Here is a 72,089-nt window from a genome sequence, read left to right on the forward strand (position 1 = left end):
GATACCCTATCATACATATCTTGAATAGCTCGAATATATGCAACCCTAACCCCTTTCTTCTCTAGAGCTTTCCACAAAATCTCTCTAGACACTCTATCATACGCTTTCTCCAAGTCAATAAAAATCAAGTGCAAGTCTTGTTGGTCCATGCGATATTGCTCCATCACCCGCCGTAATAAATAAATCGCTTCCATGGTCGACCTTCCCGGCATGAAACCAAATTGATTCTCAGTAACTTGAGTCTCCTTTCTTAATCTCCGTTCGATCACTCTTTCCCATAATTTCATGGTATGACTCATGAGCTTGATTCCCCTATAATTTGCACAATTTTGTATATCCCCCTTGTTCTTATAGATTGACACTAACGTGCTTCTCCTCCATTCCTCCGGCATGCGTTTTGACCTCATAATTTCATTAAAGAGTTTGGTGAGCCACTCAAGACCTCTATCTCCAAGAGTTTTCCACACTTCAATAGGTATGTTGTCTGGCCCCACCGCCTTACCGTTACTCATTCTTTTCAACGCTTCCTTTACTTCCTGTTTCTGAATCCGACGATAATACTTATAGTTCCGGTCCTCTTCTCTTGTGTCTAGACTGCTAGAGTCGTATCCATATCCATCATTAAATAAGTTGTGGAAATACACCTTCCACCTTTCCTTGATATCTTTTTCATGCACTAAGACTTTGCCTTTTTCATCCTTAACACACTTTACGTGATCCAAATCTCTAGTCTTCCTCTCTCTACCCTTAGCAAGCCTATATATAGATCTTTCTCCGTCCCTGGTTCCTAGAGCTTGGTATAGTCCGTCAAAAGCTTGGGCTCTTGCCTCACTCACCGCCTTTTTGATTTCATTTCTAGCTATCTTATACTTATCCCAAGTTTCAGAATTTCTACACCTAGACCACTCCTTGAAACACTCCTTTTTTACTCTAACTTTGCTCTGAACACTTTCATTCCACCACCACGATTCTTTACCCCTAGGTCCAAAACCTCTAGATTCACCCAACGTCTCTTTAGCCACTTTAATAATCTCTTGGGACGTCTTGTTCCACATATCATTTGCACTTCCTTGTGATTGTCCACACCATCCCTCCCATATCTTTTGTTGGAAGATTCCTTGTTTCTCACCCTTCAAGTGCCACCATTTGATCCTTGGTGCTACCATAGGACTTCTTCTCTTTGCCCTATCTCTAATTCTTACATCCATAACCAAAATTCTATGTTGGGTAGTCAAGCTCTCTCCCGGGATAACTTTACAGTTCAAGCAATACTTCCTATCAGACTTCCTGATAAGGAAGAAATCTATCTGAGAACATGTCCCTCCACTTTTGTAAGTGATAAGATGTTCCTCTCTTTTCTTAAACCATGTATTGGCTATAGAAAGATCCAAAGCCTCCGAAAACTCCAAGATGGATTTACCCTCCCCATTCATCTCCCCTAGGCCAAAACCCCCATGCACCCCCTCAAAACCTCTATCCACGCTACCTACATGTCCATTGAGATCCCCTCCTAGGAAAACTTTCTCTCCTTGGGGTATATCCTGAAGTACCCCTTCTAGATCCTCCCAAAATTTTACCTTAAAGTGTTCTGCTAACCCAACCTGAGGTGCGTACCCACTAATAACATTAAAGGTGTCCTGTCCCACTACCAATTTTAAGGCTATGATACGATCTCCTACTCTTCTTACATCTACGGCATCCTTCTTCCACTCCTTGTCCACAATAATCCCTACCCCATTTCTTGATCTGATTTTTCCCGTATACCACAGCTTAAATCCCGAGTTGTCTAATTCTTTCGCTTTTTCACCTGTCCACTTAGTTTCTTGTAGGCACATAAAATTGATCTTCCTCCTCACCATAACATCCACTATTTCCATAGATTTTCCAGTAAGTGTGCCTATATTCCATGTACCAAAGCGAATCCTCCTGTCATGAACTAGCTTCTTTATAACTATAACCATATAAAAATAACTTTATACAAAAACTCTAAAATATAAACTACATTTTGCATATTCTCAAAATTCCTTTTTCATAATTTTCAAATAAAAGAGCCTTAGTAAGAAGGAAACACGGTAAATAAAAACTAAAATTTGACAATTTTAAAATGAGGAAATGAATTTTCAAGAAAAAATATATATAATTATAGTTTCTTGATTAAAGTTATGATGAAATGCATGTCTATAGATAATAAGTTATAAATTTTTTGAAATCTCAATATTAAGAACCCATGCTAAGAACTAGTGACATACTATCAAGAACAATTCTTGCACATAAGAACCTGTGCTAAGAACTAGCGACAAAGATTGTCTTAACCAGCAGCCTTTGCCATGTCAGAACAGAAGGGAGAACCACTACAGCAGTATCTCGGAATTCAGTTGAAGAGGACATAACCGAAGATTGGGTCAAAGATTTGTTTCTACCCGTCCTCAGAAGTCAGAAAATGATATAGCTCCTTGATTGTCTTTTGGTGTGTTAGGTTAGGCCTAGATGAATATTGTCCATAAATCAAAAACCAAGAATGCAAAGCAATAAAAGTGGTGAACACTTCAATTAATTCCAATGAAATGAGAATATAATATGGACTGTGATGAAAAGGTAACTTGTATTTACAAATGGATAAATTCCTGCAGAAACTGAGAATCATAAAAATAAAATAATTAATGTTATAAGTTTGAATGAGCTTCTACTAATTGGCAATCACTAGTGGTGATGATATATGGCATGGTGCATATAGGGTCTGGCTGTGAGAGGCAAACTTTCTATGTACATAAATAATCTTTTGAAATTCTCCTTGTTGATTGAAGCCAAGTCATTAATCTCACTGCTGCTAATGTAGATCCAAAGATCATCAGTGTTCACTCTTTTGAGACTGTCTCGACAGAAAGGACAAGACTGAGATCTTGCATGCCTAAACCAATAGAAAAAACAAGAATCCTTGTTAGAAGTGAAAAAAGGTATCATACAATAACGTATATAGTAGATTTACTTGCTGATACAGAGTTTGCCAGAAACCAATCACATTTCACATAAGAAAACAAAATTTAGTGTCATGATATTTCTGGTCCATTGAAAAAGTTTCATGAGGATGAATGCAATTATTTGACTACAGAATGCTATATGATCTGGAATAATATACCAGTGAGAAATACTGTAAGAAAATGAGCAACATTAGATTAGACAAGGCCTCCAGATTTCAAGTTTGCTTTAGACCGAACCACAAATACAACAATAATTTGCCAACTCATTGGATTGCAATATGAGTATGACCCACATCAACCATGCAGGCAAGCAGCAGATTCTTTTTCAATATTCAGTTCTATTCTAGGCCTTAGTAAATATAGGTTTGCTTCTATTCCTCAAGACCAAAACTCAAGATTTCTTTGGCATCTGTCATAATCATTACATTATGAATGTTGATAACTAGTATGCTTCATTCATTTGTTTTTAGCCTTATTACCATTTAGAGCCTTTTTGTATTGACATTAAAATATGTCAAACATGAATCTAATGTGAGACAAGGATTCATGTTCAACATGCCACGGAAAGTGTAATCTATGTAAAACAAGCACAACCCTTAATCTTTAAAATTATTCTGTACTAAAATGTTGTCTCAATTCACTCACCAGTCTTCATAGCATTTCATACACATTGAATGATTGCAGTTGGGCAATACAACCTTGCTATTTATCTCCAAGCAAATACCACACTCTAATTCCCTCTCCATGTCAATTTCAGAAAGGTTTCCTTTGCTTGTCAAATCTTTAAGCTTATACTTAGTAGCACATAGATGTTTTTGTTTCCTGTCATCAACATCGGTGATTCCTCTGTGAAGTTGCAATAAAGAGGGAAACACCACGCCTGTTATGATAGTCAGAGTGTAAAAGTAATCACATTTGGATTGTGAAGCACTTTTCCAAAAGAAGTCAGGTAAAGATAATAAAGCTTATCATATGAATGCATCATGGCATTATTTCAATATGGCTATTCACTTACCATAGAACTCCCTTAGACTGGCTTTTCTTTCATAAATGGACATGGTTGTCTTCCCATCTTCATATGCCTGTGACAAACCCAATATGTACTAGAGTTTGAGGAATATGCACTGTGAAGGTAAAAACTTTCACAATATTAACCAATTAGAAATTACTGTTGGTATGACTTTTAAGGTAATTTTGTAAAAGTCAACATGCCCAACATACATTATGGTTTCTAATTAGATGACAATATAAAACTACTTTACACAGTCATCATTGCATAGTCTATTTTGTCTATGTATTATTCACTAGCATAACAAAATAGTAACATTGGTTATGGTTACATTTTGCATTATCATATTTGATAATGGAAAGTATGCTTTAAAAGGGTATGCTTAAAGGGAAAAAATAGATATATTAATAGACCAACTGAAGAAGCTGGAAAACACCTTGTATATAAGAATTCTGATGAATCCTAAAGCTCCAGCAAGGTGACAATCAGTCCACTGAACCAGGAAAAGGAAGAATTGAGCAGCTGGGCTGTAGGACAATCTCAATTGGAAGCAGGCACCACCACTTGGATACTCAGAAGCTCTGATTCAAACCATATTTAGCACAAACAATAGGTTAAAACTTCGAAATGATTTTATTTTTCCTTTCAACTTTTTGGTTGAGAAAATTTCAATAATGAATGAAGCAGTGAAAGAAATGGGCAGTCATGTAGATAAGCATTTAAAGTGGGCACATAAAAGCTTCTTTATCTCATTTTGTTGTGCTAGTAGTAGAAGTCTACACTGCATTAAGTGTTCAAACAAAAAAAATTGAAGGTTGGATCATCTCAGAGCATTAAAATGCAAATAAAATTGGAAGCTAGGAGTGACACAGGCAAGTTCAAGCATGTCTCATTGTTTTGTAGCCCAGTAATCTGCTATGCTTTTAAAAGACCCCATTCAAAAATTGAAAATTTTATTTGCCAATATAAAGTGAAAATTTTGAATAGTATTTCAACTAGGCACAAAAAGCACCATCATTATACAAAAAAGAAATTAAAAAAGGAACAGATTTTAGTTGTGACATGATTGCGCTCCTCTTTACAAAAAGAGGAGGGGAACATTGCCACAAAATGATGTATCCCTGCCACGCTACAAGAAAACACCAAAAGAATTGAACTGCCAATTGCTCAATAACCTTCAAAATAAAAACTTTATTTTAAAAAGAGGTTCAATAAAAAAACTTAATTAATTTCCTATTTTTTCTTCTCCGCCTCAAGCGTACCATTCACTGGTCTTCAATTTACACCAGCTTAACAATAGGAGGAAATTATTATAAAAAGAAGAACAAAACCATGACATTGGAAGATGTAAGGATGAACAGAACCAAACTATAATGAAAAAGAAAATAGAGTTTACATCTAAATAGCTCCATACAAGATTGCAGCCATTATAAGTTACAACCCACAATTTAGCATCCAAAAAGACCTTAAATTTAGCATCTTTTATCCAAAAGGGCAGATACTTTGGAAAAGGGTAGCACTTAAAGTGACGTAACGATAATCCAACACAATCATAACCCAAAAGAAAAAAAGGAAAAAAAAAAAAAGAAGAAGAAAAACTTGTTTGGTTGAGAATGGAAAGAGAAAAAAAGAAGAAGGAAGAATTAGATTAATTTACAGTGTGTTGGCAAACTGGATATCAGCTTCAAGAGCTTTGAGTGAATCCTTGAAAGACTTGCGCATCTTTCCTTCTCCTTGTTCTTCTCTTCTCTTTGTCCTCCTATTCAGACCAAACCCCATTCACAAACTCTCACAAGTCACAACAACAAAAGTTACATGATAAACAAAAACCCACAAACAAATCCCGTGACACTTCTTCCCAATCCTAGTTCTATAGGAAATTAATACTATGTAAAACCCAACAACAAGTACCTCGTTTTACCCCTTCCTCGTACCAAATTAACCAGAAAAAAGTGAGCAGTTTCAGTGGAGAGAGAATGGGGAAAGTGAAAAAGGCGTTGGGCAGTTTAATTTGCTGGGTTTTCGCTTGAGCTACACGTAACTCGTTTGTTTTGTATTTGTAATTTTGTACACTATAGTATACTTTACATGACCATAAGTAGTAGATGTATCTCAGGTCATCGTCATGGTTCCGATTCTCCCTCGAGAAATATCCTCTTCCTATTATCTTTAATGTATTAATATTTGAATATATTTAAATTTGTTTATCTCTTGATTAATTATCTAACAAGTTAGACAATTATCCACCAGTTACAATTATTTATTAACTTTTATTTCTAGCGTTATCTATAAAAAAAATTATATCCATGACTCAAATCATTTGTAAAAACTACAACAACTTTTACAAACAATACACTGTAAATTAATGATAAAGATATTTGAATTTTTTATCTCTTATCTATTAATTATTTACAAAATTGCACAATTATCTATCAGATATATTTATCTATTAATTTTTATCTCTAAGTTATCATGTATGATCTATAAGTGAAATCATTTCTAAAGATTATATGAATCCCTAAAAAATAAAAGATCTAAGATTTTAAGGGTGAAGATTTTCTTAGACGAGAGGATCCAAGTAAAAATTACACCTAAGAGAATCCATTCCCCACGCCATGAATTTGTTTTTCCTCCTTTCCTCGAGATTCATTTTGCTCGCTTCCCCGTGATAAACGTTTCCACGAGAAATTCTTAATTGCTTTTTAAGCTCTCTTGCACACTTCGCTTTGTAGATGACAAATTCTCTTGATTTCTCAATACTCCATTCATAAAATTTGTAGGTACTAAGAATTTTATAACAATTTGTGTATTTTAAGAAATTCTATATTCAGTCATTTTTTATAACAATTTACATGTATTTTTATTTTTATTTAATTACCATAATTAAAGTCTTTTAAATTCCAAAATATTTTCAAAGTTTCAAATTCTTTGAATCTAATATGTATGGAACTAATTTATTTATAAGAAAATACAAAATTAATCTTCAAATCATAATTTAATAATATTTAAATTGTATCGTAAATGTTTTGTGACAATCAAATATTCTCTCCCACAAACTTGGTTTGCAATACAACTGAGTCATACTCATTATTTTTATTTTATGTTTTTCATCACAGTATTTATTTCATTACATTTTTTCTATTTCTCTTTCATAAAATTTAAATATGGAGCGTTATCACAATTATTGTATTTTACTTGTTATGATTAAAAAATAATTAAAGATTTTTTTCATCTTTATAAATGTACTTTATTTTTTAATTATAATTTTTATAAACGTTTACATATTAAAAGTAATATTTATTACTACCATTATTTAATAGAGACGTGTCATATTATTTTTGTCATAAAAATAATTATTCTCAAATAACACGTAAAGTAGCATTATTAAATATATGTAATCATTAAATTTTTGTAAGATCAATATTAGTAGTTAAAATTTAAAATATTAAAAAATAATGTTTAAAAAATTAAAATTGTGAAGATTGAAATTTAAAATATATATTTGCTCAAAATATATTGTATCAATGTAATAATAAAATTAATAAATAAATCTTATACACTTCCCAATGGATTGCATTATTATAAAATGTATTTTTAAAAATAAAAGGAAAATAATTTATGTACCAATAGTATAATTTTTTTTAGATTATCATTTAATTACTATAATTGATATATGTATAGTAAGAATATTGATTTTTACAATAATTATTATGTTGTTTTTAATTGATTAACAGTGTAATAAGTTTTATACTGAGAATACTTAAAATTATTTGCTAGTTATTAAGTAATTAAAATGATAAGATATTTACTAGTTATTTATTGTGTTCTTTAAAGTATTTTTTATAGTACAAGTGAAATGATAGGACATGTTAGCGATGCAATGCAAGAAAGATTTCTCTTGCTTCCAAAGCTTAACAATTGAATAAAAGGACTTAAAAATATCTCAAATAAGTTAACAATTTATCTGTCGCCAATCTTCGTGTTTATTTATTTATTTGTTTTTGTTTTTCAGCTCACGGTCGCTTAAGTTACATCATTCGCAAAGAAGAGTCCACTAAATAAATAATAGTAAATTTTATAACTTTTTGTCCTTTCAGTTTATTTTTAATTTCGAATTTGGTCCCCGATAATTTAATTCACAAATTTAGTCTCACAGTTTTATAAATCCTACAAAATTGGTCTTGGAAGTCCGATTTGGACGTTCACCGTTAACCTCGGATGTTGATTGCCACGTGTCAAAGTCTGAATGGTTCCCTGTAAAGGCTTCATTTTTTTAGGTAAAATTACACTTTTAATCCCCCCATTTTTACTTCAATTTCGATTTTGGTCCACCTATAATTTAATTCATACATTTGGTCCCCAAGTTTTATAAATCTCTTTACAAATTCAGCCAAATTTTCTTAATGAAAAAATTGTATTTCAAATTTCAAACAAAAATACCATTGTCAAACATAGGTCACTTAAGCAGTCGTATACACATAATACCGTATGAGGGAGCAAAAAAAAAAAAGGGTTATTATAGAACCGATTAAAACTCCATAAAACTCATTTTAATCTAAGAAAAACTGTGATATGGATAACAATAAGCTATTATCACCATTCACCAGAAAACTATAGTTTGAAATCAGAGCAACTAGCTTGCTTCATCAGAAGCGAAGGACTAAATCTCACCATGGAAGTATCAAAATCAATCTGCACCAACGCATCCTCCAATTCAAACCTTTTTGTCGTATTTACATAAAATGAAGCATTTACATATAACCACTCAGACGTTGACACGTGGCATTGACACGTGACCGTCAATGTCCGAGGTTAACAGTTAACGTCCAAATCGAACTTTCAGGACCAATTTTACAGAATTTATAAAACTGAGAGACCAAATTTGTGAATTAAATTATCGGAAGATCAAATCCAAAATTAGAAATAAATTAAGAAACAAAAAGCACAATTTTACCAGACTTAAATTAGTTTAATGTTATTTTTAATTTATTTATGGTTAGAAATTAAAAATAATAATGATTAGATCCTATTAAATAATTTGGGTTCACACTCAATTTAGTGAGAACCCCACATATAATTTACCTAATGCTAAAAAATGTCTTCAAGAAAGTATTAAAAAAAAAGGTGTTTCTAACAATACTCTTTATCCATATTCGTTGTTGTCAGTTTTCCCTTTATCCATAAGAAATTGGAGTGTTGGACAAGGTTTTGTTGGATAATTTTATTATTTACAGCGGTTGAAGAGGATGCAAAATGCCAAAATCTCTTATATATGTTCAATCATCTTTCTTAATTAAAATTTTAGTTAGTTAATTTTCACGCACGCCACGACGGAATCTAATCCTAATGTTTTCTTTTGTCAAGAACAATTATGGATTAACGAATTCCTTGGCAAAAGAAAAAGATGAATTTTGGACTATACTTGCAAGTAACGTGTGAATCAGTTGTTGAAGAAGCTACGTTTCTTAACCCTGTGGATTTTAAAATGATTGTTGATGAGCCATGGAACATTTCGAATTTTGTTTCTTGTGGTTAACAACTACTGGTAAGTGGTACCATAACATCTTTAATAAACCATTTGTGTTGGAATTTAGCATGAATGAACACATGGTAATTTCTTCTGGATAAGTTGTTCATAATTCTAGACGTCCTTGTTGCTAATCAAAAGCAGGGGTTACCAAAGGAAAATCTGGGAATGATTTATTTTTCTCTTACCAGACTCAATTTTGGTTGAGTCATTTATATGAATTCATTCTTAATTAAGTTTTGAAATATATGGAACGAAACTGGATTAATCCGATATTACGATATAGTAAATCATATATAAAAAAATGTAAACTTACATTAATATAATGATACATATTTTAATATTATTATAAAAATAATATCATGTTATATAAAAAATTATTATCAGTACAAGATTGTTAAAAAAGTTTGCACTTTTTAAAAGAATGGAGGATACTGAATTGAGTTGGAACGACTTAAAGCATCACCTGAACACATTCTAAAAATATATCAAATCTAATTTCAAATCTCGAACCCATTCAAATTAACTTTGGCCTAGTTGAGTTAGTGAACGGATAGGATCTTGCTCAGTCTTAGTCTAAACTAAAGTGACCATTGATTGAAAGAAGTCATCATTTAAACAATTTTTATTTGAGGACGAGGACATGCCAACCCCCCATTAATCAATCAGGGATGGGAAAAAGGGGAAATAAAATAAAATAAAAAAGGTACATAAGGTGGTATGTCAAGAATAGCAAAGGCTAATTCTTTCTTGCACTAAACTGCTAGAAGCCTAGAACATATTAATTTGGTGTGACTGGAAAAGATCGAAAAAAACTGACATTTCTTTGCCAAGATGTTTTCTTGCATATTAACACCTGTACATTTCTTTTACACGTGTATACATGACACGGCAAACATGAATTGAATGACCTGCTAGAAACATTATCTAAGTTCAATTTTTTAATTTGAACTAGTATTGTTTAATTATCTTTACATGTGTATCAAAATAGTTTATAGATATGGTAATAGATCAGTATATATATAGTTCATGACTAAGAAATATATGATACACGTGTTGTCATATCTGGTTAGGATGTGTGGCTATCATGCAATTGAAGATTTAGCAAAATCAACTAATACAGAAAGGTCTCTTATATATTGCCACCAATAATAATAATAATGTAAAGCACAACATCAACTAAAAAAGTGAGGGAAATCAACAAACGAAAATGTTAAAAAAAAGTGGAAAACAAAAAAAAAATAGATACTGACACATGTCCAACTAAACTTACTGTGTTAGTATAATAATCATCATTTAATATAATAAATAGAATATATTCCCTGCAACCAATGTACCACTTGTGCTAACAATAGCATCATTTTCCTTCTTTCTCTTCCACACTACTACTATCTATTAGTATATTTCTCTTCCATTCTTTCTGTTTTTGGTCGCTTTCATACCCTATTGGCTATTGCTCTACAACTTTTAGTGTGCTTACGCCACTCTTCTCTCACAGTGAATTGACGTTAAACATGTCTCAATCTTATGACAAACACACGCTTTGTTGCTTACTTCCATAGAATAAAAGGTGATAACTGAAAATTCAATATCTACGAGTTAGTTTTTGGCAAGCCTGGAATTAAGTAGCAGCAACCCAAGAAACTATTTCTTCATCTAAATGTATTGTCTAATCGGAGAAGCTACTTTGTCCATTTAATTATTCCAAAGCCAATGGTAATACTTGGACTGTTATTACTAAAATATCATCGATGCATGATATGATATCCTATTGCATGCAAAATTGAACACCACCTAATTAAATATTTAAATGAGTTTAACGGTGATAATCTGATAGTGTAAAATAAATTTATATTGATATTTAATTATAAATTATAGTTTGCATGATTTTTAAAATAATTTTGTAAAAATTACTTAACTTATAATAAATAATAATTTATGATTAAATAATAATATAAAATAGTTTTATGCTGTTAATACATAACTATTTTTCTCTATTTAAATTGCATTACACTACAATTAAGCTTTGTAAGTGGATGAGTGCATCTATCATCATATTCTGATGAAAGAGCTAAGCATTGAAGTGTAAGCTAGTTATTTGGGAATCTTTCCGCATAAGGGCACTGATCCAGGAATCTTTCCGCATAAGGGCACTGATCCATGGGAGAAGATGTATTTTATACTTCATCATATCAATTTTATGTAATGCTAGTAAAGGACCACAAGCCAGGAAAGTTGTCAACTACAAGGATTAGGGTTTAAAAGGAAGGAATCAATTAATATGAAGAGCAATAGTTATAATAATTTCAACTACTGAAAACATAGAAACTATAGTTCTTTACCTCTAAAGTACGACAGCTCCAACAAGCACCTACATAATTAAAGGCATCACATATATGGTTAAATGGTACCACATGAACAAGCCAACCATGAAGCTAGACTTTAAACACTATAGGGCAATTAATTTGATTAAAACAGCATTAATATCTCTCTAAAAAGGTAAAGAAATGAACATTTTTATGATCAAGACAGAATAATGAACTGCTTTAACATTACAGATAGCAGGATTAACAAATTGTACACCCCCAAAAGTCCTGAATACCAAGCATGAAAAAATTTGCCCCCACAAAATTGCAGATATTCTTCTAGGTTGAGTACAAATTATGTTACATACAGCTCCACGTGCAGCTTCAATCTCAGATTCTAATATGTATTGAGGAAGTTGTGTGGTCTTACCACAACCAGTTTCACCTGAGACAACGACGACCTGCAATTTCATTTATGATACCGCTTAATATAAATTTTCATTCATCACTAACATAACAAGAAATAACTTTGCAAACGAAAATATTACCATTTATGTTACCCTTTAAAAATTATTATTTGCTTTACAAACTATAAGTAGTATCAATTTGATTGTTAGCTTTTGAATTGAATGCTCCAAATATAAAAAGCATATTTAGTCAATAGGATTATATTCTTGTAAGTTATATAAAAATATGAGCATTGGCATACAAAGTGTCATATTCTCTCTCCATGTGTGTCCTTTAATTTTTGATTGGGACTATTTAGCTTGAAGTATTTGAAAACCTTTAATTTTTCATTTGCCCACTTGATTAAATAAGCATGTAATCTAGTTCATGCAAAAGTTCCACATATTTCAAAGTGCTGCCCACTAAAACTAAAAGGATGATTGAGTTGATCAGCCTGAGGGTTAGGTAAGAATACTGAACTGGACCGGCCGCTCTGAAAGGTTCAACAGGAACTGGTCCACTGACCAGTTCAGTCCATCCCCAACCCAGTGATTAAACAACAGTTGAACTGGAGGTCAGATGACATGAACCAGCCAATTTACATGTAGACTGGTTAATCTTCAATACTTCTTTTTGAAAAAATATTTGAGTGCTGCTAGAGTGCACCACTGCTGTCTTTGGAATTATTATATGCAAACTTAACATTCTAAATAATATTTTATGCAAATTTATCATATTAGATTAGAGTTATATTTAAGTTAATATGTATTTATTAATTTTAACAGTATTTACTTCACATTTATTTTTAAATTTGCTCTCGCTACTAATTTTTGTTTTGCAAGACATGTAGTACATGTATTCAGCCCAACCCACTCAAACAGAGAGACTGCTTCCAAGATTTGAACTTATGACCTCCAAGTTACAAAAGATAGCAACCTTACCGTTGCATAAAGGCTCACCCTCACACTATGAAAATAGTACATTAAAATAATAGCAGTTGAGGTATAACCAATGTTAGTAAACCATATAAACTTCGTTTAAGATGATAATATCCTGATTTATCTACAATCAACAGTGTCTTTCAAGAGTAAGGAAAATTGACTCTATTCACAAGAAACTATAAATTATACAGTTGTATCTTATATAAAGGATCATACACAAGCTTCAAGCCTTTTTTCTTTTTTTCTTTTGTAGAAGTATAAACAAATCATTGAAGGAAAGAAGTAATAAATTAGAAATCACAGAGGGCACCATTTTTCCCTTTCCACCTGACTCTGAAATAACTCAGAAATGCATCCTTCTCTTTGAAAGCAGGAAGACTTCTACGAAATTCAAGCATCTTTTACCCTTCAGGAGACTCCTATAGATAAACCAGCATCTGTTACAACTTCTTTAAAGGGTAAAATAACAAAAAAGGACATCTAAGTACAGAAAATTTCATTGCTAGAAAAGATCAATAAACAGCTTCCATCAATGTCAGAAGCCAAATAACCTGTAATATAACTATCAAAATGTGGACTATTCAATCATTGCCCATTTATCAGCAATCAAACAAAACCATATTACCATAATTAATTTAATTTGTCAATAGCTTTGTTATTTATCAAAAATGTATTACCAAATTAAAAGATACAAGTGTTGTGATAAAGATCAAGGTTGAGCCATATGTCCATTTTTAAAAATTTACAATGCTATATATATACACAAGAAACGTGGCTGCACTACAAATTTTTTACAATTTATAGCTTTCATAAATTTACACCCACACAATGAATGGGACTTAGGTCAATATACTCAAATACAAAATTGCTGAAATGCCAGCTGAGACTATAACAGCAAATGAAATGCACTTGAGACTAGGAAGGCAAACAAACCTGCCAATCCTGTTGCTGATGATGCAGTTGCAAACTTTTTCGTTGAAGGATTTTCTCCTTGACAACACTATTATGGGCTCTGGTTGTTCATGCATTCTTTCATTCGTTGGGATGCTTCTAGAATCACTTGATTTATGCAAGGAATCTTCCATAAAATCCCACTTGTTTCTAGCCTTTTGTGAAAGATGCGCAAGGAGATGAGCGTCAACTTCTGGGAGGATTCAATGAATTACAACTTGCCACATGCTGCCAATACCAAAGTCCAAGATTTGCAAGCATAAACCAAGAAGTTTAGTTCCCCTGTAAATCTTATGAAAGAAATCCATCACTTGGTAACTAAAAAGAACACTTTTAAACTACAGGGACTAAAAGAGAATTAAAATGTAAACCATAGAGACTAAAAAGACCACTTTCAAACTATAGGAACTAAAAAGATAAGAACCATGAAACTATAGGAATCAAATGAGTAATTTAACCTAACTTCAACTACTGAAAACATAGAAACTCTAGTTCTTTACCTCTAAAGTACGACAGCTCCACAAGAACCTACATAATTAAAGGCATCACATATATGGTTAAATGGTACCACATGCACAAGCCAACCACGAAGCTAGACTTTAACACTATAGGGCAATTAATTTGATTAAAACAGCATTAATGTCTCTCTTAAAAGGTAAAGAAATGAACATTTTTATGATCAAGACAGAATAATGAACCGCTTTAACATTACAGATAGCAGGATTAACAAATTGTACACCCACAAAAGTCCTGAATACCAAGCATGAAAAAATTTCCCCCCACAAAATTACATACAAGAAAGACTTTAAACAAAATTGAGAACAATTTTTTTACAATAGGATCCTCCCTAAGAAAGTAAGAAAGCAGTATCAAAGCACATATTTGGTAATTAATGAGTTAGGACTATAAGCCAATTGGCCACCATAAATTTTGTGTCTCCCTTTGTTGAATATCTACACGTGAAAATAGATATCTTGCTCTGAATGCTTGCAAAACTGCTTACAGAATTTACAATTTGGTAGATCACATTTTATGAGGTCATATCATTTTGCACTACCCAACATTCTCAGCTTCACCATTTTAGAATTTAGAGAGAATTGGTATTGTCATCAATGAAGATTTCTTTGGGAACCTTCAAATTGAATTGCTGGGTATCCCATTCTGCATCTTTCAACTTTTGAATGAAATCCTCAAACTTTTCTTCCAATTCCATTAGGCTAGTAGCAATTTGATCACGAACATTATCATCACTATCCCAGTTCTCACTTAGCCAGAAACTCTGCCACACACTTCGCAATACCGATACATTTGTAGCTCCAACCTGCAGTGTGATTATCAATGAGAAGGTACAGTAAACCTATCAACCTCAAAACACAGGCACTCCTAAATTCCATGATAATCCTAAAACTCCCATCTCCAAAACACCTTACCAATCATCAGTGAGAAACAACATTTCCTAAGACTGCTACTTTGGTTCAATTCCTCAACTTGCTGCTTCTTCAATTTCTTGTACTTTTTCTTCATGGCATTAATGTTTTTTTCCCTGTTTGTTTACAACCTCACTAGTGTTGCCAAGTCAGTCCTAGAGGTGGAAGCTGCTCATTTTTTTCTTGAAAATAATTCCGTCCTCTTTGGAAAATTTAAGCAGCATCAACTTGAGGAATCAAAGACAATGCAGCAGATACATGTCCACTCATACAATAGCTCTTTTGAACTAGAAGCATGGACAAAAAACAGGAGAGCTTACCTTGTGCAAAAATTCAACTTTTAGTTAAAAGAATGGTGGTGACCAGGATCAAACTCCTAACCACTTGGTGATAAAACTCCAAACCACTTGGTCAAAGAGTACATAATACACTATGAATGACCAACTACCTCAAAAGTGGCTTAAGTTGCTGGGTGAAAGATCGTGAATGGTTTTTACATCTAGCAGTCAAATCAGAATTGTCTTTCAGTTAATTCTCATACGGGAATTATAGCATACCTTGAAAGAAACATAAAATCTCAAATCTTCTGTCTGTTGATTCACCATAAGAATATATTTCTCACTTGCATATAATTTTATAAGTGCCTCCACCTGTTCCATTATAAAATAATTATACAATTTCCAGATAGCTTTATTTGAACAATAGAGAAAGTAACTATAAACCTCTTGCTTTAATTCATAAAATTGTGACAATGGCAGCAATAGAACCTATACCATAAAATAAGATCTCTCCACACCATCCATTTTCTCCAAGGGCAAGCCAAAAATTATTTTTGGCTTCATGAATTGAGACCAGGCTAATATATTTACTTCTCTGTTGCTATCGGTGCATCCTGAAATAAATCCATTTAGCAAATTGAACATCATTGAAGGGAAATAACTCATACAGCATAGCACTGAATTTGTCTAAATGTAACCTGGAACAGTGGAGTGTAACACATGTGATTTTACCAGTATGCGAGCACGCTTTATATTTATCTGTAAAAAGAGTTACACAAAAGAAAAATAAATAAACAAATCAAATCATTAGGACAAATATTGGTGGATTTCATCCCCTATACTTTGAAGGAAATAGAAGGGATGCATCTGTAAAATTGTTCTTTTTGTTCCCAAGTATGTGGGCCTTATACATGAGAAATATATGGAATGCAACTCTGTTTTGAAAGAAAAAAACACAAACAGTATCCCCTGCTGATCAGCATGGGTTCCAAATCCATGCATTATCTTTCCAATAATTTTCCCCTCTTGCTATCATTCTTACGTAAATGAACCACAAAGCAAGGAAAAAGGACAAAGAATAATCATTATTAATGACATTATAAGTCAATATCTTCACTTTGCCCAAAAAGAGAGAGACAAACTCAGATTTGAAATGCCTTTCTACCAGCATGCATACAAATTTATTTGCATTAGATTTCATATTTGATTGTGCACTACATGCTTACTGTGTTAAACTGGAGAACTGAAAGTGATTCATAACATAGCCAAAGATGCAGTAGTCGCATACTCAACCAAGTTAACGAAATTACACCATATGATTTTACAAGGCCAGGTGTATCCTGCAATAAAAAGTTAAAAGAATGTATAGTTCCAACTAACAGTGTTTTGGTAACAAGTAATAAAGCCATCCAGAAAATTTATGTATTTTACCAGAATCAATATGCCTAAAGAAAGGCCAACCAGTTGAGCAACCACTTCCCAAACTTCTTCCTGAGAAATTTAGATGAAACAATTATATGAGGAAAACCCTTTACATTTTCCAGTGGTATATCAGAGAATAACCGGCATATATAGCAAGCCTTTATAAAAGATTTCTAAAAGTCAAATGAAGTCAAGATGTTCAACCTAAAGGGAACTTGTTAATGACAATTGGTGAATCAAGACACAACTGTTGAGCGAATAACATTTGTATAGACCAGTTCACTCGGAAGAACATATTAAAAGCTTAGGCATAACCTGGCCAGGCATATGTAACTAAGAAATAAAAAGAGAGATCACAAGCATCTAGTATTAATATTTAGTAGTGATTTTATCATAAAGATTATGTATATTGAAGGCTTCTTAGCATTAGTATAATATCAGCTTAAGGTCAATGACTGGTGGAGGTCTTTGCTTTATTTGGTCAACTTTAGTATATTCTTTGTATCAGACTCTTATATGCTGGATAAGTGGATAGTGGAATTTCTTGTGCTACAGCTCAGATTTCCTTTAATGAAATTCCCTTTGCCTATAAAAAAAGGGTAAATGACTGCATCCCAGTGCCTACATCCTCAGCTAAGGCCCATAACTTATATATTACTCATCAGGTCAGTGGATCAATTCCTACCGAATAGCCTTATTCAAGTTTTTGGATGGAATTAAGAAGGTATTGTGAATTATGAAAAAAAACAAGTCTCCACCATTTCGTTAATACAGAGAGCAACACAGACAGAATCTTTCTTGATAAGAGAAACATACATTCATGGATAGGAGCGTTAAAAATTAAAACTAATGGTTTAAAGCATGAAAATAACAAATATCAATGCAGTTTTCATAAAACTCGAGGCTTCATAGATATATAATCACAAGAAAATACTATTACCATTTACCAGAAATCACACATTTCTACTCTAAAATAAGTTTCCGAAGTGAGTATACCTTTGCTGCTACCTCTCCTAGATTTCCTGAAATTGCAAAGTGGTTTTGAATCACACGAAAAGAAGGATCTTTTAGCCCTCTTGCTACAGCCTGTGCGAATGCCAAACACAGAAAATTATACAATCATATATAAATCGACTATTAAGCCATCCATGTGACATTCATCCGAAGTTAATAGAAGGAAAAAGGTCGCCAGAAAATGTCATTCATCCGAAGTTAATCATTATTCATTTGATGTTATTTTAAATCACATTCAAAAGGTTATTTCACTTCCTCCATTTAGTTTTACAATTCTGAACACCATCAGTCAACTCAACGAGCAATGCTTTGCCACGAAATCGCCGCTTTACGTTTGTTCCTATGCGCCCACGCGTCGCTATTCCTTCTCCAATGCCGAACCTCCAACGTCTCCTCCCCTATCGCACGCTGCGCGAAGAACGGAGCCCTCGCGGCCGCAACAGCGAACCTCGGAATTCCGAGCGATGAAACCGATTCCGATTCCGATCCCTTGGCCTTGGACGCCAACGCAGACAGAAAAAGCTCTCTGGAGGATGTTCCAGCGTGAGCGTGCGGCAGCATCGAATTGAGAGCGAAAACGCCGCGAATGCTGTTAGCATCGGTAGCGGCGGGATCGAGATGGAGGAGCTTGGGGGAAGCGGCGTTGGCGGAGGCGGCTTGGCGGCGACGGTGATGGACGCCTTCGATCCAGCGAACGAGGGCGATTTTGGAGGAGCGGTTAGGGTCGTACTCGATCCTTTCGACGACGCCGAGAGAAGAAGCAGTATTCCGTTTGTGATCGACGGTTCGTTGCAAGCGCTTGGCTCCGCCGCCGCGGTGGAAGGAAGTTATGCGCCCCGCCGAGTTGCGACCGGCGGTCTTGCCGGTTCCGAAGGTGAACTGCCTCAGTGCTCTCTTTACGCCGGACATTTTTTCTTCTTTCAGCGTAGGGTTTGTCGATTTCCTACTCTTACACTCTTTTCTTCAGGTTAGCGTTACAATAATTCTAATTACCACATATATATATATTTTCAATCTCTGTATTTTCATTTACGTGTTACTTTAATTTTTTAATAGTTTTAACAATTATAAAATATTTAAATTAAAAAAGATTAAATTATAATTTTTTTCTCTGTATAATTATAAAAAATTTAAATAAAATAAACAATAAATTGAACTTTTTGATTTTTTATTCATAAATATAACAATAAATTATTAATTCACTTATTTTGTTTAATTAAATATTTAACATTATGCTTTATGTATCATTAGCTATATGAATTATTATTTTTTTTAAAATCATAAAAATTAATAAATAAAAAATATTTAATATATAAATATTTTTAATTTTATTTTATATCATTTTATATATTTTTAGTTTGAATAGTGTAATATGTAAACTATTTACATGCTTTTTCTGTAAATTAATTTTAATATACAGATTATATAACAAAAAAACAATGGAACACACAAGATGCAGTAATAAAGTTGTTTTTTTAATTAGTTTTAATTAAATACATTAAGTACTTTTCATTGTTCGTTTTATACATTCTTATTAACTTTTTTTATTAGATTTTTCTTAATTTATAAATGAATTTTAAAGGAAAAAGAATCAGTTTTAATTGTTAAAAAAACTATAAAAACTAAATGAAAATAATTAAAATAAGGTAGACCAAAATCATTTTAAAATTAAGCTAAGTTATTTGTATTAATATTATTATTTATTAAACGATAAAGTATTAAACATTTACTTGTTTTAAAAATATTAAAATTAATTACTAATATAGATTATCAAAATATTACTAGTATTTATTTATTCAGTGACTTAAAATATGAGTATAAATATTATATCAAAGACTATAATATCTTGATATTTTTTATTTTTTTATGATAAGTTGTTTCATTTTAAGATCAAGACAATCCAAACATATATAAAGGAAATTTAATTCAGTTGGTTAAATATGAAATATAAATATTATAAAATTTTTTATATGTATTTAATTGTTACATATAAAAAGGACAATACAAATATTTTTTTATGAGAAATTCACTATTTAAAAATAAAGACTTTTGTAACAGTTTCTTATTAAGACAATACAAATATATTTTCAATGAATTTTGATTTAAGATATATAATAAAAATGGTTATTAAATCAAATATTTTGGTTTTAAGATGAAAATTTAAATATATTATTATGTTATTTTTATTTATTTTAAATCACTAAGTAATAGAAAATTCTAAACTATAAAAAAAGTTTGAATTTCTTTTTTTACTGGAAAATTCAGAATTTCTTATTTAATATCATCAAACTACACATATATTACATCCATCACTTTTCTTTATTGTTTTTTTTTTCTCTTCATGTGTAGATTAACATATGTGGTATTTAATAAATATTTTTCAAATTTAAAATAAATAAATTGAAATAACATTGGAATTAATATTTGTCTTTATTAGCATTGAGTGAAACCTTCAACATATATCAATATTAAATAAAATTTTGAGCTAAAATCTTGTAAAAGGAAAAAAATATACTTCATAACAATAACATAATAAAAAAAAAAACCACCAACATGTAGATATTTCCTGGTATAGTGTGAAGAGAAAGGAATAAGTCAAACAGTTCCCAGACTCTATTGGGCCATGCTTATGTGAAATAATAGATATAAATATAGAATTAAATTTCTAAGCACCTTGTAAGTTGTAAAAGTGATCATCAACAAAGGAAAGACAAAAAAACATGAAAAAGTAATATAGACATTTAGTGTAATACATCATCACATCGTTATAATCGCCCGATGAGCTCGCAGCTCAATCATCCAAAGTGTGAAAACACAAATTCTTTTCAGTGCATGAAAAAAAAGTTACAATTAAAAGCACTTCAAAGTGCTCTCTAAGAAATTCAGACAAATAATACTAAGCTCCCCAAAGAAGTCATGGTGTTTTCTGTTTTCTATGCACCCTTCCTTCATCCCCAACTCCACCCTATTGTATAGCCAAAATAAGAATGAAAATAATATGGTCTAATTCTTTTTTAATTGATTATCCTATAAAGGTCCTTTTTTATTTAATAATATTTTATAAATTAACATTAAATATAGAAAAATATATTCAAATCATAACTAATTCTTTTATCAATAAACATTAATTTTTAAAACTTTCTAATTTTTTTTTTGAATGATTACATATTTTATATATCAATTTATATTTTACTGATATACACTATGGAACTATTTTATAAGTCAAATTTGTATTTTTTTGAAAATTACCTATTTTGATAACCAGAATAACTAATTACATTTAACAGTTAACTTTTATCATTTGATTGCTAATTAGGTGATAGTTACATTTAATTAAAATAATCAATTTCACCGTATTAGTATTAATTTAGATCAAACAATTTGATGCACACTACCTTTCTCTTTTTTTTTCCTTTTTTAAATTGATTATTCAGATAAAAGATTTTAATTTGCTTCATATTATTAGTCAAAATGCAAAATAATATATTAGAAAAATTTAATTGATCATTTGTCAAATATATTAATTTTTAAAAAATTTTAGGTAATTATAAAAATTGATAAAACTTTAAATATAGAGATATATATTTCAATAACAATCAATCATTTAATCGATTAAAAATAATTTTCACAAATTATAGTAATAAACACTATTTTCTCATTTTGATACTCATAATAATTTAGCAAATTACATATCATAAACTATTTAAAACCATTTTGATTCGATCACTAATTAGAAACTATTTTTATTTGATTAAAATAATGAATCTCACTTAATTACCTTATTTACACAAATATCATGTCTCTATTGTTAAAATCAACATTTTTACAGTATTCTTGCGTAGAGTTAAACCATCTAATGATTTTCTAAAAATACTTTTTTGTTTGCAAAGTATATAATCATTTCTCTTTCCTTTCGTAGAGGCACAATCACCTTCTATGTCCACCACCTGCAGTTGAAAACTAAAGGAAAAAGGAAAGAAATAAAGAATGACAAAAATAGAAAAAGAACAAAAGTAGAAAACCTGATAAAAAAATTACATCGACAATGTCAAAAACTATTATCATGTCTCTATACAGAAAAACCATCATCTTTGAATTTCTTTCGTGGCTCTCACAATCATCACACACATCCAATAAAAATATATACCAACAATACACAGGAAAAACCACAACAAAAAGGAAGAAAAAAACACACACAACTAAAATAAAAATAAAAAAGGGAAAAGAATGCATCGTTAAATAGAATGAAGCAATGATTTCTTTTGAACATTTGGGAGAAGCAAATGAGTGATCTTTCTTGCTACTGTTGGGTTGTTCATTTGCAGGGGAGAGAATGCAAGGGCTTCCTTTTATCTTTTAAATATTCACAAAATTTTAATTGATTTGAATATTTACGACTGATATGCAAATTATGTAATACTATTCAAGGTAAGAAAATAGTTATTAGTCAGATTACGTGTTTATAATTGATTTGAATATTTAAAAATATTAGTCACATATTTATAGTTGATTGCAATTGATTGGGAATAATTACGTGATTATAATTGATTGAGAACAATTAAAATAGAATATTTTATAATTACTTAAAATTTCAATTGATTCGAATTTTTTTATAATAGATTGGGATTATTATATGTTCAAATTAAGTTTTAGTTATATTCGAACGGTTATGTTGAATAAAATTAGAATTGATTGGAAACAATCAAAATTTAATACTCATTTGTTGGATTACATAATTGACCTACAACGTACATAATGTAAATACAACTTAAATATTCCATTTCGCATTAATTAATTACAATACATTTTTCAAATTAACGAATTTTCATATTAATAAATATATTCAAACCTTTTTATCACAAAAGTAATTATTACAAAATGTATATCAAAAAGATATATTAAAAATTTTCATTTTGTGAAATTAATTATAACAATTAACATCTACAAATATAATTAAAACATTATTTTTATTTTTATTTTTTAAATACAATTTAAATTATAAAAAAAATTATAAAATGGTCAATAAATATTTTAATATTTAATTTTGTTGTAAAAAAATACTTTATAAAATGACCAATAAACGATTTTAATATTTTTAAAACATAATTTTTAATGACTATAAATGTTTTATTATTTAATTTTGATTAATAATCAAACCAAATTATTACAAATTATTACAAACCACTAAGGAATGACAATGACATGTGGCATTCAAACCAATAAATGTTTTTTCATTTAATTAAATAAAAATCTAAATTTTATAAAGTTTACTCCTCATTTCGTTTCTTATAAACTATTTTTAATTGATACTCGGTGAAAATATATTTTTCTCACATATATATAAAGAGATAAAGTTATTTAGAAAAATAAAAAATACAACAGCCAATCACTCTTTCTTTCTTGGCATGCAAAAATAAAACCCCTAGACTTCGCATGCAAAAACCCCACTCTCTCTCGCAACCTATCACTCTTTCTTTCTTCCTCTTCCCCCCACACACTATTTTTTCAAATCTAGGGTTTCCTCTGCGTCTAGGGTTTCTTCCTTCTGCAACCATCAATGGCGGCAATCGCAGCTCCCCAGCACCGATCCTCGAAGACGGAGTCCTACGTTGACAACAAGCGCAAGGAGGACATCCGCCACGCCAACATCGTGGTCGCACGCTCCGTTGCCAGCGCAGTTCGCACCAGTCTGGGCCCCAAGGGCATGGACAAGATGATCTCCACCTCCTCCGACGAGGTCATCATCACCAATGACGGCGCCACCATCCTCAACAAGATGCTGGTCCTCCAGCCCGCCGCCAAGATGCTCGTTGAACTCTCCAAGTCCCAGGACTCCGCCGCCGGCGATGGCACCACCACCGTCGTCGTCATTGCCGGCGCCCTCCTCGAGCAGTGCATCCTCCTCCTCTCCCACGGCATCCACCCCACCGTCGTCTCCGACGCCCTCCACAAGGCTGCCGTGAAGGCCGTCGACGTTCTCACCGCCATGGCCGTCCCCATCGAGCTCTCTGACCGCGACTCCCTCGTGAAGTCTGCTAGCACATCCCTCAACAGCAAGGTCGTCAGCCAGTACTCCACGCTCCTGGCTCCCCTAGCTGTCGACGCCGTTCTCTCCGTCGTCGATGGCACCAAGCCCGACATGGTCGACCTCCGAGATGTGAAGATCGTGAAGAAGCTCGGCGGCACCGTCGACGACACCGAGCTCGTGAAAGGTCTCGTCTTTGACAAGAAGGTCAGCCACGCCGCCGGGGGACCCACCCGAATGGAGAACGCCAAGATCGCAGTTATCCAATTCCATATTTCGCCTCCCAAAACCGACATCGAACAGAGCATTGTGGTGAGTGATTACTCTCAGATGGATAGGATTCTAAAGGAAGAGCGTAGTTATATTCTCGGCATGATTAAGAAGATCAAGACCACGGGTTGTAACGTGTTGTTGATTCAGAAGAGTATTCTGAGGGACGCCATTACTGATTTGTCCTTGCATTACCTTGCCAAAGCTAAGATTTTGGTCATTAAGGATGTGGAGAGGGATGAGATTGAGTTCATTACCAAGACACTGAATTGTTTGCCCATTGCTAACATTGAGCATTTTCGCACTGAGAAGTTGGGTTACGCTGATCTTGTGGAAGAGGTTTCTCTTGGGGATGGGAAGATTGTGAAGATTACTGGGATTAAGGAGATGGGGAAGACCAGCACTGTGCTTGTACGTGGGTCTAATCAGCTTCTTCTCGATGAGGCCGAGCGAAGTTTGCACGATGCTTTGTGTGTTGTTAGGTGTTTGGTTGCCAAGAGGTTTCTCATTGCCGGCGGTGGTGCGCCTGAGATTGAGCTCTCCAGGAAGCTGGGTGCCTGGGCTAAGGTGTTGCATGGGATGGAGGGTTACTGTGTGAGGGCATTTGCTGAGGCGCTTCAAGTTATTCCCTATACTCTGGCTGAGAATGCTGGTTTGAACCCCATTGCCATTGTTACCGAGCTGAGGAATCGTCATGCACAGGGTGAGATAAATGCTGGAATAAATGTGAGGAAGGGTCAGATTACCAACATCTTGGAGGAGAATGTGGTAGAGTTGATTCAACAATGTGGAATTTAGAGAGAAACTGAATCACCCATTATCTTTTATTTTATTTTTTTGTATTTCGTTCTTTAATTTTATGATGGTAGTTTATGTTCTTTCTGGCTACTTTGGTTAAGTTCTTTTGACTTTGGCTGCTGCTTTTGTTTACAATTTTGAATGTCCTCATGGATTGTGATGCTTGCTCAAGTCATCGGATTCAGAAGTGTTGGGGGTTTATCAATAGTTGATGATTTTTATGAGCACCACTGCTATTGATTGTGTTCATGCATTTTCCTTACCTTAGCCATACTTGTATATCCTCTGTCTGTATATGTGAGTTTGAGTGGAATGGTTGCATATTAAAAGTCGTAATTTTAATATCCTGTAATTGCGTGGATTTATGTTATGTTATTGTTCGTGGAATGATATGGAATATCAGTGAAGTTATAGTTGAAGTTTTAATTGGACGTCTTTGCTTTGGACAATCCATTAGTTGCTCAATGTGTAATGTAAAAAGCATGTGGCCGATTTGATGCTCCTTCTTCTGGGAGGTTTTGTTTTGGATCTTTCTAGACATAGGTTTTTTGATATACATGTATGCTGTACAGCATGTACAGGACTTCTATAAATCCTTCTACTAATATAATTAAATTAATTTTTGCCTTTAAAAAATAAATTTTGGCAAAACTAATGTGAGAGAATTTTTACAAATTAGCTTATGCATAAATTACCTTTAACATAGAAGATCATTTTATTTTTCTTATTTTCTTCTTAAAGCACTTGTGAAAAAGTTTATCCAAGCAAACTCCTAGTCTTCTGCCATCCATTTTTATCCGTAAAAGAATAGTTTGGCAGTTTTAGGTTTGGTATCTTCCACTGATGGCTAACAAAACGTCTGCACAACTCCAGATAGCAACTAGAAAGGTTTGGAAGACAGCAATAAATGCAGAGCCACCCGTTTGAATAAAATGGGAGATATGACAATGCAGGATACTCCCTGGAGTGGTCAAAGAAAGTTGAACGAATGAATTGACTTTGTAATTGCTGTTGTAGGGATTAGATGTGGGGCAAATTGATAGGGTTATTTTTACAAATTATTTATTAAATAGGGTCTTTTTTGAAAGTATTTTTAGAGAGGATCTATTTTTTCAATCATTCTGCCATGCATGTTGAAGATGCGGGTGAGTCATGGCAAAACACCCAAAATAGGGGTAATTTATAATAGTTAAATTAGGGATGATTGATTTTAACGGAAAAAAATTAGACATGGTTAAATTTAACGGAAAAAAATTAAATATAATTATAATTTATTGTAGTTAAATTAGGGATGATTGATTTTAACGAGAAAAAAATTATACGAAAAAGAATTAAATACCATTGTAATTGATTTGTAGTTAAATTAGAGATGATTGATTTTAATGGAAAAAAATTAGGCATGGTTGATTTTAACGGAAAAAATTAAATACAATTGTAATGTAGTTAAATTAGAGATGATTGATTTTAATGGGGGAAAATTAGACATGGTTGATTTTAACGGAAAAAATTAAAAATGATTGTAATTGATTGGAGTTAAATTAGGGATGGCTGATTTTAACCGAAAAAAATTAGGCATGGTTGATTTTAACGAAAAAAAATTAAACGAAAAAATTAAATACGGTTGTAATTTATTGTAGTTAAATTAGGGATGATTGATTTTAATGGAAAAAATTAGACATGGTTGATTTAAACGAAAAAAAATTATACGAAAAAAAGTTATACGAAAAAAATTAAATATGATTGTAGTTAAATTAGAAATGATTGATTTTAATGAAAAAAAAATTAAATACGTTTATACTTGATGATTGATATAATATATTTTTAACTGATTATTTTTTTTAAAATTAATATGATTTGTTATAATGAGAAATAATATTTAATTACATGAAATCTAACTGATTATTATATAGTTCATGTTGACCTACAACTTTTGGTGTGCTTACGCCACTCTTCTCTCACAGTGAATTGACGTTAAAATGTCTCAATCTTATGACAAACACACACGCTTTGTTGCTTACTTCCATAGAATAAAAGGTGATAACTGAAAATTCAATATCTACGTAGTTAGTTTTTGGCAAGCCTGGAATTAAGTAGCAGCAACCCAAGAAACTCTTCATCTAAATGTATTGTCTAATCGGAGAAGCTACTTTGTCCATTTAATTATTCCAAAGCCAATGGTAATACTTGGACTGTTATTACTAAAATATCATCAGTGCATGATATGATATCCTATTGCATGCAAAATTGAACACCACCTAATTAAATATTTAAAGGAGTTTAATGGTGATAAATTGATAGTGTAAAATAAATTTATATTGATATTTAATTATAAATTACAGTTTGCATAACTTTTAAGATAATTTTGTAAAAGTCACCTAACTTATAATAAATAATAATTTGTGATTAAATAATAATATAAAATAATTTTACGCTGTTAATACATAACTATTTTTCTCTATTTAAATTGCATTACACTACAATTAAGCTTTGGAAGTGGATGTGTGCATCTATCATCATATTCTCATGAAAGAGCTAAGCATTGAAGTGTAAGCTAGCTATTTAGGAATCTTTCCGCATAAGGGCACTTATCCATGGGAGAAGATGTATTTTATACTTCATCATATCAATTTTGTGTAATGATAGTAAAGGATCACAAGCCAGAAAAGTTGTCAACTACAAGGATTTGGGTTTAAAAGGAAGGAATGAATTAATATGAAGAGCAATAATTGGCATATAATAACTTCAACTGAAAACATAAAAACTTTAGTTAAATTACTCATTTGGTCCCTATAGTTTCATAATTTTTATTTTTTTAGTCCCTATAGTTTATATTTTTATTCTCTTTTAGTTCCTATAATTTTGAAAGTGATCTTTTTAGTCCTAGTTTCATGATTTTTACTTTTTTAATCGTTTTCAAATTAGAGAAACTAAAACAAAATTAAAATAAATAATAGGAACTAAAAAGAACACTTTTAAACAATAGTGACTAAAAGAGAATTAAAATGTAAATCATAGGAACTAAAAAGATCACTTTCAAACTATAGAGACTAAAAAAATAAGAATCATGAAACTATAGGAACCAAATGAGTAATTTAACCTAACTTCAACTACTGAAAACATAGAAACTCTAGTTCTTTACCTCTAAAGTACGACAGCTCCACAAGCACCTGCATAATTAAAGGCATCACATATATGGTTAAATGGTACCACATGCACAAGCCAACCATGAAGCTAGACTTTAACACTATAGGGCAATTAATTTGATTAAAACAGCATTAATGTCTCTCTAAAAAGGTAAAGAAATGAACATTTTTATGATCAACAAATTGTACACCCACAAAAGTCCTGAATACCAAGCATGAAAAAATTTCCCCCCACAAAATTACATACAAGAAAGACTTTAAACAAAATTGAGAACAATTTTTTTACAATAGGATCCTCAGAAAGTAGAAAGCAGTATCAAAGCCAGTATTTGGTATTTAATGAGTTAGGACTATAAGCCAATTGGCCACCATAAATTTTGTGTCTCCCTTTGTTGAATATCTACATGTGAAAATAGATATCTTGCTCTGAATGCTTGCAAAACTGCTTACAGAATTTACAATTTGGTAGATCACATTTTATGAGGTCATATCATTTTGCACTACCCAACATTCTCAGCTTCACCATTTTAGAATTTAGAGAGAATTGGTATTGTCATCAATGAAGATTTCTTTGGGAACCTTCAAATTTAATTGCTGGGTATCCCATTCTGCATCTTTCAACTTTTGAATGAAATCCTCAAACTTTTCTTCCAATTCCATTAGGCTAGTAGCAATTTGATCACGAACATTATCATCGCTATCCCAGTTCTCACTTAGCCAGAAACTCTGCCACACACTTCGCAATACCGATACATTTGTAGCTCCAACCTGCAGTGTGATTATCAATGAGAAGGTACAGTAAACCTATCAACCTCAAAACACAGGCACTCCTAAATTCCATGATAATCCTAAAACTCCCATCTCCAAAACACCTTACCAATCATCAGTGAGAAACAACATTTCCTAAGACTGCTACTTTGGTTCAATTCCTCAAGTTGCTGCTTCTTCAATTTCTTGTACTTTTTCTTCATGGCATTAATGTTTTTTCCCTGTTTGTTTACAACCTCATTAGTGTTGCCAAGTCAGTCCTTGAGGTGGAAGCTGCTCATTTTTTTCTTGAAAATAATTCCGTCCTCTTTGGAAAATTGAAGCAGCATCAACTTGAGGAATCAAAGACAATGCAGCAGATACATGTCCACTCATACAATAGCTCTTTTGAACTAGAAGCATGGACAAAAAACAGGAGAGCTTACCTTGTGCAAAAATTCAACTTTTAGTTAAAAGAATGGTGGTGACCAGGATCAAACTCCTAACCACTTGGTGATAAAACTCCAAACCACTTGGTCAAAGAGTACATAATACACTATGAATGACCTACTACCTCAAAAGTGGCTTAAGTTGCTGGGTGAAAGATCATGAATGGTTTTTACATCTAGCAGTCAAATCAGAATTGTCTTTCAGTTAATTATCATACGGGAATTATAGCATACCTTGAAAGAAACATAAAATCTCAAATCTTCTGTCTGTTGATTCACCATAAGAATATATTTCTCACTTGCATATAATTTTATAAGTGCCTCCACCTGTTCCATTATAAAATAATTATACAATTTCCAGATAGCTTTATTTGAACAATAGAGAAAGTAATTATAAACCTCTTGCTTTAATTCATAAAATTGTGACAATGGCAGCAATAGAACCTATACCATAAAATAAGATCTCTCCACACCATCCATTTTCTCCAAGGGCAAGCCAAAAATTATTTTTGGCTTCATGAATTGAGACCAGGCTAATATATTTTCTTCTCTGTTGCAATCGGTGCATCCTGAAATAAATCCATTTAGCAAATTGAACATCATTGAAGGGAAATAACTCATACAGCATAGCACTGAATTTGTCTAAATGTAACCTGGAACAGTGGAGTGTAACACATGTGATTTTACCAGTATGCGAGCACGCTTTATATTTATCTGTAAAAAGAGTTACACAAAAGAAAAATAAATAAACAAATCAAATCATTAGGACAAATATTGGTGGATTTCATCCCCTATACTTTGAAGGAAATAGAAGGGATGCATCTGTAAAATTGTTCTTTTTGTTCCCAAGTATGTGGGCCTTATACATGAGAAATATATGGAATGCAACTCTGTTTTGAAAGAAAAAAAACACAAAACAGTATCCCTGCTGATCAGCATGGGTTCCAAATCCATGCATTATCTTTCCAATAATTTTCCCCTCTTGCTATCATTCTTACGTAAATGAACCACAAAGCAAGGAAAAAGGACAAAGAATAATCATTATTAATGACATTATAAGTCAATATCTTCACTTCGCCCAAAAAGAGAGAGACAAACTCAGATTTGAAATGCCTTTCTACCAGCATGCATACAAATTTATTTGCATTAGATTTCATATTTGATTGTGCACTACATGCTTACTGTGTTAAACTGGAGAACTGAAAGTGATTCATAACGTAGCCAAAGATGCAGTAGTCGCATACTCAACCAAGTTAACGAAATTACACCATATGATTTTACAAGGCCAGGTGTATCCTGCAATAAAAAGTTAAAAGAATGTATAGTTCCAACTAACAGTGTTTTGGTAACAAGTAATAAAGCCATCCAGAAAATTTATGTATTTTACCAGAATCAATATGCCTAAAGAAAGGCCAACCAGTTGAGCAACCACTTCCCAAACTTCTTCCTGAGAAATTTAGATGAAACAATTATATGAGGAAAACCCTTTACATTTTCCAGTGGTATATCAGAGAATAACCGGCATATATAGCAAGCCTTTATAAAAGATTTCTAAAAGTCAAATGAAGTCAAGATGTTCAACCTAAAGGGAACTTGTTAATGACAATTGGTGAATCAAGACACAACTGTTGAGTGAATAACATTTGTATAGACCAGTTCACTCGTAAGAACATATTAAAAGCTTAGGCATAACCTGGCCAGGCATATGTAACTAAGAAATAAAAAGAGAGATCACAAGCATCTAGTATTAATATTTAGTAGTGATTTTATCATAAAGATTATGTATATTGAAGGCTTCTTAGCATTAGTATAATATCAGCTTAAGGTCAATGACTGGTGGAGGTCTTTGCTTTATTTGGTCAACTTTAGTATATTCTTTGTATCAGACTCTTATATGCTGGATAAGTGGATAGTGGAATTTCTTGTGCTACAGCTCAGTTTTCCATTAATGAAATTCCTTTTGCCTATAAAAAAAAGGGTCAATGACTGCATCCCAGTGCCTACATCCTCAGGTAAGGCCCATAACTTATATATTACCCATCAGGTCAGTGGATCAATTCCTACCGAATAGCCTTATTCAAGTTTTTGGATGGAATTAAGAAGGTATTGTGAATTATGAAAAAAAACAAGCCTCCACCATTTCTTTAATACAGAGAGCAACACAGACAGAATCTTTCTTGATAAGAGAAACATACATTCATGGATAGGAGAGTTAAAAATTAAAACTAATGGTTTAAAGCATGAAAATAACAAATATCAATGCAGTTTTCATAAAACTCGAGGCTTCATAGATATATAATCACAAGAAAATACTATTACCATTTACCAGAAATCACACATTTCTACTCTAAAATAAGTTTCTGAAGTGAGTATACCTTTGCAGCTACCTCTCCTAGATTTCCTGAAATTGCAAAGTGGTTTTGAATCACACGAAAAGAAGGATCTTTTAGCCCTCTTGCTACAGCCTGTGCGAATGCCAAACACAGAAAACTATACAATCATATATAAATCGACTATTAAGCCATCCATGTGACATTCATCCGAAGTTAATAGAAGGAAAAAGGTCGCCAGAAAATGTCATTCATCCGAAGTTAATCATTATTCATTCAATGTTATTTTAAATCATTCCATATCTTTGAAAGATTAGCTAATAATCATCTATATGCAGTAACTGAAAAAAAGATATAGTGGTTCTTTATTAGAGTAAAGATGCATAATAAGCTACCTTGGTAAGATTTCCAAGAGATGCCAAAGGAAGGAAATAGGCAGGATATAGTTGGGTTGTCAGATCAAAAATGCTGCATGAGATGTCAGAAGTGTAAGAGGTCTCTCTAGAGCCCGATTTTATTTGCATATTTCCAATGGGGAAACAAGGCATACTACACAGACCTTCCAGCACTGCCAATGAAGTCCGCATACATTCTCCATTGCTTGGGATCATCATCAAAAAGGCTTCCAAATCTCCCACCTGAAAAAGCAGCAACAGTCAGCTAAAAAGAAGTTTCATCTTCTGCTTCCTTCAGCTTACTTCATGATTGCCATACCAATGAATAAGCGTCCAACAGCTCCAATGCCATCCTTTGAGACCCACCTAAAGTTATAAAGCATACAATCAATCTCATAAAAATCAAATTAACAAATAATGGCAGCATGAAAGTATTTAAGATATTAATATGTGCATATAAATGCGGTAGTTGTTTACAAAAGCATAGGCTCTAAAATTTTTGAGCCACCTGATGGCAGCAGCTGAAGCAGCTGCTGTGGTTCCAGTGAAAGAGCCAATACCAACAGCCTGTAGTTAAGTAGAAAATTTGACACAAAAGACAGAAGCACAATCATCATTCCTCGCATTCATGTAGTAGACAAATAGTTTTAAATAGAAGATGACACTGTTATGGAGCACATATAATTGCACAAAACTTCGCATCCCAATCACATAGAAACAAGAAGTAAAAGTTTTTATTAAAAAATTTAAAGGAACAGAGATAACTTGTAAAGAAGATGGCTATAAACATACATCAGGAAACTTTAATCAATATCAGAAAATGTATTTGAGTATCAAGTAGATGACAGAACTATCTCTAATGATTTCCAAGATTTGACTTTAAGCCTCAATGACATACACAACGAGGCTCTGTGAACTAACTATAAATTTCAACACTAGACATGCCAAATGCACAAGAATCATATAACTTACCAAATATTCCCAGTGAAAAGATCCTTGAGAAAAAATCAGCAGTTTGAGCAAGATTGACGTACCTTTAGAAGACTTGAAGTGACTAGGGTGTGACAGATCCATCCAGTCACATTGGTAGGGAACTGTAATAACATGTAATCCAAGTAATCATCTGAAACTGATCCTGCATCATGACAGAGAAAGTTAAGTAAACAAATGGTTTCCTCTAACTATACATATTCACTGAAGCAAAAACTCCAGAAGTTTCTCTATGAAACATCCACTAAAGTTTTTTATGTTAATCACCAGGAAAGCCTGCTGGTAGAACAAAATCTTTTATTATCTCTGGAAGCCAGGATAGGCTTTCATCAGAGGAATGCAAATCCTGGAACCTGTTTGGCGTAGACCTATCCTCCTCAACAAGAAAGGCTTGCAACTGTGAATCATCACCTAATACATATCTGCTCATAAGAGGCCAAAAAGGGGAAAAGTCATTGTTGAAGCCTGATTTTGAGAAAACATCCATTGTAAAATTTATGTAATTGAGCAAATGATGATAACAAAAAAGTACAAGGGTTGCTAGAATATTCCCAGGAACTAGTAAGCACAGACTACTATTTCCTTTTTGTTCATAATTGATGCAAGCATAGTTTTTTTTAAATCGGAAAATTTTAGTTGTAAGTTGTTGGTATTTTGTTAGCGGGAGGAATCGAACTCACAACCTTTTCCTCTTCCTCCTTTCTACTTTTACCTCCAAGTCAATCTTATAACTCCTAATGTAGGCATAGTAATTGTATCTATCAAAGCAATTAGATTTAGTATTTCATTTACTTTTCTAATGAAGTAATAATCAATTAGATTGTGTATTAGCATTCCATGATCCCCAACTTCACAACAACTAGTAATAACACAGAAACCTTCATGAATGTACACTAAAAGATTTTTTTTTTTTTTAAAAAAAAAAAGGAAAGGACCCAAATTTTGGTATAGTTTAGCAAAAACCTCTTAGCAGTACCATTGCTATATCTCTCCACCAATATCACCCGCGATGAAACTTGACCTCTGAAACAACACAAGAAAATGAAAGAGTTTATTGAGACAGTGAAGCAAACCAGAGTCAAGAGCTAGGTTTGATCAAGTCAAGTGAACGCTTAAATTTTTTCTTTTTTAAATTCATGTTTTTCTTCTCTACCACAGATAAATTATCCAAATTTTGTTGATTGAAAATTGAAATAGGACAATGTAATCAAATGCTTCATCAACTTGTAAAAATTTCCCTTTCCCCAAGATAATTACACTATTTTCTTCTCTACAATAGATAAGTTATCTAGTATCTACATTCCCTTATCCTTCATAAACTAATATACTTTTTTGGTGAAATGAAAAAAAAAAAGACTAAAAAAATGATTTTTTTTCCCAAGAAAAATCCACCCTTTGAAGTTTCCTTAGCAAAACAAAACAACCAAACAAAAAGTATCAGAATCAGACCCCCCATTATCAGCACCATCTTCATCTTTGAAACTGGAATGCTCAGAAGAGCATAGAAATTGAAACCCACGAGGCCTAACTCTCTTCATCTTCTCCATCTTCATTGAATAATTGAATGCACTTGAAACAAATGAAAATTGCAAGGTGTGAGACATTGGTAAAAAAATAAAAATAAAAAAACAGCAAACTTCCAAGGTTCTTAATTCTTATGCTTGGATTGTGAAAAGGTTGCAAAGTTTGAAGAGATTGGTTCCTTGCTTCTATGCTGAAAGCCTGACACAGTTATCAGTTATCTCCAAAAACCGAAAGAGAAGAACGAGCCACGATTCGGGTCCGGTCGGTTCTTAATTTCTCACCCGAATTCATATTTGACCCGAAAAGATATTTTGAATAGGCTCATTTTTAGTTTTGGGCTTAACGGATAGTCCGGCCCATAATTTTATGGACCAGACTCCAGGAATCTGATAAGAACTTTATATATTTATTTATTTATTCTAAACACATTAATCTCGTTGGTGTTAAAATATTAGTATATCAAAATAGTAAATAAACATTAATTTGTTTTTATTGAAATAACGTAACCTTGAACCCACGTTGATCCTGTTTCATGATTTCACGGACTCCCACTTCTTCTCTTGTATCTGACATCTTCCATTGCCTGTGGGGCTTTTGTGTGATTCATGTGTGTTTGTGAATTGATTTTTACAATTTTCAACATTAATTTATGAATTTTCTTCAAGGAATCATGCATTCTAATTGATATTATATTAATATTTTTGTAGGTCTTTTTTGGATTCTTCCTCTTAATATATTTGGTTGCCATCCATATACATATTACACTTTTTGAATAGTCAAACAAGCATCTCCATACAAACTATATTCTAAGCTAATGATAACAGTGCTGACCAATAATTTCATTACTCCTTTTTGTTACATACGGAGTATATTTTTTAAGGAAGCACTTATATAGCACGTAAAAGGTTCTCTTGAATTGAATGTTGGTAAATTAATTGTTGCAATTAATGCCTTCTTCACCCACTAAATTTGTAAAAGTTACTACTAATAAAACATGTTGTAGTACTCTTCTCCTTTTCTTTGTTTGAGAGGCATTTATTTCAAGTTATGGAATAAGATTCTCGGAAACGTGGATTTTGGAAAATCATATTTTTTGGTTCCATACGAGTTTCATAAAATGTAAAATTATATTTTTTTGTCCTCTAATTTGTCTTTAATTTTGATTTTGGTCTCCTTCTAAAATTATTGTTGTCATTGGGTTTTTTATTGGATGATGACGGTCAGATATCATGTTCTGATTGCCCAATGACAACAATAATTCATATCTTCCATGCATTCGACATTCAATCAAAATATGACACGTGACAATCATCATTTAATAAGAACGTGACACGTGACAGTCAATATTCCTTTGTAACAGTCAACGTCCAATTCTGAATTGGGGAATCAAGATTGCGTAATTAGATAAAATAGGAAGACAAAATTCACCAATAATTTTAAAGAAGGACCAAAATCGAAATTGAAGATAAATTAGATACCAAAAATGTAATTTTGCCTTCATAAAAAGGATCTTATCAACATGTTGAACTAAAGTGAAGAAGTTTGAAGTGATCTATTGGTAGACCTGTTAATTTTGGCTATAGTAGCAAGTTGTGTTAACCAGCTATTTTAAATAAATAAAAATGAAAATATAATACTATGTTGTCATATGGAGGGGTATATTATATGATGGTATATTAGATAAATAAATAACGTTGGATTTATGAATAAAAGATTGGATGGTTAGGATCTTTTACATGTGTGGATTTGCAAACTCATTCTAGAAAAAATGGAGGCTAACATTGCACCACACTACCACTGAGATTGTCGATAGTAGTAGCAAACAAAACTGTCACCGTTTAGTCATAGATTTATTCACAAAATTTGCAAATTTGTTCCGACAGTTGCAAATCTGGTCACAACATTCACTTGTCTGGTCGTGGCGGTCGCAAATCTTTGCCGTGGGGGATTTGATGAAGAACTTGAGCCTTGCATGTTGGTGAAAAATATGTATAATGAAGATTTGATTCATTATGTTATCAATTTTAGTAAAAAAAATATTTTTTATTTTGTTATTATATTTATTATTTTATTAAATTGTTAATTTGACAAATCTTTAATTAAAATTAGAAGTTTGTTATCATGATAGAGATTATGATGATAAAAAACAAGTCTTTTATAATTTTAATCTAAATTATTTTTTATCATAAGTTTATTGTGAATAAGACATTAATAATTCAGATAATAATGATTTTTATTGGATAAAAATTAATAGATTTTTTCATTTATTAAACTACATATATAGATGATGTACATGTAGATGTCATGTTGAACTGACTTAATTAAGAATTTTTAATAGTTAATATTTTCTTGATATGTCAATAGGATACTTTCATGAAGAAATATATTAGTTTTAATTTTTTTTTAACTTGAGATTATTATAGTATTTAACAAGTTATTTGTTATATTTTAATTTTGGACATTTAATGTCTTAGGACACAAATTGGATGAATATTAGATATAATTAAATACTTGTAGAATTAATAATTAATCAAGAATCTATCAATTCTAGGTAGTGAGTTTAAGCTCTATGATAGAAGTAAGACATTGGTCAAAACAATTGAATCAAAGAAGAAAAGAGTTTCTTAAGTCATTTCTTGAAGGTAAAAGTTATTATATCTTATTATCTAAACGTTAAGAAATGTTGTTAGACGCCTACTTAGATTAGTAAATTAATCAAATTAATTTTCTACCGATTTAGTATTGAACTTATAGGGTCACACATAAATGAGTTTTTCAATCTTTGTAAAAAAAACTAATTTATTTAATAATTAAATTAAAAAATTTAATTTAATCAAATAAATATTTTAGTGGAATATTATTATATTTTGTGCTAACACCAAGAATATAAATAATATGAAAAGGAGTATTATTTTATAATTATGGAAGTTGTCCATAAAATAAGAATAATATTCTATTGTTACATACCAGAATCAAATCATGTGATTAATTATTGTAATTAGTCATGTGATTAATTGTGAATTATTTTTATCTTATATCATGAAACTCCTTAAAATAAAAGATATAAGATAATTTTTATTTTTATAAAGATAAATAGATATGAAATTATTTTAAATAAAATTTTTTTCTTTGTAAAATGTCCAACTCCATATCTCTTTAGCGTTGTAAAAGAAGTATCTATCCAGGCAAAGTGCACTATACACAAACTAGAAGAATTCAAACATAGGTTTAGACCTGAGAAATAAAAAGAAGATTTGTTCTTTAGAGTTTCACTCATTGAAGAATTGATAACACGAGTTTCAAGGTGGATATACTTAGAGTTTTCACATTATTAAAGAAAAAATTTGTTACTTAAAAATGCACATCCGATTACACAAACCTATTTTTTTTTCTAGTTAGTATTGTTGTATATCTTTAAATACAAAATAAATCATAATTTTCCTCAGCAAGTTTGAGAACACTTTTATATAACTATCATGACATTCCACTTGAATTTGTCTAATAGAAAATTTCATAATTGTTTGGCTTCCTATTCCCATGAGAAAGAAGGGTGGGTATTTGGATTCCTACATAAATGAAAGTTATTTTTTACAATAACTATATATCTTTACTTCATTATCCTATATTTTGTTGTTTTACTTTTATTTTTTTATTAAATATTTTTTTAAAAATTACTATTATAATAAACATGTTCATATCATAATATCCTCAAAGATAATATTCCTAAAAATGTGATTCTTGAAAAGAAAATTTCATTCGTTGAAACAAATTCCCCCTTAAAACTAATGCTGCGTAGTATAGAATCATTCAGATTTTTTATGGCTTGAAATACTTTGTAATTTGTATTATCTGAATAGGTTGTCTTGTCTATTATTGTTGCATGTATGTATTTTGGTATAAAGTTAATAAATATATGATACTTGATTTTCGCATCCAAATGAAGGATGAAACTAAAGCTTCTTAAAGTATATTTAATGGGGTTCTTAAATTAGGGGTCTTGAGCTCAAGACTCACTTATCCATCATATCTATCAGTATTTTTGTTTAAGAGTCGCTGTAGGTTGGATTCTAGAGAAAAAAATTTCAAAAAAACTCATATTATTCAAAAAAATATATTTTTTTCAAGTAAAATCCAATAACCTAAATTAGATTCTACAATTAAAGCAAAAAAATAATAAATTTTTTTACATCCTATGTAGTATTATGAGACAAAAAAATGATTTAAAAATTTAAAATGGATTATTTCAATGAGAATGTTGTTGGATAGGCTTATGTGCTTATAACACGTTCTTATGTACTACTTCTCCCTAGGATGAAGACAATGAAACACCTAGATTAACAAACATTAAAATGAATGATGATTGTATTTGAATGAAGTTATGCTTGTTAGGATCCTTTCACTTAATATTTAATAGTATTTCATTAAAATTGTATTCCCTTTTCATTTAAAGTTTTATTATTTTTTATCATTTTTCCTCTTAAGTTAAATATAAATACTAAGCCTTCTTTATTTATTAAATATAAAATTAATTTTCAACCCCTTTAATATTAATGTATAATGTTACCTCAATATTTTGACTCGAATTTAATTTATTTAATTATTATTATTATAATTAAGTACCTTAATTTTTAATTTTTATAATAAACAATTTCATTATTTTTTCTATTAAAACTCCTAAATTATCATTTATGTCCCATTTTTTCTTAATTAAATCCATTAAATATTTTTAAACTCTTTTTCACTAAAATTTTGAATTCACCAATCAAAACATTGTAAATTATATACAAAAGCAAATATGTTTATAAAAATAAGATTTTAAAAACAATTTTTTATATAAATAAAAATGATATAAAACATTTATGAATATTAAATTACTGAGATATATATATATATATATATATATATATATATATATATATATATATATAGATAGATAATATAATTTTTTACATATATTTTAAATATTTATATACACAAGTATTAACATATATATCTGTATAACTTTAAAAACATATTAAGAATTACAATAATATAAAAAAAATATGAATCATAAACTTAACGTACATTCGTACAAGACAAGTTATTTTACAATACGATACTCATGGAATGAATGAATGATTGGCTTCAGGTTATATTATAAAATTAATTTTTTTATTGTTCTATTATAGAATTAATATTAATAATGGTAATCTAAATGAAAAAATATAAATAAATTTAACACATGGAGGTTTCCATAGCTTTCTAAATTTATTGGCGTCACATTGTTAAATATTTAATGGACCCTAAAAGTAAAAGGAGTACTTTAGGACCGTGGAACCAAATGTCTGGCATCAATCAATACGGAAGCAGAACTTCGATTTTTTTTTTTAAATAGTTAATTTTATCTTTGATGTGTAATCGGTTAATAAATGAGTTTATAAGAATTAAAATATAAAATTTTAGTCTTTAAAATTATAAGTAATGTCACAAATATATCATTGACTTCAGTCTTGTCAACGTGGATCGTGTATATTTGTCATAATATTTTTATTTTATTTTTCGACTTTTCATTTCGTTGATAAATAATCTATGAAAGATGAAAATGTAAAATATAATCCTTAAATATATAAAAAATACGACAAATATATCTGGACGTTAATAATAGATTGTGACTAATTATTATTATTATTACTATTATTATTATTATTATTATTATTATTATTATTATTATCATTATTATGTGTTTGTAATTTATTGCTCCTATTTGTTTAATATTTATGTAATATATTTTTTAAATTATCTTTATATATGTATATATATATATATATATATATATATATATATATATATATATATATATATTATTTTAATTTTCTTGTCAAACCTTAATCTTTGATATTAAAAAAAATTATATCTTGTATTTTATAATTTTATCAAATTTCTATTAAATTTCTCACTTTTAATCTTTAAAATTATTTCATATTTCAATTCCAACTTAAGTACCATTATATTTAGATTGAAAATAATATATCGAGAGTTTTGAGTAGAAAAAACACAACCGACCGTGAGATCAAATTTATTTATTTTAAAAAAGAATTTAATCAACTATTTTTTTGAAAGTCTCACAACAAAATTTAAACTAGATAAAACTAAAGTGAAATTATAAATCTTTTTCCTTAATCAATAAAATATATATATATACTTCAAATATGAAAGAATCCCTTGAATAAACCTTATGTGTTTCTACTTGAGACAACACTTATCATACATAATATATATAAAATGAAAACAATTACTAACAAATAAAGAACCCAAATAAATTTAAATAAAAAATACAATAATGTTCAAACTAATACAGAAATTAACTTTAAAATAAAACAAAAAATTAATACAGAGGTTTATTATTTGCCTTTGTGACATAGAGTTGTATCTCTCGTTGATTTAGGAGTTTAGGGATTACAGCGATGAAAGTTCAAATCTTAAACTATTTTACTGTTTTTTTAATATCTTTTTTCCTAGTCTCTCTCCTATGCAATTTATCATTAATATCCGGATATATTTGTTATATTTTTAGGAATTAAATTTTACATTTTCATCTTTTAGAGATGCATTTGTTAGTGAAGTGGGAAGACAGACGAATTATTCCAGTGACAAATTTATCCTTCTCTATCACATATATTATTTTATTAACTGTTGAGATATATTTTTGTACTTTTACATTTTCATAGACTAAATTATTATACATAAATAAAATTCACTATTTACCTTTAATAATGGTAATCTAAATGAAAAAAATATAAATAAATTTAACACATGTAGGTTTCCATAGCTTTCTTTATTTATTGGCGTCACATTGTTAAATATTTAATGGACCCGAAAAGGAGTACTATACGACCGTGGAACCAAATGTCTGGCATCGATCGGTTCAGAAGTCGAACTTCGATTTATTTTTTAAAAGTTGTCAAAGTTGGACATGGGGACAGTCATTATTATTAAATAAAAAATAAATGCCTAGTATTCTTTTTGAAATTCACGGAGTCCAGTTTTTTAGTTAAGATTATTTATATTATTATACTATAAATTTATTATAGATCAATTTAAATATAAATATTAAGTTAATTATTACCAAAAATAATAACTTTATCATTAATTAAATTTTATTAATAATTGGGTATACTGTTATAAGATTAATTTTATGTTTCTTAAAAAAATTAAATTTATCATTTATGTAATGATAAAGAATATTGTAATTATACATAGTTTTTATTACTGATGTAATTATACATAGTTTATTTAGTATGTGTTTGATTAATATATTAATATATACCATAACATGAAGTTCAATTAATTATTAACAAATAAGCTGTAAAAGATAAATTAAAAAATTATGATTGTTTATATTTTTTTTTCAAATGTTTAATTCATTTTTTATTTTTCATCTTTGGCCCAAGAATTAATTTGTTTAGTCTGTATTTGGATAAATATTTATAAAATTATATATAATTTTTTTTTTTGCATTTTAATTAAAATACTTTTTTTATTTTCTTAACTTAGAGCCCTACTTAAAGCCATTGGTTAGTATTTATCATTTATAAAACATCATGATTTTTTCTCTAACATAGAAAAATCACCTCAATTAATGAAAAAGCAGTCCCAAAATACTTTAATTATGGCAAATTTTCTATGAGGAGATAAAAATTGTGAATTTTGTAAATTTATGGGTGAAATTCACGAAAAAATTGAGAGAAAAAAATTCACAAAATTGTAAAATTTTAAGAGAGAAAAAATGTAATTAAGATTTTTTTATATTTATTAAAAAAGAAGCTTTATTATTATTACTCTCTAAAATATGTGTAAAAAAACACTTTATTTGATTACAATGGAATGAATTGATATTCTCAAACATTTTGTTTGATTATCTCTCGAAGTATAACAACAAAATCAAAATAAATATTCTCAAACACGCATCTCACGGATAATAAACTAGTTTGAATATAATAGATATTTTAAAATTGGGCGCCTCTTATAATGAAATGTCCGTCTTTTGCTTCAAACAATTGATAGGCATTAATATATATATATATATATATATATATATATATATATATATATATATATATATATATATATATATATATATATATATATATATATATATATATATATATATATATATATATATATTTCAGAACAAACAATTAATTTAATTAATGAAATTTTTTATTTATTCAATTAAATATTTAATACAAATTATTAAATAATCCCTAAAATTTATAAATATAAATAAAAACAACTTTATCATCTCAAAATAACTTTTACAATTCTTGAATTTATTCAAATAAAATAAGTACCGCAAAAACTGATTTTGCTCAAGGAGATGTGTTTTGATTATTATTCAAATAAGTAGGAATATCTTTTTCGGTCACTTTTATAATACCAATAATTAATTTATAGGGATTAAAGAAATAATTAAATTTAATTGATATTATTAAATTTGTCTTAAATTTATACAAAGTATTTTTTTTAAATTACTTTTAGCATTAATGAGACATACTTTAATTTTTTTAAAATATTTATATTTACTTTAATTTCTTTAGTCTATCTCATTATTAATATATTTAATGCTTTGATTTCTTGTTCTCTCTCATCATTAATAACTTTTTAATCAGTTACTAGTAGTTATTTATGTTATAAATGCACGTTGACAGACTAGGCAGGACAAGGTGGGGCACCAGTTAGATGTACAGTGTGGCGCATTTATACGCATAACTTTTTTCATTTTGAATTATTTTATAATTTTAAAATATAAATTGATATAAAAATCATATATAGTATATGTATTAATTAAGAAAGCAAAAAAGTTATAAAATTATTATTATATAAAAGGAGAAGATATTCAGCAGTTATTTATTTTTACTTGAAAAATATTACGCCGACAACTCTAACGGGGTTTTCTATTAATGATACTCATTCCATTTCATTATAATTATTATATATATAAAAAATTATTTCAAAATAATTATCATTTTATTTTTTTAATATAATATTAATTATATATTTTTTACTTATATTTCTTTTAATATTAATGACAAATAATAAAATTTATAAATAAATTAATAATATATAAGGTTGATTTTATAAAATTATTTTTTTATCTATTTAATATTTTTTTTGGTCTATCTAAAACAAGTAAGATAATTATTATTTTAGGATGGAGGAAATATTTTATAAAATTATGAATTAAAGTGACCTACACTTATCATCTCAGAAAAAATAAAGGTATACTAGTTTTAATATTGATGGTCTCAATTTATTTTTTCATTTAAATAAAATTAATTTTTAATTTCATTTTATAAAAAAAAACTCATAATAAATCTTATGCAGAGAAAAAAAAAATAAATGAAAAAGAGACCACAAGAGAATCCTTTACAAAAGATGAAACCGACCCACCATTCATGCACGCGTTGTAATTTAGCTGAGGTGACTTAATAGAGACTTTTTTCTACTTGTTGCATTTAAGAGACTATTAAAACTTGTATTTAAATATAACTTTGAAATGCTGGTCAATTCTTCAAAAAATAATTTAATTTAGTAATTATTATCAACATAATTTATTTTTCTTGTTGAATTTAAGAGACTATTAAAACTTGTATCTAAAAATATAACTTTGAAATCCTGGTCAACTCCTCAAAAAACAATTTAATTTAATTTAATTAGTATTCAACATATATCCAAACCAAACCAAACCAAACAGATGTGCAGTGTCAGTAAATTGCGCTGTATGTAGTGAGGGTCCTTTGGTTCAGTTTCATCAACCATAAATTTTCTCTTTGCGTTCCATCTTCTTTAGGCCATTCTTCCATAAAAACACAAAAAGACCCACAGAGAGGAACATGGCATGTCCAGCAATGGCAAATGGGAACGGCTCATTGAAGAACTTGAAGCTAAATGACACCAAGGGAAAGACCATCACTTGCAAAGGTTAGTGCAAACCCATATGACTTCAATTTCACAACATAGCATAATCATCATATTTTACATTAATTACTTGATGCAAAGAAAAAGAAAAAAAACTACTAACACGCAAAACAGATCCCCTTAATCTCTCATCTTATCTTGATCTTAATTTTCCATCATCATATTGAATATTCATGAATGTAAATTCATATGGGTGTGTGTTTATTAGCTGCCGTGGTATATGGTCCTGGAGAGCCCTTTGTGGTGGAAAACATTCTTGTTCATCCTCCTCAGAAAATGGAGGTTCGAATCAAGATCCTCTACACTTCCATTTGTCACACCGATCTTAGCGCATGGCGAGGCGTGGTATAAATTAATCTATATAATTGATTTATCTTTATATATATGTAACCTATGATCGTTTATTCCAATTAAAACCATATTCTAAGTTGTTTGTCTCAGTATTTTGTTTTTTGTTTTGTTTTTTCTCTCTTGTGATTGTGATCAACCAAAGAACGAGGCTCAACGTGCTTATCCTCGGATTTTTGGCCATGAAGCATCTGGGTAAGACTTTATGAAAACCACTCAAGTCTTTTTTTTTTTTTTTTTAAATCGGTTAATGTTAATTTTATTATAATATTAATTTTGTTAGAAGAGAAGATTGATTCTGCAAAATATTTTTTTTTCTTTTTTATCTTTTATTCTCGCTTAACTATCTAACTCATCTTATATTTTCAATAATTTTTATTTTAACCACCCAAGTCTCCTATTGCTAGTAAGTATCCTGTTTGATTTCGCATTTCAGATATAATTTTTCAAGTTATGGATGCGATTTTCTACATTTTCTACATTTAAGATGTAATTTTTAAAAGTTATAATATATAATTATAAGTTTAAAGTTTGAAATATGATTTTTTTTTTCATTGTTTAAGGTGCGTGTTTTCAAACATGCTCTAGGTCAACTCAAGTGGGTTATTGATGTCAATTTATATGTACAACATTTCGGATGTAATTTTCAGAATTTAATAATTATAACTTTAACGTGGTAAATCTGGTTCCTTTATTCTTAACATGTTTCCAAACATGCTAAAGATCAAAGCATGCACAACATGATTGTGAGAAAATGAACTAACTAAGATGAATTGGGGTATGGATGTTAATTTTCAATTTGATGGATATATATATAGGATTGTGGAGAGTGTAGGGGAAGGAGTGAGTGAAGTTGAGGAAGGGGACATAGTAGTGCCAATATTCAATGGGGAGTGTGGAGAGTGTTCGATGTGCAAGTGTGAGAAGACCAACTTGTGTGAGAGGTTTGGAGTGGATGCCATGAAGAAGGTGATGGAAGGAGATGGCACAACAAGATTCTCCACTGTTAATGGGAAACCCATTTTCCATTTCTTGAACACTTCAACTTTCTCGGAGTACACGGTGGTGGATTCGGCCTGTGTGGTCAAGTTTCTGGACTCCGATCACAGTCTCAGCCACAAGAACCTCACCTTGCTCAGCTGTGGCGTCTCCACAGGTTTCTCAAACTTCCCCTACGTACCCATACTTTTAACTAATTAACCACCCGTTCATGTTACAAGTTACACACACATATTTTGCTAAAAATTAATATCCACAATAAAAATAATCGCAACAATATATTTCTGAAACTAGTTCATTAATCTGAGACATTATATTTATATATCTATTTTTTTCTCTACTTACTTTATTGAATATTATTAATTACTTAAAAAATTATGTAATGACTACTTTTTTCTAATATTATAAATATTTAATTTTAATAAAAAAAAACTTGCTATTTTTTTTCCTAACTACTACTTTTGAAAGAAAAGAAAAACACTTGCTTCAATTTTTTGCCAAAAATAAATGCTTTTTTCTATTTTTTTAATTTCTATCTTCTACTCTGATGACGTTACTTATTATAATTGTTACTTTATTTTTTTTTCTTCTCTTTTTGCTTTTCATCCCCTTGTTGATATGTTTAAATGAAAAAGGGAAAACAAAGAAAATATAGATGACAGTATATATATTTAATTACCAAGCAAAAATACACTAAAAAATGAGATAAACCCTAAACATTTTCTAAGAAATTTTAGCGTTACCTGAGTTTATTAAGTATAACAAGCATTTATTTTTGGCAAAAATTTGAAACAAGTGTTTTTCTTTTCTTTCAAAAGTAGTCGTTAAGAAAATAAAATAGCAAGTTTTTTTTATTAAAATTAAATATTTATAATATTAGAAAAAAGTCATTGCATAATTTTTCAAGTAATTAATAATATTCAATAAAGTAATCTTATATTTTCAAATCAACATTTTTAAACACTTATTAGAAAACCCATTTACTGTTGTTGTTTTCGTATTTTTCCTTTTCTTATGGGTGAATACACAGTAAAATATCTTTTCTTTAAGATTACATGCATGAAAAATATTTTTGACAATTACAATTAAATAAATTTTCTTGTCCTTTTTTAAAATTTTGGAACAGTATTTTTGAAATATAAGTATAGAAAAAACAAATGAAAATTAAGATAATACGTATTGAAATAGTAATGTAAGTATGTAACCATGAACACACATAAATCCTGTTCCATGATTTCACAGACTCCCACTTCTGTTTTTGACATCTTCCATTGCTTACGGGGGGCTTTGTATAATTGTTTGTGTATGTATTCATTTTTCAAAATTTCAACGTTTACACGTTTCATGCTGTGTTTTGTGATCACTGCTCTCCTCATGTGATCTATGACTCCTGAATTTTCTTCTGGGAATGATGCATTGTAATAGGTATTTTAAGATTTGGTAGCCATCCAATCACTTATTACAAATTGTACAAGATCATCTCAACCTTTAAAAATGTGTTGTTTAGGATAATATTAACAATTAATGAACATGATACATGAAATTGTTAGCTAGTAAATCTATAACTACTAAAGGTATATAATTTAGACATTATTATGATGAATATTTAACAAACTTTCAAAGTAAAAGACTTAAGAAACTTGACCAAGTCGTTGACTTAAAAATTTGGAATTTATAAAAAAATGAAAATATCTATCATTCTTTGTTGCGTTTCTGTTTCTGAGCTTTTCACATTGAACAAGTCATTTTCTGAAAATTTCCATTTCAACAACTATCTGTAAGCCGCTGGTGCCCAGGTAAGAGGGGGCAAAGACAAATCATTGAGAAAATGAATTTTGTCTTGGTATTGGTACTTTGCTGGCTCTTTCAAACTCAGAATATAATCTCAAAACCAATTTAAATATTTTTTATAATTCAATTTTTCTTTATTTTCCCATTACTTTATTTTTTGGTATCTCACATTTATCTCTTCTTAATTTTTTCATATATATTTTCTCATTCAAAAACAAATTACAAAATTGATGTACTATATTATTCAGTATATTGTTCCAATCAAAACATTCAAGTTATTATTATTATTATCATTACTATTATTATGGGTGAAGAGCTAAGAAATAATAAGAGTTGTTAAATTTATTTCATTTAATATTTTTTATAAATATTAAATTGGATCAATTTAATTATTAAAACAAAAAATATTAACATTAGATAGATAAATATTTAAATTTTATATATTTGAAAAGGATATTTTATTTAATGTTATATATATATCAAGTGAAAGCAAAATTTTGTACGAGAAGAATAAATTTAAATCATTTAATTATATGTTAATTTTTTAAACTTAAAAGTTATTTCATAACCACTTAAAAGAATCGTATATTTTTTTCTTCTTTTAAACTTGATATTTCATAATTGAATTCAATAAATAAAATATACTTTCTTATTCTCTCAAATAAACACTTCTTTTACTTAAAAAACAAACACTGAACAAACACCTCTTGAGATCTAACGATAATAATTAATCTTAATTATTATATTTTAAGAAGATAAATGATGAGAATAAAAAATAATTCTAAAATACTTACTCTTAAGGTAACTAAATATATTTTCTATATATTTATATTTATACATGTATAATTCTTAACAAACTCAGTAAAGTACTCAAAAAGAAGACTCCGGCATTAATGGTTGTCTGCTTCAATGCTTTGTCTGAATCTTGATTTTGTTATGAAAATTTGTCTGAACCTTGATTTTGTTATCAAAATATAAAGCTGTATTTGGTTTGCATTTTCTATTTTTTGTTTTAATTTTTTGAAAATTATTTTTATTTTTAAAAGATTAGAATTTTGAAAATATATTTAATTTGACTTCTTATTTTCTATTTTCAATACATAAAAATACTGAAAATGCATTTTCAAAAGAAAATATATTTTTAGATTTACTTAATAATATTACATGTCTTGTCACCGCTTTTCATTTTACTAAAAATGAGATTCATGATTTCAACTAAAAATGAGATGTTATTGTTTCTAGTGGTTGTTTAGAAAAAATATTTACACTGAAAATATTTTCAAAAATTCAACGAAACGCATTTTCATCACCATTTTAAAATAAAAACAAAAAACAACCAAACCAAATACTCATTCATCTTTTCATATCAAGTCGATGGCTGGCCATAATTGAATGGTGATAATTAAGTGTCGGCTATGCAACAAACTAGAAATGATGTGTGATTGTGAATTGTTGGATTGAAATTCCAATTAATTGTAAATTCCCTTATTATGTATTGATTCTCATTAATAAAAAAATCCAATTAAATGTGAGTTTTTGTTGTTATCAAATTAAATGTGTAGGGGTTGGAGGCGCTTGGAATACAGCTAATGTGCATTCTGGTTCAACTGTAGCTATTTTCGGCTTAGGAGTTGTTGGGCTCGCTGTCAGTTTTCTCTTCTTTTTATTTCCCCCCCCCCCCCCTCTTTTATCATTTTTTGTTAATGTTAATTTTAATTCGTTTAATTTTTTTAACTCTATATTCTCTGCATTTCTCCTTTTTAAAGCAAGTAATTATGGTGCTAGACTACAAAATAGGTGGCCATGTACAGAAAAGGAAAAATGATTAAAGATAGGGAACATTTTCTCATTTAATTTTTATTTGATCCCTTCCATGTGTGGATAACAATTTCTTCAATCGCTTTTTATGCCCCATATCAGTAAGTACCTACTTTATCTGATTCATGTTGTCTACTTATCTTAAACAGTTCCACAGAGCTTACGTGCCTCAATTGTTTAATTATTGATGAGTAGTTTGTTAAAAACGATGGCTAAATAAATCAAAATAAAAACCTTGGATAAATATGTTGTCATGGAAAAAAAATTGTCATGCATGATCCTATTTAGTTTAAACCTACTAATATATGAAGAAAAAAAAAAAAGAAAACGATTCATTTTAAATTGGACTTAATTCAGGTTGCTGAGGGGGCACGAGCTAGAGGTGCATCCAAAATAATAGGCGTAGACATCAATCCTGACAAATTCATCAAAGGTAATTAACTTCTTTCAATTGTTATTGATTTTTTTTTTTATCTTGGTCCTTTTTTTATTGATTTTGAAAATTTGGATTTTTTTTTTTATTTAAAAAAAACCCTTTAATGGCAATATAATGCATTCTTTGTGTTCAGCCCAAACTATGGGAGTGACAGACTTCATAAACCCTGATGATGAAGAGAAGCCAGTATACGAGGTTGGCATTTTGTGTCATTTCATTTTTTCAAAAGAAAATACCATCCATATATGCATTTTGATTTTTGACCAACAAATGTATTTGCAGAGAATTAGAGAAATAACTGATGGAGGTGTACACTACAGTTTTGAATGTACTGGAAACGTGGACGTTTTAAGGGATGCCTTCTTGTCATCCCATGAGGTACTATATTGCTATATTCAAGCTAGTTTTTTAACCCCTTTATTTATGGTTTCATTGTTATTATAGTTAATATTTCAACTGTGTATGTTTTATAAACTCATTCCTCATTTGAAAGCAAAGATCAATTTCAAACTCATCACATGAGATTTTACTAGCTAAAAATCATTACCTTATACTTTCAAATTTGGTGTCATTTTTTGTGACACAGGGTTGGGGATTGACTGTAATATTGGGAGTTCATGCGTCACCAAAGTTGCTTCCCATCCACCCAATGGAGCTCTTAGACGGTCGCAACATTGTAGGATGTGTATTTGGAGGTTTCAAAGGGAGAAGTCAATTGCCTCACTTTGCCAAAGAATGTGGACAAGGAGTAATGATCACCACTACTTGCAATTTCTTTCTTATAAAATTATGCAATGAGTTTTCATGAGTAAATAATGTTATTCTCTTATTATATTATTCAATTGAACAGAACTCGTGCATGGACTGATATTTATTTGTTATGGCGTTAACTAATCATTTAGGTGGTGAAGCTGGATAATTTCATCACTCACGAGCTACCCTTTGAGGAGATAGACAAAGCCTTCGATCTTTTGATCACTGGGAAGTCACTGAGATGCCTTCTGCACTTCTAAGAAAAGATGCCTTTTAGAATGGATGTGATAATTATGATATGAATTGTTCAATAGGAGCATATCTAAATAATAATGTGCAATACTCTCGGAAAGATGTCAGGGGTGCTTTTGAACAGTGTACTGGATCCAAGAAAGAAAATTAGAGGAAGTGTACTCAGCTTTGTTCACCTTCCATCAATTGATAATAGTGTGCTGTAGCTGTACCTCTACTGCTACTTTTTCTTTATTTCATTGCAGCCCATAAAAAACACTGCTTTGTAATTAGTAGAGATAAAATAAGAATTAATGTTATTTTAAGGTTAAATGTTATTTTAAGGTTAAATGTGTTGGAATTCAATTGATCATTGTACAATTTATTTTACACTTGAACGTGAGATCTTCAGAGAGGAAAGAAAGCGAATAACAACAGTTTTGTGAATTTGACAGTTATGCTTTTTAGAGAGAGTGAATGCAAAATAGGAAAAGAATTTCACACGTATATGAATTGACTTATTATAATGTGTATTTTTAACACGCAAAACTAAATTAATGATAAAACGTGAAAAAATACCATTGTCTAATTACAGTTAAATGAATTTTAACCGTTCACAAAACTAATACACAAAATCTTCTTAATTGCTAATAGGTCCTACACAAGTTTGTAATGACACAATAATACTCTTTCTTAATTCAAACTTGCAAGGCTTAGCATTCCTATTTTGTTCCTCATAGCTTCAAACTTGCTAGTCTTCAAGCCCTTTGTTAGCATATCTGCTAACTGATCTTCTGTACTGCAATGCTCCACTGCTAGTTTCCCTTTGGCCACTTGATCTCTTAGGGAATGATACTTGATCTCTATATGCTTGCTCCTTCCATGAGCAATTGGATGCTTTGCTAGATCAATAGCTGACTTGTTATCCACTTTCAACCTCATAGCACTTTCACACTTCACTTTCAGTTCATGCAACAACATTTGTAGCCATTGTGCCTGACTTGCACCAAATGTTGCGGCAATGTACTCCGCTTCACAGCTTGACAATGCTACAACATCTTGCTTCTTCAAACACCATGCTATTGGAGCCTTACCCATCATGAAAATGTAACCAGAAGTACTCTTCCTGTCTTCTGTATCTCCACTCCAATAAGCATCAATGTATCCGACTAACTCAGTAGTTGCAGGTCCTTCTGTACTAGGAAATAAAATTCCCCAATCGATTGTGCCCTTGAGATATCTAATTATTCTCTTTGCAGCCACCATGTGAGTTCTCTTAGGCACTTTTATGTATCTGCTTGCTACTCCAACACTATAGACTATGTCTGGCCTTGAGTGAAAAACATATCTAAGTGAGCCAATCAACTGTCTAAACAAGGTAGAGTCAACACCTTCATTAGTGGCATTTTTCTGCAATTTCACAATAGTGTTAACTGGTGTAGATACAGGTTTGCACTCAAGCATTTTAAACCTCTTGAGTACATCTATAATGTACTTCTTCTGATGCAGAAAAATCCCCTTTTCACATGACACAAATTCCATACCAAGGAAATAAGACAATTTTCCTAGATCAATTATCTCATACTCAGTCATCAGTTGCCTCTTAAGCTTCACTATCTCTTATTCATTGCTCCCTATCACTAACAGGTCATCCACATACAAGCATATGATTATCAAGCCATCATTTATGTTCAATCTTACATACGCACCATGTTCAGTTGAACACTTAGTGAAATTTAGCTTCTGCAATGAGGCATCAATTTTCTTATTCCAAGCACGAGGTGCATGCTTGAGTCCATACAAAGCCTTCTTCAACTTCATTACTTTGTTTTCCATACCCTTCTTCTCAAAACCAGGTGCCTGCTTCACATAAACCTCCTCTTCTAATGGTCCATTGAGAAATGCAGATTTGACATCAAGTTGATTCAAACTCCATTTTCTCAAACTTGTCAATGCTACTATTAATTTCATAGTCTCAATCCTTGCAACTGGAGCATATATCTCATTAAAGTCAAGTCCAGGTTGTTGCAAGAAACCCTTTGCGACCAACCTAGCTTTATATTTTGCAATCTCACCATTTGGCTTCATCTTAGTCTTGTAGACCCATTTCACATCAATGACTCTCTTATTACTTGGTAGATTCACCATCTGCCAAGTTTCATTCTTTTCAATTGACCTTAATTCCTCCACCATTGCTTCTTTCCACTTTGGATTTGAAAGTGCTTGATCAAGTGATATAGGTTCTGATTCTTCCATGAGAACCAAGTGCATTATATCAGTAACATCTTCACACAAGCCTGCAGGGTACAGGGCATAACCTAGCAGTCTCACTGATGGGAATCTTACCCTATCATATCTTCTCAATTGTTCCACATTGTCATTATCCATATTCTCAACATTGTTTTCATTGACATTGTTCACATTATCATCATCTGGAATAGTTGGTTCAGGCACATTCACTTCTTCCTCATCTTCAACTCGGTCACTGTCAAGCTGAATGCTTGTTACTTTACTAGTAGCTTGCTCAGTTGATTCCTTCCAAATCCATTCTCTTGTTTCATCTACAATCACGTCATTACTCACTATTACCTTCTTGTGAATTGGATCATACAGTTTGTAAGCATCAGTGCTATGATAGCCTATCAATATCATTGCTTGTGCTCTAGAATCAAGTTTTCTTCTATTTTGTTCAGGCATATGCATGTAACACAGTGAACCAAACATTCTAAAGTGCTTTACACTTGGTTTCACACCACTCCATGCTTCTTCAGGTGTGATGTCTTCTAGTCTCTTGGTTGGACACCTGTTCAGTATATAAGTAGTTGTATATACTGTTTCTGCCCATAACTTATGTGGAAGATTCTTCTCTCTCAACATACATCTTATCATATTAAGTAGAGTTTTATTTCTTCTCTCAGCTGTACCATTGTGTTGAGGAGTATATGGAGCCATTACTTCGTGAGCTATACCCTCATTTTTACAGAAATCTTCAAACTCATGTGAAGTATATTCACCACCACCATCAATTTTAAGCAATTTAATTGAACTATCACACTTTTTTTCCACTAACAATTTAAATTGCTTAAAAATGCTAAACACTTCACTCTTTTTCTGTATAAGGTAAATCCACATCTTCTTAGTATAGTCATCTATAAAGGACACAAAATAGGAATTACCTCCGATGGATTTGGCTTCAAAGGGTCCACACACATCTAAATGAATGATAGCAAGCTTCTTTGTTGCTCTAGTTGCTATTTCAGACTTGTATGACTTCCTTGGTTGCTTTCCTTCACAGCATTTTCCACATATTTTCTTTGGCTCTTCAATTTGAGGTAAGCCAACCATATTCTTCTTCTACAACATCTTCAAGCTATTGAAGTTCAAATGTCCCATCCTCTTATGCCATTTCCACACTATATCATCTACTTGTGCAACTAGACATTTTTTATCAATAGAGTTCACACCAATCTTGAAAGTTCTATTGCTTGTCATAGACACTTTCAATACTACCTTCTCTTTGCTATCAAAAACTTCTATGTAACTTCCCTTCATATTCATTGAGTAGCCCTTCTCCAGTAATTGCCCCAAACTAAGCAAGTTACTCTTCATTTGTGGAACATAAAGTACATCATTCACTACTACTTTTGTTCCTTCTTCCCTTCTAATGGCTACCTTTCCAATACCTTCTGCAATGACACAGCTGCCATCACCAAATCTAATCTTCCTTCTCACAGTTTTGTCAATTTCACAAAACCATTCTAAATGGCTTGTCATGCGATTAGAGCACCATGTATCCAAGTACCACCATTCTACTCCACCACCTTCAATAACAGTCATCAACACCATCACTTCTTCATCCATTGTTGTCATTAATGCAACAACTTCTTCATCAGAGTCACGAGCTAACTAGGCTTCTTCATTCCTCTTCCTAGGCACTTTAGGATTCACACATTCATCTACAAAGTGGCCCCATTTTTTACAGTTATAGCATTGAATGTGTTCCTTGGATTTCTTCTTTCCCTTGCCATCAGTCTCACCTCTTTTCTTTTGAGATTCTTGCTTGGAATTTCCACCCCCATTCTTGTTACTCTTCCACTTTCCTTTACCTTTCTTCTTCCAAGATTCATTACCACCACTTCCTTTTTTCTGAGATTGTGTAAACAACGCTTTCTCAGATTCTTTCTCATCTTTCTTGACACCATCTCTATTCTTCAATTTCAATTCATGAGCTTCTAATGAACCTATTAATTGTTCCAATTTCAACGTGTCTAGGTTCTTAGACTGTTCAATTGCAGCAACTATATTATCAAATTTGGGTGTTAAGCCCATGATAACCTTTTCAACCTTCATTGAATCAGTAACTGCTTCACCACAACTCTTCATCTGGTTGGTTAATACAGTTAACCTATTCACGAATTGCGCTACTGTTTCAGTTGGTTCCATTTGCAATTGACCTAATTAACGCCTTAAAGCCATCAATTTCACCTTCTTGGTTTGTTTATCGCCGGTGTAAGTGGTTGCAAGAACATCCCAAGCTTCTTTGGCCGTCTCATATCCAATTATCTTTTCCAAGACATTTGAATCTACACATTGATGGAGAAAGTATATCGCCTTGTCGTCTTTCTTCAATTGTTCAGGGTGAGTTGCCCTTGCCGTCTCCGTTGGTGCTGCATCAAGTGGTGTCTCTCCACTGCGAATGACATCAAGAACACCTTGATACCTAAAGACAACCTTCATTTGCATCGTCCATCGTTCGTAATTGTTGTCGTCAAAGATTAGAAATTTTGCATGAATTTGATCACTGATTTTTGAAGTTTCTGCCATGTTTGCCTCGTGCATGGCCGTTGATCGTCTTGCTCTGGATACCAAACTACTGGAATTCAATTGATCACTGTACAATTGATTCTACACTTGAACGTGAGATCTTGAGAGAGGAAAGAAAGCTAATAACAACAGATTTTGTGAATTTGGCAGCTTTTTAAAGAAAGTGAATGCAAAACTGGGAAAGAATTTCGCTAGTATATGAATTGACTTATTACAATGTGTATTTATAACACTTAGGCAAAACTAAACTAATGGTAAAACGTGAAAAAATACCATTACCTAATTACAGTTAAATGAATTTTAACCGTTCACAAAACTAATACACAAAGTCTTCTTAATCGCTAATAGGTCCTACACAAGTTTGTAATTACACAACAATAAAATGAACCAATGAAGACACTGATTTAAGGGTTCAATGGTTCAACCAGAATTAATGAAGTCTAACCAATTTTAATAGAATACTATCTTTTAAAAAAAGTTTATATAATATATTAAGCAATATTAAACAAAAAAATAACATGATATGTAAAAATTCATAATATTAAAAATTAAATTCACTTAAAAGTGTTATTAGTTATAACATATAACAAATGTTACATGTGAAAGCAAATCTAATACATTATATATTTAAGTTCAACAATAACAAATAAAATGAATTAGAAAAAAATAAAATAAAAATTATAATTTTTTGTCAAACTACCAAAACCAGTCCAATTGTCGGTTTTAGTGGTTGTTGGTTCATGAATAGTTAAACTATACACCGTTCCCGTTGAACCGATTGGTCAAAACAAAACTAGTCCAATTGTCGGTTTTAGTGGTTGTTCAAAACAAAACCAGTCCAATTGTCGGTTTTAGTGGTTGTTGGTTTATGAACAGTTAAATTATACACCGTTCCCGTTGAACCGATTGGTCAAAATAAACAATCACGCTGAATAAAAAAATTATTCTGTTACCTATTTATCTTTTATTTTTTTTTTATTTTTTTACAATTGTAATAGAATAAGTTAGGAAAGAGAAAGAATAGGTTGAACCCATTGGCCCCGTTCTGACAACCATGATAAAATCCAATCTGATATCAACATATATGCCAGATGTAGAAGGTAAAGTGAAAAGAGTTTGTAAATAACATTCCTTTCATATTCTATAGCCAAGTAAAACATCCCAGAAAAATTACAGCTAATAATGAATTTCATCAAAAGAATATAGCAATTGCACTGCACAAAGCAAAAACATCCTACAAAATTCTCAGCCAATTGATGCAGAAGCATTGGCAGATGGATAATCATCATCACTATCCGCAAATATAGGCTAAAGTAATACCCACAAATAATGAGAAATTCTATAGTGACTGCATTGATTCCACAAAATTTTCAGGGAGAAAACTGGCTAAAACAATACGAATTTGAAGTTCAATATCATTGATTGTTAGTGTTCTTGTGTTTGATGCGATTTTCCTCTGCAATTGTTTGAAATTCTTTCTCGCTAGCAGAAATTAGGCGCTTAACAATGTCATATGTGGTAAGCTTGATGCTGCAGAGAAAGAAATGGAAGATATAAGAAACTAATGACAAGAAAGCACAAAATTTTATGTGTTAAAAAGGAAAATCTGGATAAGTTAAAGTATATGAGCATTGCTAAAAGGTAAACAGGGTCAATATATCATAATCCAAGTTCTGCAGACAATAGAAACCTGCTGTTAGGAAGGGATTTTAGAGCATTGGGCACAAATCCCCGATACAAACCAGCAACCCCATCTCGTGCCACAATACCTGCATCAACAAAAGTATAAATTTGGTCATTATGCGATCTACAGAAGCATAAAAAAAAATTCCCATTGTTTAAATAAATTCCATTGTTGTGGCTAGCTGATTTTAGTTAGAAGGGAATTGGTAGGACAAAAATTAAATTGTACTTGTCTTCACTGAATGAAGGTACCAAATAACTCCCATAAACTACAAGTAGACATGTTAACTGCATGCCTTAGCAAACATCTACAAAGTTGCCCTCATATGTTATAATACAAATATTCGAATAACTTACCATCAAGTGCACCCTTCCAGCATTTCTTAAAGTACAATAAAACTATTGAGTCATATGACAACCATGATTATAAAAAAAAAAGTGATTTTAAACATATCGGGTAACCTTTCAATGTAAAAAGTAAAGAAAAGCAATTACTAGACAGATAAATACACTGGTTGACCTCAGCCTGTTAAAGTAGCCCTCAGTAAGAGTGTTGATTCTTCCCAATTCACAAACATACAAGGGATCATTTTACAGTCAATTAGTCAAATGATCAACTTTACTGCATTAATCATATAGATTTAGTTAAGAATGGGAAGATTCTTCATATATTGTACTTATTATTCTGCATGTACTTAATGGTATCTTTGATTTAAGGAAGTGAAAGGAGAAAAAAGAGTAGAAAGTGAAATGATTCTATAGATTATTTGGTAGGAAAGAAAGTTAAAAGTTTTCTTTCTTCTTGTTTGATTGTGTAGAAAGTGAATATATATATATATAATGACATAATATCCTTAATGAAAGAGAAAAGTATGTAAAATTAAGAAAAACTTTTAAAAATATTTAAAAATATAAACAGCCTTTCCTTCTCTTTCCCATCTGGTTTTGGATGAATGACAAAAATTACTGAGTTGAATTTTTTTTTTCACTCTTCTTTCACTTTTTAAAACACTCCAAACTGATGGAAGGAGCATATCACATGTTTTTTTCCATCCCATTATAATCTCTCCTTCCAGACTCTAGTTTCAGCCGTTCCAAGCAAAGCATAAAGGAGTAAAAAATTTAAGTCACCAATATGGTGACTTAATTACTGCAGCTACAAACCCAATGCATAATTAATATATTTCCCCTGTAAACTTCTGCATTCTGACGTCAAATAACCAACATAGCTATTTGTAATGTGCATGCAAATCAAGTATCGAGTGACTATATATTGCTGATACTAAAAAGTAAGCAAGGAGCAATCCTCACCTGAAAGAGCATCTAATACTGTCTTATAAGGTGTGCCCTTCAATTGCATCTGTCTTCGCACAGTGTCCAGAGGATAGCATGTAAGTGTAGCAAGAGATGCCGAAAGGACAGCTGTGAGTATAGATGTTTCAGTTCGCTTTTGATATTTCTCAGGCAATGACTTCTTCAATCTGTCATCCATAAAAGTCGGGATGTTTCAATTTCAATGTCCAAATCCAGTGTCTCTCAATTTACTTAAAAGATATAAGATTATTAATAAACTTACAAGTCAAAAACACAAAAGTTCACTGCAATATAAGGAGCTATTGCAATTAGAGAAGGCCCAAGGCCACGATAGAAAGATGCAAATCCTTCCTCCCTTAGCATGCTTAAGGCAACCTGGAGAAGCCACAATATGGTTCATGTTCATTCTTCACAGAGGCAGATTTTGCATAAATACTAAATCAGTTATACCTCTGACATGGTCCGATAACCAGGTTCAACAGCTAATCGCAATCTTAGAACGTCTAATGGGTAAGTTATCTACATGGATATAATACAACATTAGATACATAGATGGATAATTGGACATGTTAGTAAAAGAAATGAGCAAGATATAAAGAGATGTCAGCTGAATTATATAAATATGTGCATCAAAATATAAGAACAACACAAACCAATGAAACCATACAAGCATGAGTCCTTGAATTACTTACAAAAGTGGATGTCATTCCAGCAAAAGCACCTGCTGCAAGTCTTCCTGCAACAGAGAGCTCGCCATTCTCTCCCTTGAATATTTTCTGTGAGTTCAAAAAGTAGATATTCAGACATGAACAGGTAATATTTGCTATTAGAACTTCTGATACAATAATTAGGGGTTAACCTTATAAATTTCATAAGCAAAAAGCTGGACAGCACTGTAAGGTACAACTCGAATCACCTGGAATATTAAAGAAGAAACACTAACACAAATGAAAAGACTGGTCAATATTATGTGATATAAATACAGAAATACCAATACATTCTTTCCTTATTGTACAGACCTGAGGGAGGTTGCCCTTCCAGTAACCTTGAATACCTTCTTCTTTCCCTATAACTGCTATGGCCTGCAATTTATATGATGTAAGATCCAAGAAAAAATAAACATGCAATAAGTAAATAGAAATCCTTAATAACATGAGTTAACTAGTGAAGAAATTAAGCCATTACTATTACTGAGGCAGAAGTCTTTACAGACAGAGCTAGACAATTTCTTTACTAGAAGATGGCTACATTACTAGACAGCAGAATTATCAATTACTAGCTAGAGACATGCAGCCAAATATGTATAACATTTACAAATACAATTGACATCATGCAACCATTTTGTTACACTTTCAACTAAAAAGGAATTTCACCAATTGGTAATAGATACAATATTTAATCAAGAGTCAAGACAATGGAGTCTATCAAGAAGGTACAGAACTCCTTGGCATATCTCCTGCAATTCCTTCTCTGCTGCGTGCCTTTCATTTTTTTATTTCAAGTTTGTTAAGTGTAGAACCATTCTGTGTTTTACTCAACAGTTTTAGATTTTGTAATAGTTGGTTTTATGCCATGATATCAAATCCACTATAACCACAGGGTCCAGTTTGATCCTTCTCCTCATTCTTCTAAATTTATAAGAGAAAACTAAATTTCAGTGCAAAGTAGGGTGGGTCATTGTTCACACTTAAAAGCCCAATGAGTTCTTGGGCAAGGAGACATGTAATATAAAAAACATTCTTATGCTTTATCCAACAAATTAAGCTTTTGGGATAGTTGGTTCATGATGAAGTGGTTGGAGGGGAAGATAACTCCTAAAAGCTAGAATTCTCTTATGTTCTAAACAACACAACAGCACTCCCCATGAATGATGAGATTGAAAGAGACAAGAACCTATTCTTGCAGCCTCATCTTGTACCAATCGCTTGAGAAACCATTTTTTGTAATCAATAAAATTTGATATACAAATTACAAAACTTCATCTCTTACAGTCTGAGATAGTGATATTTTTTCTTTTAACTCATCCATACATCTTTTAAAGGTATATATAATGAAGGTATAAGTAGCTGTCAGTAAATAGCCTAGGTATTAGCATAATATTTGCTCATGGGACCATATCATATCAGGTAAGTGAATAATAACAAATTACCCTCCCACATCCCAATTCATAAAGCAAGTCATGTTTTAGACCAAAGGAAGAGTGTATAAGAAGCTCCAAAGCAGATTATATCACACAAACAATCAACACTTAACAAAATAAGATGGAAAAGATTGAAGAACATCACCTCAATGAAACTTATTGCCTTCTTAGCACTATCTTGCCCAAGACGCACACCATGAGTCTGCAAATACATAGTGAGTGCTCAGATTACACTAATTAGAAACTTGCCTGCCACATATTTTGATTAGGATTATTATACACATACACCTGCTCTCTATTCCACCTCATTTTCTTTCTATTACTCCCTTCCTTTCTCATCACATCATTTATTTTCTCTCTCTACTTTTTTTCTTTATATCTCTCTTCTTTCCACTCCAATCTACCTCAAAATGAGGTTGACGTTAAATATTTTCCTTTTGATTACAAAAGGGTGTTTGGATTATTTTTTGTCTTCCCTTTTAGTCATCGTGTTATCATTCCCATCTTATTTTCATTTCGTTTTACATTCCCAACATTTTGCAAAAGAGACAGTCAGAACAAAATTTCCTTGCTTTCAACATTTGGTTAATTACTCATTTGTGAAATCCCTCTGTAACATTATGGTCATAAGCTTTTCAAATAGCAAAATAAATTCAATCCAAACACGCCTTAACATTAATTTCCAGTAGCAAGCTATTTAAACTAAAAAAAAATATGCCGAGACATTGACTATTTTTTTTTTAAAAAAAATCCATTTAAACGGTGCGTTTGAGTCGTAATTACAATTAGCAAGTTATCGAAGTTCAGTTACAAGTTTGCTAGGAAGTAGTTTCTGCAAGTACAAGTTCAGTTGGTTACCGTTAGTTTATATGTAAGAAAAAAAATAGTGCTATATAGCGGCATTTTGTGCACCTGCATGAGGAGCTTGATGCGGTCGAGCGGCGCGGTGACGGTCTTGGCGGCGGCGCCGGCGATGGCTCCGGCGGAGAAGAGAGCGGCGTCACGGGGCACGATGGCGAAGGCGGCGAGGGGGTTCTTGAAGAGCTGGGACGGCGTGGGCATGAAATCGTGGTGCAGTTTGGGCTCCGCCACGGAGACGGAGGCGAATTTAGAGCCGCCGGTGGCGGTGGCGAAAGTGAGGGTGGTGGTGGTGTTGCGACGGAGGCGGGGCTGAACGGCGTCGTATTTGAAGTGGGGAATTTTGCGCCACGAGAGTGTGGCTCTCTCCTCTGTGGGGGACGCGGAAATAGGCATTATTGGGAGAGGAGATAAGGCGCTCAGGGAAGAAATGGTGGGTGATGACCGATGAGTTTAAAAAACACAGACAATCCCTTGTTTTATTTTAAAATAATCATCATAAAAGGAAAATATAAGTTTTATTTCATGTAAAGATTTGGCATGGGATGTGGAGAAAAAATAAATAAACTTAGATGCTCTTAATTGTTATTTTGCCTCAATAAAACTAGTTAAAATTTAATTAATATTTGATAATTGGTAATTGAAAACTTTTAAATTATCTTATTAAATTATATTTTAAAAAGATAATAAAAAAATTTAAAAATATATTTTAAAGATAAAAAGTAAAATATAAAAATTAGAAATTAGTGTTTAAAAAATATTAGAAATTATTAAAAAAATATATGTTTATTTAATAATTAAACAAGTTTTTCAGATGATAAAAAAATAAAAAAAAAACTTAAATCACTTGCTGAACTTAACATTTATCTTCATTTATTTTTTAAAATCTTAATTTATATATATATATATATATATATATATATAATGTTATGAATTTTTTTAAATGATAAATATCTGTATTTTGTTATTATACTACTTGAACTTGATAAATATTTAAATTTGATAATCGAATCTGATTACAAGATTCAATGATATGATACTAATGAATTATTCACCCAGAAGATCGAACATATTTCAAAATCTGATATAAAAATAATATCATTATAGAAAATTATTATTCTGTGATTATTATTAATTTGTACTCATTTTTCATTACTTTAACTAATGTGTAAGTGTGGGAAAATCTCCCTTTTTAAATATTATACCTAAATTATATGATGTTAAACTTAAACTACTTTTCAAAAGAATATCGATCAATTTCGGGCTTAGAAAATAAACACTTTCAAATGTTTTTTCGCACTAACTAATGAATTATAGTTTGGACATTAATCAGTTAATCAAATTTCAAAATCTTTAACTTTATATACACAATATTTATGTAATTTGAGTGTTGCTGTTCATCTTTCTGTCTTTCGTTTCTCTTTTTTTTTTTTTTGTGCAATTTTGGGGTTAAGGCCCCCAAGAGAATCCACGTGCGAAAGAAATCGAAGCTACATCAACAATAGCAGCTAAATGAATAAAGTTAGGATTAAAATCATAATTTTGTTAGTAGGATTCACACCCACAATTTCATTAATTACAGTAACATTTCAAATATCTTTAAAACTTATGTATTATCATATCATTTTTTTAATCATTGACGATCACATACCAATTGTTTCATTGATTTTTCTCTTTAAATTAATTTAACAAACTATTCATGATTAATTAGATAATAAAAATATGATTTTGTAGCATCTTTTTTTAATGCAATTATATGCAAAGGCATCAGAATAAGAAAAGTAATCCCATTAGTATCTCAGCCGACACTATCGATCATATGCAGTATACTATACTAATATTATGGTGCAACATCAACTTTAATTATATTTTTAAGAGAAACAATTTAAAGCATTTATGACTAATGTCATGTTGCTTAATTTCAAGAGGCTAAAATCATCATTTACACCGACACTTGTTAATTCACAATGCTTGGAATATAGTAGATGGAAAAAAATGCATTTATTAAGAAAATCTTATCTTAAATAATTAATAAGTTTAAAATAGCTTTATGGATAATATTTTTTACTGTTTAAGTCGATTATAATAGAGTTTATGCATAATGATATGTAACCCAACACTTCATCTTTTTGTCTATACGATCGCAATTTCATTATGTTTGTTTATAATAAATTTAGATAATTGCTTTTAGTGGAAGGTGGTTTATAAAAAAAAAAAAAAAATTAAGGGTACGTGAAAGTGGATTGAACTATATGCTAAATTTTATAAGTTTAAAATTCATCTATTTCAGACATTTAATTAGACTTAAGTCTGATTTATCTATTCAACTATTTTTTTTATAATACAGTATAAACCTTTTTTGGGATCAGGCTTGTGTTTTCTTTTTTTTTTTTTCTTTTAAAAAAAAGGGGGATCAGGCTTATGTGTTGTCCTGAAAGGTTATTTAATAACTTAGTCGTAAAAAATTTCAAGCTAGTTAAAAAAAACATACATATATTATGGAGGGACATTATCATCAGCCTGAGATCATGAGCTGTTTCTGGTGATAATTAAAATTGCGTGTCACTCTTTCTCTTCGAGTTGAAGTAGTGGATCTTGTGTGCTCAACATTAATAATTAGCACCCCTCAAACCATCATTACCTCTTGTACAATATGCATCTGGGAATATATCTATAGATTCATAATAATAAAAAAGTGAATTAGTTAAAAATGTCTAGAAATAACATTATGGAAGCTAGTTTTTAAAATGCAATTCAACATTTTGAAAACTAGTTTCAGGAAGATTATTTGTGAACAGTAAAAAAAAGTGGCTCAATGCACCAAACGAAAAACGAGGAGTGGGGTGGTGGCAATAGGTCTCTTTTTTTAAAGTTGACATAGTTGCATATTGAGTGGCAAATTTACGAAGGAGGGTTGGTTTTAGAAACAATTTACACAATGGGGTCTCATTTATAACAAATTACAGGGGGGGTTCGTTTTTTACGTGGGTGCCGTCATTGACACTGGCGGGAAGCTTGAACCGCTAGTGCCAATGGCGGGATAGGGGCTGACTAGGAGAGAAGGGGAGGGGTGCCGCCATTGCTGCTGGCGGGATGGGAGGGGATAGGAGAGAGAGAGGGTGTCCCGCCCTTGGAGCTGGCGGGATAGGAGAGAGAGAGGGTGTCCCGCCCTTGGAGCTGGCGGGACAGGAGAGAGAGGGTGTTCTGAGGGATGTCGCCACTGGGTTCTGTGGGATAGGCTACTGTGGGTTCACGTTCAAGCTTTGCACCCATGGTTCACGTGTTAGCTAGCTTTGTTTCAGTTCTGAAAAGCTGCACCTAGGGTTCACGTTATGGTCTGCACCTTGCAATATGTTTAGCTTTCAGGTTCTGAAAAGGCTATACTATATAGCATCTTAACGTTAAAAAAATTTGAACGTTGGGGTTGGGATTTAAGTTTTCAGCTATAAAAAAAAAATGTTCAACTCATTCTTTACGCTTACACAGCTTACTTTGCTTTCTCTTTCTTTCTTCTTCTTGAGATTGAGAGATTATTGTGTTTGTGTTCTTCTGTGCATTCATCCTTCAAGTGTGCTTCAAGTGCCCTTAAATTCCTGGTATATATTTTTAAAGTAAATATACTAATATATATTATAAGTTTAAGTTAGTTAGTATTAGTATTAACAAATATTCTAAGTTAGTTAGTATGTAAATAGTAGATTAGTTATTATTAACAAAAGTTCTAAGTTTAAATTAGTTCGTATGAGTAGCTATTGTGTTATTATTTTTTACTTATTAATAAATATTCCAATGTTAGATTAGTTAGTATGAAAATATTATTTGGTTAGGTTAGTTAGTATGAAAATATTATTTGGTTAGTTAGAATTAAAATTTTATTTAGTTATTGTTATTGTATATATTGTTAGATGTTATTTGGTTATTGTATATAATATTTTAGTATTAGTAGTAATTACAACATAGCATAGAATATTATTATTAATTTTTTTTATCAAAGAATGAGAATTTTATTATGAATTCTAGAAATATCTGTAAAATAAAATATATTCTAACTCAAGAAATATAAAGTTTTCTAAAATAATTATTCTTTCTTATCAACTTGTTTCAATTATTTTTCTAAATTTATTTTATTTGTATACTACATATGTTTATATGTTGTATAGAATCTAAATTAATTGTATTCTTAATTATTGGTAGAATTAAAATATATGATGCAGGGGTTGACAAACTAATTATTCTTATGAGTTTTAAATAAGAAATTATTTTATAACTTAATCTCTCGTAAAAAAATTGTATGAGTAAGTATAATTGAAAAGAATATTATATATTTGTTTAGTTAGTATAAAAATATTACGTGTATATATATTTAGTTGTTGTGTATATTCTTAAATTTTATACATGTGATATTAGCTTTGTAGTATTAGGTATATATTTAGATGGATGATAGTTTAGTCTAATAAATATATATACATGGATGATACTTTAGGATGAGATACATAATATTAGATTTTTTAGTATTAGGCACAAGTTAATATTAGCTTTAGGTATATATTTATAAATTTTAGACACACCTAAATTTTTAGTTTTTGTAATATTAAATATTTGACACTTAAATAAATAATTGTAATATTAGACACTTGACACACGTAAATTAATCTTTTTAGTATTATAATTTTGTATTTTAAATAAATGAGTTGATAATTTAATATTATTTGAGTTAATTATTTTTTAGTTAGAATGGTATATATATTATTTGTTAGTTTTAATTTGTACGTTAATATTATTTGTTTTAGAAAATTTAAGTGATTAAATATATGATACATTGTACATTATTATTATTATTTTTGTATATATATTATTGAAATGATTTTTTGCATTTCAATATTTGTTTGTATTATAAATAATTTGTTAGTCCATATTTTATTCAATTATTTATTTGTTAATTGTAGAAAAAAAATTACTAATAAATTAAAGTTTTCTTCACATATATTTTAATTTATTAATAGAATATATTAAAAATTGCCCAGTTTGATTTTTTACAAATTTATTGTTATATATTTAAAGTTTACTAATAAATTAAAGTTTTCTTCACATAATTTAATATTATTTTATTTTGCAGCAGCAATGGCATGTTCATCATCATCTTCATCACATATTAAATTAAATCTGGCCCCATCGATACTGATGTATTATGGATGCAACCTAAGCATGTTTCAGAACATGTTTGGAATGGGGAAGAAGAAAGGAAATTACATATCAGACGAGCTGTCCCCACGTATCAAGGGGAAGAACAAATTCCTGAGCAAATTTTTCCTTTTCTTCTACAATCTGGTTTCGCCTGGATTATCAAGATGGGGTACTTAAAAATAAATGCCTCATTAATTAGTGCTCTGATAGAAAGATGGAGGCCGGAAACACATACCTTTCACATGAGATGCGGAGAATGTACTATTACTCTCCAAGACGTCTCTGTATTGTTAGGTATAAGTGTGGATGGCTTACCATTAATCGGTCCAACAAATCTTGATTGGGCTGATTTATGTGAGGAATTATTGGGAGTCAGACCACAAGAAGATGAAACTAGAGGTAGTGTGGTTAAATTAAGTTGGCTGGCTCACCATTTTGATCAAATTAATAATGACGACGACGAAGAACAAGTACGAAGGTTTGCCCGTGCATGGATACTGAGATTTATTGGAGGTGTCTTGTTCGTTGACAAAACCAGTAACAGAGTTTCGATAAGGTACCTTCAATTTTTACGTGACTTTGAAGAATGTGGCAGATATGCATGGGGAGCTGCCGTACTTAGTTTTCTATACAGAGAGATGTGCAGTGCCACCGATTATAAAACTAAATCAATCGGAGGTATGTGCATCTTACTACAATTGTGGGCATGGGAACGATGTCCCACCTTGGCTCCAAAGAGGACTCCTTCCCAAATAGAAAATACACCACTAGGGCACAAGTCAGTCATTTTTAACAGCGTCTTTCATTTTAATAGAATAAATGGTTTTAGGGTATATTAAATTTTATTCTTTGTAGGTGGCTGCGACGTGGAAACCAACATATCGGCAATGATGATGTGAAAGTTTTTCATCGCAAGTTCGATATTATGAAACGTCATGAGGTAAGAACCATGATATTGTATTTGTAAAATAAAAAATTATATGTCTTATTTTACTACAATGTTCACAACTATGTTGTTATATGCAGTTTGTGTGGGAGCCTTACCCATCAACCGTTATGTCATTGTTGCCTCCCGTTTGTTTAGTCAAAAGTCTCGCGTGGTACGTGGTGGTGCCATTAATTTGTTTCCAAGTTATTGAGTGGCACCAACCGGACAGAGTCTTGAGACAATTTGGGATGCAGCAACCAGTTCCAGAGTCTCCTTCACAACCCCTAAACATTCATGGCATAACATTAAAGGGGAAACATGACGAAAATTGGGGGCAATTGTTCGCCCCAATGATTCAGCAGTGGAATAATCGCCATGCATTTAGGGTCGACACTTATCCCCGACAAGAAGGCCTATTGAGTTTTAACTCGGACTACATGGTCTGGTATAGGCGAAAGACAAAGATGTTTGTTGACCCAGAAAATGCAAAGACGGCTACATTGGTATTTTTTAATTTTTTTCAAATTTTAACTTGAACTTTTATTTAATGATGGCCATTAATTTTCTTACCCTTATAAATGCAGGGTGAAGTTGCGGAGGCATTACAATACATGGTGTCTCCTCAAGGGAGGAAAACATGCACATTTGATGATCTCGTGCCTTATGTGGAAAAAATTACAATTTTATCCGAAGAGCAAGAGAGAGTCACTGAGCCAGTGTCACATGGTCCCGCATCAGAGCGTCAATTTTCCGCACAACAGTTTCACATGCTTCAGTCAAGTATTGAAACTCAGGGGATAGACAGAAGAAGGGACACTGTTGAAGCGGAAGAATATTCCCAACAAATGGCGGAGCGTGGCCATGGAATGTATTACACGCCACAAACATTTGCTCAGTATCCAACACAGATGTATCAGTATCCTTTTCAGGGTCATGACACTGATACTTCTGCAACCCAGCAATCGTTCGATGGTTTTGCGGAAACACAAGCTCATATTTCATGGCCCACAATGACCCCTTCACAGCAATATCATGGGCCAATTCCAACACCTAATGCCCCGTTAGGAACACAATGGAATGTACTGGGACAAATACCTAATACGGGTGACTTATTCGGTGTTGATTTGCGTCACGCATTTTCTGCGGAGGCTGACGAAGAAGAAGCGGGGAGGCATCGGGGCAGAAGAAATCCTAATCGCCAAGCACGAAGATGGGATCGACCATGTGGCACATCCTCACGGCATGACGGACACCAAAATGAATGATTTGCATGTCTCCGTTGATTAAGGCTTTGTTGTATATTTGTAATTTGACATTCATGGCGTAATGTATGATATTCAGTTTATTAAGGCTTACTTATGGATAGAATTTATGTCGCGTATCAAACTATAATAATCACTAAACCCTAAACCAAATAACAAAGGTAGCCAAAAGGAAAAAACTAATGTTTCTAAGTAACGATGAACTTCAATGTGAACTAAACCCTAACCCATAAAACATAAAAAGTATCCCATAACCCTTAAATATGAAACACTAACCCTAACCTATAAAATATAAGCACTTAGCCCTAAACTATTCCGAACTAAACCCTAATCCTAAAATAAATACCTAACCCTAACCCCTAAAAATTAGCCCTAACCCAAAAATGTTCAGCACTAAACCCTAACCCAAAAATAAAAATAACCTAAACCTCGCCCATAAAAATTAGTCCTAAACACTGAAATTTTCATAACTAAACCCTAACCCTAAAATAAAATAACTAAGCCTAACCCTATAAAATAAAAGCTAAACCCTAACCCTAAAATAAAAAACTTAACCCTAACCCCCTAAACATTAGTCATAACCCTAAAATGTTCAGAACTAAACCCTAACCCTAAAATAAAAAACCTAACCCTAACCCCCTAAACATTAGTCATAACCCTAAAATGTTCAGAACTAAACCCTAACCCTAAAATAAGAAACCTAACCCTAACCCCCTAAACATTAGTCATAACCCTAAAATGTTCAGTTTATTAAGGCTTACTTATGGATAGAATTTATGTCGCGTATCAAACTATAATAATCACTAAACCCTAAACCAAATAACAAAGGTAGCCAAAAGGAAAAAACTAATGTTTCTAAGTAACGATGAACTTCAATGTGAACTAAACCCTAACCCATAAAACATAAAAAGTATCCCATAACCCTTAAATATGAAACACTAACCCTAACCTATAAAATATAAGCACTTAGCCCTAAACTATTCCGAACTAAACCCTAATCCTAAAATAAATACCTAACCCTAACCCCTAAAAATTAGCCCTAACCCAAAAATGTTCAGCACTAAACCCTAACCCAAAAATAAAAATAACCTAAACCTCGCCCATAAAAATTAGTCCTAAACACTGAAATTTTCATAACTAAACCCTAACCCTAAAATAAAATAACTAAGCCTAACCCTATAAAATAAAAGCTAAACCCTAACCCTAAAATAAAAAACTTAACCCTAACCCCCTAAACATTAGTCATAACCCTAAAATGTTCAGAACTAAACCCTAACCCTAAAATAAAAAACCTAACCCTAACCCCCTAAACATTAGTCATAACCCTAAAATGTTCGGAACTAAACCCTAACCCTAAAATAAGAAACCTAACCCTAACCCCCTAAACATTAGTCATAACCCTAAAATTTTCAGAACTAAACCCTAACCCTAAAATAAAAAACCTAACCCTAACCCCCTAAACATTAGTCATAACCCTAAAATGTTCGGAACTAAACCCTAACCCTAAAATAAAAAACCTAACCTTAACCCCCTAAACATTAGTCATAACCCTAAAATGTTCAGAACTAAACCTTAACCCTAAAATAAAAAACCTAACCCTAACCCCCTAAACATTAGTCATAACCCTAAAATGTTCAGAACTAAACCCTAACCCTAAAATAAACAACCTAACCCTAACCCCTAAAAATTAGTCCTAGCTCTAAAATTTTCATAACTAAACCCTAACCCTAAAATAAAAAAACTAAGCCTAACCCTAAAAAATAAGAACTAAACCCTTACCCTTAAAAAAAGTAATTTTATTTCAACTTCTAAATGTAATTGTATTTCCCTAAAAAATAAGAACTAAACCCTTACCCTTAAAAAAAAGTAATTTTATTTCAACTTCTAAATGTAATTTTATTTCATTAGAAGTACACATTCAAAAAAAAGTTATTTTATTTCAACTTCTAAATGTAATTGTATTTCCCTAAAAAATAAGAACTAAACCCTTACCCTTAAAAAAAGTAATTTTATTTCAACTTCTAAATGTAATTTTATTTCATTAGAAGTACACATTCAAAAAAAAGTTATTTTATTTCAACTTCTAAATGTAATTGTATTTCCCTCAAAAATAAGAACTAAACCCTTACCCTTAAAAAAAGTAATTTTATTTCAACTTCTAAATGTAATTTTATTTCATTAGAAGTTCACATTAAAAAAAAAAAGTTATTTTATTTCAACTTCTAAATGTAATTGCATTTCCCTCAAAAATAAGAACTAAACCCTTACCCTTAAAAAAAAGTAATTTTATTTCAACTTCTAAATGTAATTTTATTTCATTAGAAGTACACATTAAAAAAAAAGTTATTTTATTTCAACTTCTAAATGTAATTTTATTTCCCTAAAAATAAGAACTAAACCCTAACCCTTAAAAAAACTTAGCCCTAACCCCTAAAAAAATTAACCCTAACCCTAAAATAAAAAACCTAACCCTAACCCCTAAGAATTAGCCCTACCCCTTCAATGTTCAGAACTAAACCCTAACCCTACAATAAAAAACCTAACCCTAACCCCTAAAAATTAGTCCTAGCTCTAACATTTTCATAACTAAAC

The 72,089-nt window shown here is 31.0% G+C and overlaps 7 protein-coding genes across 9 annotated transcripts; 2 read left to right on the forward strand and 5 right to left on the reverse strand.

Moving 5' to 3' along the window:
• Positions 1-2,550: 2,550 nt before the first annotated feature.
• On the reverse strand, positions 2,551-6,063 carry LOC114419052 (E3 ubiquitin-protein ligase AIRP2-like). 2 transcript variants are annotated; one of them, XM_028384648.1, is made up of 6 exons: positions 5,899-6,063; positions 5,645-5,746; positions 4,424-4,568; positions 3,994-4,060; positions 3,624-3,858; positions 2,551-2,908 (listed from the first exon to the last, which is right to left on the reverse strand). In XM_028384648.1, the coding sequence occupies exons 2-6, from the start codon at positions 5,707-5,709 to the stop codon at positions 2,701-2,703; spliced, it is 720 nt and encodes a 239-aa protein (XP_028240449.1). In that variant the 5' UTR covers positions 5,710-5,746; positions 5,899-6,063; the 3' UTR covers positions 2,551-2,700. The 2 variants fall into 2 exon arrangements, with proteins under 2 accessions (XP_028240449.1, XP_028240448.1); XM_028384647.1 differs by having other exon boundaries at positions 5,645-6,063.
• An 8,716-nt stretch (positions 6,064-14,779) lies between these two features.
• LOC114419056 (protein root UVB sensitive 5-like) lies at positions 14,780-18,359 on the reverse strand. The gene is made up of 7 exons (XM_028384654.1): positions 18,283-18,359; positions 17,296-17,355; positions 17,091-17,204; positions 16,563-16,623; positions 16,360-16,478; positions 16,144-16,236; positions 14,780-15,480 (listed from the first exon to the last, which is right to left on the reverse strand). Exons 3-7 carry the CDS (start codon positions 17,148-17,150, stop codon positions 15,247-15,249), a joined length of 567 nt encoding a protein of 188 aa, XP_028240455.1. The 5' UTR covers positions 17,151-17,204; positions 17,296-17,355; positions 18,283-18,359; the 3' UTR covers positions 14,780-15,246.
• Positions 18,360-18,484: 125 nt separating this feature from the next.
• Positions 18,485-19,270, reverse strand: LOC114419055 (60S ribosomal protein L2, mitochondrial-like). Its single transcript, XM_028384653.1, has one exon. The coding sequence runs from the start codon at positions 19,207-19,209 to the stop codon at positions 18,595-18,597; it is 615 nt and encodes a 204-aa protein (XP_028240454.1). The 5' UTR covers positions 19,210-19,270; the 3' UTR covers positions 18,485-18,594.
• A 4,479-nt stretch (positions 19,271-23,749) lies between these two features.
• Positions 23,750-25,642, forward strand: LOC114419053 (T-complex protein 1 subunit delta-like). The gene has a single exon (XM_028384649.1). The coding sequence runs from the start codon at positions 23,858-23,860 to the stop codon at positions 25,391-25,393; it is 1,536 nt and encodes a 511-aa protein (XP_028240450.1). The 5' UTR covers positions 23,750-23,857; the 3' UTR covers positions 25,394-25,642.
• A 2,996-nt stretch (positions 25,643-28,638) lies between these two features.
• LOC114419054 (protein root UVB sensitive 5-like) lies at positions 28,639-35,203 on the reverse strand. 2 transcript variants are annotated; one of them, XM_028384650.1, is made up of 15 exons: positions 34,897-35,198; positions 34,411-34,470; positions 33,715-33,869; positions 33,492-33,592; positions 32,966-33,024; positions 32,777-32,823; positions 32,622-32,700; positions 32,458-32,530; positions 32,108-32,197; positions 31,120-31,179; positions 30,915-31,028; positions 30,386-30,446; positions 30,183-30,301; positions 29,967-30,059; positions 28,639-29,304 (listed from the first exon to the last, which is right to left on the reverse strand). In XM_028384650.1, exons 1-15 carry the CDS (start codon positions 35,049-35,051, stop codon positions 29,071-29,073), a joined length of 1,500 nt encoding a protein of 499 aa, XP_028240451.1. In that variant the 5' UTR covers positions 35,052-35,198; the 3' UTR covers positions 28,639-29,070. The 2 variants fall into 2 exon arrangements, with proteins under 2 accessions (XP_028240451.1, XP_028240452.1); XM_028384651.1 differs by having other exon boundaries at positions 29,229-29,304; positions 29,967-29,976; positions 30,176-30,301; positions 34,897-35,203.
• A 9,489-nt stretch (positions 35,204-44,692) lies between these two features.
• Positions 44,693-51,648, forward strand: LOC114419057 (alcohol dehydrogenase-like 4). Its single transcript, XM_028384655.1, has 10 exons — positions 44,693-44,931; positions 45,137-45,273; positions 45,422-45,471; positions 46,095-46,432; positions 49,629-49,711; positions 50,242-50,317; positions 50,454-50,515; positions 50,603-50,698; positions 50,907-51,068; positions 51,223-51,648. Exons 1-10 carry the CDS (start codon positions 44,844-44,846, stop codon positions 51,331-51,333), a joined length of 1,203 nt encoding a protein of 400 aa, XP_028240456.1. The 5' UTR covers positions 44,693-44,843; the 3' UTR covers positions 51,334-51,648.
• Positions 51,649-57,229: 5,581 nt separating this feature from the next.
• Positions 57,230-62,580, reverse strand: LOC114419058 (thylakoid ADP,ATP carrier protein, chloroplastic-like). Its single transcript, XM_028384656.1, has 10 exons — positions 62,178-62,580; positions 61,411-61,467; positions 60,145-60,207; positions 59,985-60,041; positions 59,818-59,901; positions 59,576-59,644; positions 59,388-59,500; positions 59,123-59,292; positions 57,819-57,897; positions 57,230-57,658 (listed from the first exon to the last, which is right to left on the reverse strand). The coding sequence occupies exons 1-10, from the start codon at positions 62,517-62,519 to the stop codon at positions 57,544-57,546; spliced, it is 1,149 nt and encodes a 382-aa protein (XP_028240457.1). The 5' UTR covers positions 62,520-62,580; the 3' UTR covers positions 57,230-57,543.
• Between the last annotated feature and the right edge of the window lie 9,509 nt (positions 62,581-72,089).

The sequence above is a fragment of the Glycine soja genome, chromosome 7 (assembly GCF_004193775.1).
Source record: "Glycine soja cultivar W05 chromosome 7, ASM419377v2, whole genome shotgun sequence".
In the NCBI taxonomy this organism is placed as follows: domain Eukaryota; kingdom Viridiplantae; phylum Streptophyta; class Magnoliopsida; order Fabales; family Fabaceae; genus Glycine; species Glycine soja.

Excerpts from the sequence above, each read along its gene's own strand:
- LOC114419058 (XM_028384656.1), bottom strand. The coding sequence starts at position 62,519 with ATGCCTATTTCCGCGTCCCCCACAGAGGAGAGAGCCACACTCTCGTGG. Across the intron at positions 59,293-59,387 it reads AACTTTTGTGTTTTTGACTT|ATTGAAGAAGTCATTGCCTG; the intron begins GTAAGTTTATTA and ends TATGGATGACAG. Across the intron at positions 57,898-59,122 it reads AGTATTAGATGCTCTTTCAG|GTATTGTGGCACGAGATGGG; the intron begins GTGAGGATTGCT and ends TTGTTGATGCAG.
- LOC114419055 (XM_028384653.1), bottom strand. The coding sequence starts at position 19,209 with ATGTCCGGCGTAAAGAGAGCACTGAGGCAGTTCACCTTCGGAACCGGC.
- LOC114419057 (XM_028384655.1), top strand. The coding sequence starts at position 44,844 with ATGGCATGTCCAGCAATGGCAAATGGGAACGGCTCATTGAAGAACTTG. Across the intron at positions 46,433-49,628 it reads CAGCTGTGGCGTCTCCACAG|GGGTTGGAGGCGCTTGGAAT; the intron begins GTTTCTCAAACT and ends TTAAATGTGTAG. Across the intron at positions 51,069-51,222 it reads CCAAAGAATGTGGACAAGGA|GTGGTGAAGCTGGATAATTT; the intron begins GTAATGATCACC and ends CTAATCATTTAG.
- LOC114419054 (XM_028384650.1), bottom strand. The coding sequence starts at position 35,051 with ATGTCTCACACCTTGCAATTTTCATTTGTTTCAAGTGCATTCAATTAT. Across the intron at positions 32,198-32,457 it reads CTCTTGGAAATCTTACCAAG|GCTGTAGCAAGAGGGCTAAA; the intron begins GTAGCTTATTAT and ends GCATTCGCACAG. Across the intron at positions 30,447-30,914 it reads CAGTTCTCCAGTTTAACACA|ATAAATATAAAGCGTGCTCG; the intron begins GTAAGCATGTAG and ends CTCTTTTTACAG.
- LOC114419053 (XM_028384649.1), top strand. The coding sequence starts at position 23,858 with ATGGCGGCAATCGCAGCTCCCCAGCACCGATCCTCGAAGACGGAGTCC.
- LOC114419052 (XM_028384647.1), bottom strand. The coding sequence starts at position 5,766 with ATGGGGTTTGGTCTGAATAGGAGGACAAAGAGAAGAGAAGAACAAGGA. Across the intron at positions 3,859-3,993 it reads CAGTCTAAGGGAGTTCTATG|GCGTGGTGTTTCCCTCTTTA; the intron begins GTAAGTGAATAG and ends CTATCATAACAG. Across the intron at positions 2,909-3,623 it reads ATGAAATGCTATGAAGACTG|GCATGCAAGATCTCAGTCTT; the intron begins GTGAGTGAATTG and ends CTATTGGTTTAG.
- LOC114419056 (XM_028384654.1), bottom strand. The coding sequence starts at position 17,150 with ATGCGACTACTGCATCTTTGGCTATGTTATGAATCACTTTCAGTTCTC. Across the intron at positions 16,624-17,090 it reads CAGTTCTCCAGTTTAACACA|ATAAATATAAAGCGTGCTCG; the intron begins GTAAGCATGTAG and ends CTCTTTTTACAG. Across the intron at positions 15,481-16,143 it reads GATTTTATGTTTCTTTCAAG|GTTGGAGCTACAAATGTATC; the intron begins GTATGCTATAAT and ends ATCACACTGCAG.